Source organism: Pristiophorus japonicus, chromosome 17 (genome assembly GCF_044704955.1).
Source record: "Pristiophorus japonicus isolate sPriJap1 chromosome 17, sPriJap1.hap1, whole genome shotgun sequence".
Lineage (NCBI taxonomy): Eukaryota > Metazoa > Chordata > Chondrichthyes > Pristiophoridae > Pristiophorus > Pristiophorus japonicus.
The window spans coordinates 116,971,518-117,043,297 of record NC_091993.1 but is presented as its reverse complement, the minus strand read 5'-3'; the positions used below and the strand labels follow the sequence as shown (position 1 = coordinate 117,043,297).

The 71,780-nt window shown below is 46.8% G+C and overlaps 2 protein-coding genes across 3 annotated transcripts; both read left to right on the top strand.

Annotated features, from left to right (window-relative positions):
- Positions 1-4,075: 4,075 nt before the first annotated feature.
- LOC139228289 (CMRF35-like molecule 2) lies at positions 4,076-35,141 on the top strand. 2 transcript variants are annotated; one of them, XM_070859470.1, is made up of 6 exons: positions 4,076-4,175; positions 15,646-15,969; positions 17,263-17,362; positions 25,174-25,286; positions 31,964-32,016; positions 34,073-35,141. In XM_070859470.1, the coding sequence occupies exons 1-6, from the start codon at positions 4,091-4,093 to the stop codon at positions 34,235-34,237; spliced, it is 840 nt and encodes a 279-aa protein (XP_070715571.1). In that variant the 5' UTR covers positions 4,076-4,090; the 3' UTR covers positions 34,238-35,141. The 2 variants fall into 2 exon arrangements, with proteins under 2 accessions (XP_070715571.1, XP_070715570.1); XM_070859469.1 differs by having other exon boundaries at positions 15,643-15,969.
- A 9,015-nt stretch (positions 35,142-44,156) lies between these two features.
- LOC139228288 (polymeric immunoglobulin receptor-like) lies at positions 44,157-70,195 on the top strand. The gene is made up of 7 exons (XM_070859468.1): positions 44,157-44,359; positions 49,961-50,287; positions 54,709-55,035; positions 58,097-58,136; positions 58,999-59,117; positions 62,177-62,217; positions 68,737-70,195. The coding sequence occupies exons 1-7, from the start codon at positions 44,320-44,322 to the stop codon at positions 68,905-68,907; spliced, it is 1,065 nt and encodes a 354-aa protein (XP_070715569.1). The 5' UTR covers positions 44,157-44,319; the 3' UTR covers positions 68,908-70,195.
- Positions 70,196-71,780: the final 1,585 nt, after the last annotated feature.

Genomic DNA, 71,780 nt, shown 5'->3' with positions numbered 1-71,780 from the left:
AGATAAACGGCGTTCCAGTCTTCATGGGAGTGGACACGGGAGCGAGCCAGTCAGTGATGAGCCAGGATGCCTTTGAGAGGCTATGGAACAAAAAACGACCCGAGCTGGTTCCAGTACAGGAAAAGTTGTGCACTTGGTAGTGCAGATGTAAATGTAATCCATAATGGAATCTTGCACAAGTTACCTTTGTGGATTGTTGCAGGTGATGGTCCAACACTACTCGGAAGAAAGTGGATGGGGAAGATCCTGTCCCCCGTGCTCAGAGGCACCTCACCTTCTCTTGGGCCAGGCACCAGAGAACAGACCAGCGCAGCACCTGAGGCACAGACCATCCATCACGACTGTGTGGCAATGATCCGGCCGGAACGACCTAAAAGTACCTCCCCGGCTCCAGTGGCAGGACTCCTGGGGAGGAAGGTCGAATTCACAGGCACTTTTCCAGCTTTTGTGGCAGAATCGCGGGAGAGAAAGATCAAGGCAGTCGACCTCGAGGACAGAGGCAAGATGGCGTCCCTGCTGCAGCGAGTTGCAGCGTGGCTGAAAAAAAAGATGTCCGCGGTAATACCACGAGGTGCAAAGCTGAGGGACCAACACGTGGTGTCTAACAAAGGATTTGATTGGGGTAAAGCCATCAGGGTTCTCTTAAAGGAGACCTGCAACCAACTGAAGTTAAAGAGACATTGCATGCATGGCAATCAATGTAACAAACCGATTAAGATTGTGAACAAAATGTTGTTGTGAGATGTCGGTACTATTCCTAATGTAAAGAACAAAACGTTGTTGCGAGATGTCGTGCATAGAGTGCCCCAAGAGTAGCAAGCGAGTGAATTCGGGAGAGTAAAGGCGCTGATCCTGATGCCCTGCCCCAGGTGTCCCCACAAGTTATAGGCCAGCGACCTCAGGAGGGTGAATGCACTGATCCTGATACTCTACCCCAGGTCTATCCCACGCTGCAGGCACCCGATGGCACTATTCGCCACGGACCTGGAAACGAAAATGGCGCCAATACTCGTAGTTGCCCGCCGTTACCCACCACCCGGGTGGAGATGGCGCAGCCCCCAGACCCAGTCACTACCTCGGCCATATCTGGGAGCGAAAGGTCAGAACCAACGAGTTCCCCAAACGGGACCTGGAACAGTCAGGTTCCCAACACCATTGGAGAGCAGGCAGAAGATTCTGCAGCCCTCAAAGGAGGACAGGGAGGCCACACACATCTGTGGCTCTGCCCACCACTAGGCAACGGCAAAGGCCCCGAGTCCTGGCAAGGTGAGCGAACCAAGCCCATCCCGCCAGCAGGGGGCGCAGCGCCGCCATCAGACGAGTAGGACCCCGTCCGGTTACTCTGGAACCAGCATCCTGGCATACCTGTACTGCTACCTCAGTACTGACCATGACTGAACCATGAATGCAATCTACCCAATCCTGGCGCAGGACCATAAAACGTAACAAATGTAATTCCCTGAACTAAGGTGTCATGATAACAAATGTCCTTTCTTTTCGTAATGCACGTTGAAAAGAAAAAATGTAAATGTACCGTCACCCATTCCGTGTACTGTGTAGTGACACATGTAATGTCATTTGTTGAATGTACTACAATGTATCCCGTATTGTATCGAATTGTACTTGAAATGAAAAGCAAGGAAATGTATCGAACGGAACTGCCGTCAGCACCCAAATGTAGTGTATGGGATTGCTGACCGCAGCTAAATGTACTGAACTGCTTTTGAATGAACTGTACAAATTTTTATATGAATAAAGTATATTTTGAAATAAAAAAAAACAAATGTCCTTTCTTTGTACTTGCACTGTGTCTGAACCTGTATGTTAATGTAATGGGCCAGCTGCATGATCTTGCTGTGGGGGTGTGGGGGGGTGACGGGGGATGGATGTATGTAGCCATAGACACACACATGGATCACACCCAGAACTCACTGGAACCTCCATTGCATCATCGAACCATCCAAACTGGTAACCACTACCCAACGTTGTGGCAAAAGGACTTGGGGGTTAACAGGGAGAGAGCCAAGCCAAAGCACAGCCAAGGTGCAAGGGCTATTGGCACTTAAGTATGGGGAGAGCTAAGCCAGAGCACAATAGCCTGTGCGTGGATATTTTTCACGTGTGGTGACCGTTGCACACCAGTCACCACACGGGCTTGACAGAGCTAGGCCTTTATCCAGTGGCAAGGGTAAACCAGGATGACTGGAGGCCTGCTCTGCTGCATGGAGCTAGTGCGCACACATATTGCAGTGTTGGCAGACCCGTTCTGCCCCTGGGCCCTCGGCTCTTCTGGGCCCTGTACCCTCATTTGCCGCAGCTCCGCCACGATCTCTCGCGGCTCCTCCACCACAAACATTCACCTCACCTCCGCCATGCAAAATCACTGCTGTTGTTGACCTGCTTATACATTCCAGCTCTTAACACCTCCGCAGGGCGGGTTATAAAAGAGCTGGAGCATAACACTGCAGCTTCCAGCGCGAGCTGTTCCAAGTGTACGACGATTTTGAAGTGGGCAACTGGGTGACCCTGACTGGTATTCAACACTGAATACCAGGTTCTGAGTGACACACTCCCAGGGGATTCCTACACTGCCTGCCTGATCCTCCTAGTCTCCCTGCTAATCGCCCACTCCCTCTCCTGAGCTCTCTGCATCTGCGGGACGACCATCATCCTGAGATGTGCTATCCTCAAAACACTCAGCTTCCCGCATGCCCTGTCACAAAGCCAGCCGCCCCTCAAGCTCAGAAACCCAAGCAGTCGGTGCCACCTCCTGTCGATGTGGTTTTTCAGGATCTTGTGGAGACATCGTTGGTGGTATTTCTCCAGCGACTTGAGGTGTCTACTGTACATGGTCCATGTCTCTGAGCCATACAGGAGGGCGGGTATTACTACAGCCCTGTAGACCATGAGTATGATAGCAGATTTGAGGGCCTGGTCTTCAAACACTCTTTTCCTCAAGCGGCTGAAGGCTGCACTGGCGCACTGGAGGCAGTGTTGAATCTCGTTGTCAGTGTCTGCTCTTGTTGGTAAGAGGCTCCCGAGGTATGGGAAATGGTCCACGTTGTCCAGGGCCGCGCCGTGGATCTTGATGACTGGGGGGCAATGCTGTGCGGCGACACACTCGATCAGCTCCGCTGGGCAGGCCATATGGTTCGCATGCCAGACACGAGACTCCTAAAGCAAGCGCTCTACTCGGAACTCCTTCATGGCAAACGAGCCAAAGGTGAGCAGAGGAAACGTTACAAGGACACCCTCAAAGCCTCCCTGATCAAGTGCAAGATCCCCACTGGCACCTGGGAATTCCTGGCCAAAGGCCGCCCTAAGTGGAGGAAGAGCATCCGGGAGGGCGCTGAGCACCTCGAGTCTCATCGCCGAGAGCAGGCAGTGGAAAGAGCGTGCGGCAAACCTGTCCCACCCACCCTTGCCCTCAATGACTATCTGTCCCACCTGTGACAGGGACTGTGGTTCTTGTATTGGACTGTTCAGCAACCTAAGGAGTCATTTTTAGAATGGAAGCAAGTCTTCCTCGATTCCGAGGGACTGCCTATGATGATGGTTCTTCAGGACCCGCAAAGTGTTCTGGGGCTCCCACATGGCCCAGGATGTGCATGTGACGGGTCCAATAGCTAACAGTTATTTAAACGGGGCAAACATATTGTTAGCCTTTAAAATATACTGGATATATTCAAAACGTATATACTTCAGCCTTTCCAGGGGCTGTTTGGGGCAATGCCTTGTGGATGACACAATAAATTGGGAGACTTTAAACGGAATCTGTGGGCAAATGTTGGAGAGCGCAGTGTATTGTCGTTTTCCATAAATAAGCCTGAAAATGAAACAGTTCGCACCACTTTACATCTAAATCTCTGAATGTTATGGAAAGTGGCCCAAACCACTGAGAATAATAACCCAGTCCTTTAGATGGCTGGGCTGGGCAGATTCGGTTCCTCCTGTAGGCCCCAGACCTCTGCATATAATGAAATTTGGGAAACAGGAAGTGTTCTAGCAGACTGCTCTGTGAATAAGGAAGTGACCTACGCAAATACCATATAGGAAACAACCGTCTCAAACACAGCACAGTTGATTTGCGATGTCTGCGCATGGCGAATTCACCCACCAGAAACAGGCCAGGACGATGGAATTAATTGCTCTTTTGATTCTTACGTCTGTATCAAGTAAGTCTTCTTTTTCAATCTCGTTCTTCAGTGTTTAAGAAGTACTTTTGTAATCAGCAGCTTCTACTGACTGAGCAACCTGCCGTTGGACGTGCTGAGCTACGGATAAACCACTCACAGTCTTGCAAGTTGTTGCAATACCATGAGCTTCTGCAATCCGCCTTTCCTTCTCTCTGACCTTTCCCACTGCATCTGATTCTTTCTGCCCTGTTGCTGCTCCATCCTACCAGAAACTCTAGCTCCTCATCAATGCCAAGAGACTAGCTGCATTTCTCTTAGGGTTACAGCAACAATTTAATATAGCTGCTTTAGCTTAGTAAAACAAACCAGAGGAGTGTCACAGGGATTCCCTCTACAGACTGCGTCGAAAAAAGTTGAACCTAGACGTCATTTGCCTCTTAAAATGCAAACTGTGTGAAATATCAGTGTGTAGATCAGAAGCACTTTTGAAAAAAAAATAGCCACAGCCGTTATTTCAGTTCAACTATATTTAAATATAAAAAATATCTCACTCTTCTAAAAGGTCAGATGCTACCAAGAAATGAATTGCATCAGAATCTCGGGTATGTCTCCACCTTGCGCTTCACCCAGATTCTGAAGCTCAAATAATTGAATTGTTTTTTTATACCATTTACGTTGTGACTTGTGAGTTTACTTGGATTTATATGATCATATTTCTCAGTGCCAGCTCAGAGCTGATGATTCTCCACCTGGGCTTTTTTTCATGACTATCCCTACAACCCCTCTATGAAGATTTCCCAATTCCCCAGTGACACCAGTGTGCACAGATCACACCTTTAACTTAGTTGACAAACCGACAGTACTGTAATATAGAAAATGCTGGAAATCTCAGCAGGTCAGGCAGCATCTGTGGAGAGAGAAAGCAGACTTAACGTTTCGGGCCGATGACTCTGCTTTCTCTCCACAGATGCTGCCTGACCTACTGCAATTTCCAGCATTTTCTGTTTTTATTCCAGATTCCAGCATCTGCAGTATTTTGCTTTTGTAATACAGGTTGAGCGTCCAAAATCCAGAGCTCCGGAATCCGGAATATACTGGAATCCGGACCGATTGAACATAGGAACATAAGAAATAGGAACAGGAGGAGGCCATTCGGCCCCTCGAGCCTGCTCCACCATTCAATAAGATCGTGGCTGATCTGATCATGGACTCAACTCCACCTCCCTGCCCGCTCCCCATAACCCCTTATCCACTTATCGTTTAAGAAACTGTTTATTTATGTCTTAAATTTATTCAATGTCCCAGCTTCCACAGCTCTCTGAGGCAGCAAATTCCACAGATTTGCAACCCTCTGAGAGAAGAAATTTCTCCTCATCTCTATTTTAAATGGGCGGCGCCTTATTCTAAGATCATGCCCTCTAGTTCTAGTCTCCCCCATCAGTGGAAACATCCTCTCTGCATCCACCTTGTCAAGCCCCCTCATAATCTGATACATTTCGATAAGATCACCTCTCATTGTTCTGAATTCCAATGAGTAGAGGCCCAACCTACTCAACCTTTCCTCATAAGTCAACCCCCTCATCTCCGGAATCAACCTAGTGAACCTTCTGTGAACTGCCTCCAAAGAAAGTATATCCTTTCGTAAATATGGAAACCAAAACTGCACGCTGTATTCCAGGTGTGGCCTCACCAATACCCTGTATAGTTGTAGCAAGACTTCCCTGCTTTTATATTCCATCCCCTTTACAATAAAGGCCAAGATACCATTGGCCTTCCTGATCACTTGCTGTAGCTGCATACTATCCTTTTGTGTTTCATGCACAAGTACCCCCAGGTCCCGCTGTACTGCGGCACTTTGCAATCTTTCTCCATTTAAATAATAACTTGCTCTTTGATTTTTTTTCTGCCAAAGTGCTTGACCTCACACTTTCCAACATTATACTCCATCTGTCAAATTTTTGCCCACTCACTTAGCCTGTCTATGTCCTTGTGCAGATTTTTTGTGTCCTCCTCACACATCGCTTTTCCTCCCATCTTTGTATCGTCATCAAACTTGGCTACGTTACACTCAGTCTCTTCTTCCAAGTCGTTAATATAGATTGTAAATAGTTGGGGTCCCATCACTGATCCTTGAGGCACCCCACTAGTTACTGGTTGCCAACCAGAGAATTAACCATTTATCCCCACTCTCTGTTCTCTGTTAGTTAGCCAATCCTCTATCCATGCTAATATATTACCCCCAACCCCGTGAACTGTTATCTTGTATAATAACCTTTTATGTGGCACCTTGTCAAATACCTTCTGGAAGTCCAAATACACCATATCCACTGGTTCTCCTTTATCCACACTGTTTGTTACATCCTCAAAGAATTCCAGCAAATTTGTCAAACATGACTTCCCCTTCATAAATCCATGCTGACTCTACCTGACCGAATTTTGCTTTTCTAAATGTCCTGCTACTGCTTCTTGAATAATGGACGTCAACATTTTCCCAACCACAGGTGTTAGGCTAACTAGTCTATAGTTTCCTGCTTTTTGTCTGCCTCCTTTTTTAAATAGGGGCGTCACATTTGCCATTTTCCAATCTGCTGGGACCTCCCCAGAATCCAAGGAATTTTGGTAAATTACAACCAATGCATCTACAATCCCTGCTGTTACTGCTCTTAAGACCCGAGGACGCAACCCATAAGGTCCAGGGGATTTATCTGCCTTTAATCCCATTATCTTACTGATTGGTGGCAGGTTCGTCCGGAATCGGTAAAATGTTGCGGAATCTGGACCCGCCAACCCTGTCGAACTCGGGGCCCCGCTGCTGCCCGACCTTGGGCCTCGCCTCCACTATCCTCGCCCCGCCCGCCGCCGCTGCCCTTACCTCAGGGTCTCCTCATCGGCCGGCCCCAACACCTCCTCTGCGACGGAGCCTGCCAGTCCAAACACTTCCTTGGCGACGGGGCCCGCCCGACACCTCCTCCTCGGCGGGGCCTGCCCGACACCTCCTCCTCGGCGGGGCCTGCCCGACACCTCCTCCTCGGCGGGGCCTGCCCGACACCTCCTCCTCGGCGGGGCCTGCCCGACACCTCCACCTCGGCAGGGCCCGCCCGACACCTCCTCCTCGGCGGGGCCCGCCCGACACCTCCTCCTCGGCGGGGCTGCCCGACACCTCCTCCTCGGCGGGGCCCGCCCGACACCTCCACCTCGATGGGGCCCGCCCGACACCTCCACCTCGGCGGGGCCCGCCCGACACCTCCACCTCGGTGGGTCCCGCCCGACACCTCCTCCTCGGCGGGGCCCGCCCGACACCTCCTCCTCGGCAGGGCCCGCCCGACACCTCCACCTCGATGGGGCCCACCCGACACCTCCTCCTCGGCGGGGCCCGCCCAAACACCTCCACCTCGATGGGGCCCGCCCGACACCTCCTCCTCGGCGGGGCCCGCCTGACACCTCCTCCTCGGCGGGGCCCGCCCAAACACCTCCTTGTCAGTGGGGCCTGCCCAAATATCACCATGGCGACGGGGGCCCACCCAAACATCACCACCTCGACGGGGCCCGCCCGAACACCTCCTTGTCAGTGGGGCCTGCCCAAATATCACCATGGCGACGGGGGCCCACCCAAACATCACCACCTCGACGGGGCCCGCCCGAACACCTCCTTGTCAGTGGGGCCTGCCCAAATATCACCATGGCGACGGGGGCCCACCCAAACATCACCACCTCGACGGGGCCCGCCCGAACACCTCCTTGTCAGTGGGGCCTGCCCAAATATCACCATGGCGACGGGGGCCCACCCAAACATCACCACCTCGACGGGGCCCGCCCGAACACCTCCTTGTCAGTGGGGCCTGCCCAAATATCACCATGGCGGCGGGGTCCGCCCGAACAACTCCTCGGCGGCTGAGCCCCGCCCGACGTCCTCCTGGATGGGTCGGCGACCCAAACAGCTCTTCGGAGAGCAACCCCCACCTTTCTAACATTCCGAAATCCGGAAATGTCCAAACCCGGGCTCAGGTGTTTCCAGATTTGTGACGTCAGAAAGATGTTCCAAAGCCCAGAAAAACGCAAAATCTGAAACGGCCTCGGTCCAGAGGGTTCCGGATTTGGGACGCTGCATCTGTACTGTAATAGATATAGCTCCACCCAGTGGACTACTGTGGCATTGCAGCCAGTGCTGTTTACAAGAATAAACAGGTCAGGTCACCTGACAGGCTTCCTGAAGCTATCAGCCATCTTACATCTGCGTGTTTGTGATGTCAAACTGAAAACATAACATTGGCGATGAGGATGGGATAATAGGATAACCTAGCTGAAATTTTTGTTGGTGGCTGATTCAGCCATCTGACAGAGAGACTTTGAGAGCTTCTCTGTTTTGATTAACAGCTAAAAATCCAAGGAAAATTACAAGCACACTTGGCTGAACTGCCAGAGTTCAGATGGCCGTGCCTATGGGAATAATAGGGCGCTTGGGGAAGTTTCAATGCAACCATGAAAGTTTCGGAGCATTTGTGGAGTGGCTAGAAATGTTTATCACTGCAAATAATATCATCAAAGTCCCAAATGATGAAAACCATAACCGGGTGGTGTTAGAAAGACCACGGGCTATTTTTTTAACTGAAGCAGGGCCCGAGGTGTATGAAGAGGGATCTCATAGAAACATATAAAATTCTGACAGGATTGGACAGGTTAGATGCAGGAAAAATGTTCCCGATGTTGGGGAAGTCCAGAACCAGGAGTCACAGTCTAAGGATAAGGGGTAAGCCATTTAGGACCGAGACGAGAAGAAACTTCTTCACTCAGAGAATTGTGAACCTGTGGAATTCTCTATCGCAGAAAGTTGTTGAGGCCAGTTCGTTAGATATATTCAAAAGGGAGCTAGATGTGGCCCTTACGGCTAAAGGGATCAAGGGGTAAGGAGAGAAAGCAGAAATGGAAGACTGAAATTGCAAAAATAATCAGCCATGATCATATTGAATGGTGGTGCAGGCTCGAAGGGCCGAATGGCCCACTCCTGCACCTATTTTCTATGTTTCTCTGTTTCTATGTAAACCCTGAAAATTTGCCTGTGCCCGTCAAGCCAAAGAACACATCAACTAGGTTAGAACAGCACTACAGTCCTGAGCCCCTGGAAATTGCTGAAAGTTATCATTTCGGAATACGAGATCAGTTAACCGAAGAAAGTATCAGTGAGTACATTGTAACATTAAAGAAGCTATCTATTCACAGTAATTTTGGAAACTTTCAGGACCGAGCATTGCGTGACCGCTTTGTTTGTGGGATGAAAAATGATGCGATCAGAAGAAAGTTATTGACATCGCCTAACTTGACTTTTGATTAGCGTGTCAGACAGCTATGTCAATGGACATGGTCAACCAATGTTCCCGAGAATTTCATACTATTTTCGGTGGTCAGACAACCGAGGTGAATCGCCTGCAGGTTAAAAGTAAAAGGCAGTTGGGCCCTAAGGTTTCAGCAACTGGCAAGGGTAACAGAGCATTGAAGTCCTGCTATCGATGCCTGGGACAACCCATTGCTCAAAGTTGTCCATATGTGAAGGAAGAGTGTTTCTTCTGCAGGAAAACTGGGCATCCTGCGAAGGCATGCCGACTGAAGAGTAAACCAACTTTCAAAGCTATAAGTAGAAATCCCCAGAGACTACATAGCATGGAAGAAAAACAACAGGACGAGGAGGTTTTAGAGCTACACATTATCAGGAGCATGAGGGTATCTAACAGCGATTCAAAATGTATCAACAGCCATGTAGATGTTGCAGGAACCAAGATACCCATGGAAATCGACACTGGTGCATCCGTGAGTGTAGCACCGGAATTGCTATTCCTCAATAAATTGCATGATTTCCCACTGGAGCAATCCAAGATAGAGTTGCGAGGCTACTCGGGAGAGAACATTCCTGAAGTTAGCAGCCATTTTAAAGCCTGTGAGTTCGTACGGTCATACCGAAAACATAACCAGTACGACAAAGAAAGTGACTTAACCCTCCTATCTTCATGTTGCATTTATTCCTCATTGCTATCCTGCACCAAAAGGGAACCAATTTTCCTGTGTTGTCCACGTTTGGTGTGCCTGTAAAGTGGTCACTCACATCCTGGCTCTGGCTGTATTCTGCTTCTTGTGAGGGCTTCAGAGGAGCAGAGAAAGCAGGAATGGGATACTGAAGTTGCATGATCAGCCATGATCATATTGAATGATGATGCAGGCTCGAAGGGCTGAATGGCCTACTCCTATATCTATTTTCTATCTTTCTATGTTTCTATGTAGGGTAGTTTGGCAGCTCAATTAAATGGGTACATTAAATACTGGTACAACATCCCTTTAAATCTGCTGCTGTGTCGGATATCATTCCGGTCAGACATTATGTCCCCTGAATTGTGCCCGGTCCATACAGGGAATTCATGAATAATATTTGAATAAGCAACTTCACAAGATACTTTGAGGTCAGCAATTTGCGATATACACACGAACTGCATATTGTTACCAACGACAGGATGCCCAAATATTGCCTGTAGTTCCTAGCAGTCACTTATCGAAAATTATTGCCACCAGCCCCTAATCAGGTCCACTGCCTATCCTCTCATACAAGGATTGGTTAATAGGAACATCTAATGAGAGAGAATTTTCATTTCAATCAAATCAGTGTAATCTAAATATTTGATGTAATCGGTTTAGATCCAGAAGGCATTCGGCAAGGTGCCACACATGAGATTATTGGCAAAAATGAGAATGCACGAAAATAGAGGTAGCTTTGGGTTGACAATTAGTTGGGAGGTAGGAGACAGAGAGGGGGACATGGGGTAGGGGTGCTCAGGTTGGCAGGGTGTGTCTAGCGGTGATCCCCGGGGATCTGTGCTGGGGCCTCAACTTTTTACCATATTTATTAATTGTAATGACTCAAGAGTCTGGTTACTGTAAACTTACTCAGGTGAAACCTGATCCATCTTTATTCCAGTCCAAGAGTGCCAGCTTGACAAAGACACACAGCTTATATACAGGTGACCAAGCACACATGCCACATGCATACAGCCCGATGACCTCCGACCGTAGCGCCCTCTGGTGTCTGTGACCCCCAAGCATTAATACATAACATTAATGTTTTGCATGAAGAAATAGAGAGTTGTGTATCCAAAGTTTCAGGTGACATTAAGTTAGGAGTGACAGAAAATTCCAAAGGGCCATAGGCAGATGGTTACTGGCCAAAACTATGGCAAATGGAGTTCAACGTGGGCAAATATGAAGTAATCTACTTTGGACCCAAGCAAGATACATCAGAGTATTTCTAAATAGTTAGAAACTAGGGACTCAGGTAAAAAAGCAATCAAAAAGGCAAATTGAATGTTGGTCTTTATCTCAAGGGCGGTGCATTACAAAGGGGAGGAAGTTCTGCTTCAGTATAATCATCATCATCATAGGCAGTCCCTCGAAATCGAGGAAGACTTGCTTCCATTCTAAAAGTGAGTCCTCAGGGGACTGTACAGTCCAATACGGGAATTACAGTCTCTGTCACAGGTGGAACCGATAGGCGTTTCAGCAAAGGAGGGGTGGGACTGATTTGCCGCTCCCTCCGCTGTCTGCGCCTGTTTTCCGCATGCTTTCGGCGACGATACTCGAGGTGCTTAGCGCCCTCCCGAATACTCTTCCCCCACCTAGGGCGGTCTTTGGCCAGGCATTCCCAGGTGTCGATGGGGATGCCACACCCTTTCGAGAAGGCTTCGAGGGTGTCCCCAAAACGCCTCCTCTGCCCACCTGGGTCTCACTTGCCGTTTAGGAGTCCAAGTACAGCGCTTGCTTTGGGAGTCTTGTGTCAGGCATGCGGAAATGTGGCCTGCCCAACGGAACTGGTCGAGTGTGGTCAGTGCTTCAATGCTGGGGATGTTGGCCTGATTGAGGACATTAACGTTGGTGCATCTGTCCTCCCAGCGGATTTGCAGGATCTTGCGGAGACATCGTTGGTGGTATTTCTCCAGCGATTTGAGATGCCTGCTGTATATGGGCCACGTCTTTGAGCCATACAGGAGGGCAGGTATTATAGAGCTTTGGTCACACTCCTTCTGGAGTATTGCATTCAGTGTCGGGCCCCGTGCCTCGGGAAGAATACATTGGCCTTGGAGGAGTTGCAGCGTAAATCTCCAGAATGATTCCAGGGCTGAGAGGGTAATTATTATGAGGACAGGTTGCGTAAACCTGGCTTGTATTCCCTACAGTGCAGGAGATTGATAGGTTATCTAATCAAGGTGATTAAAATGTTAAAAGGATTTGATGGGGTAGATGTGGAGAGATTATTTCCTCTGGTGGGGGAATCAAGAACAAGGAGTCATAATCTTAAAATTAGAGCTTGGCCATTCAGGAGCGAAATCAGGAAGCACTTTTAAACACAAAGGGTAGTAGTAATTTTTAACTCTCTCTCCCAAAAGACTGTGGTTGCTGGGACAAGTTGAGCTGTCAAGACTGAGATCAATTTAAAAAAAAAGATTATATTAATGTAAGTGTATCGAGGGATACGGTGTTAAGGCAGGAAAATGGCCTGCACCTGCTCCTAATGTCTCTCTGTTCCTGTGAACCGACAAAGGCAGTTTAGGTCCAGGGAACTTGACTGTAGAAAGTGAAATAAAATAACTGGGCTTAGAAATGGGCAGTCTGGGAGAACCTGTTAGAAAGAATGAAAGAATTAGGGGGGCAAAATTGGTCTTTTTTATAGCCCCATTAGCGCTTCCGGGTGGTGCTCGTGAGGCGCAATGAGGTTATGGTCGATAGCGCCTCCGTGGAAATTGCCCCGGAGGTTTGTGGGCGTTGTGTCATTAGCACCTTTGCTGGCGCACACACGTGCAATATTTTCCAATATTTCGCAAAGATTCCTTGTACTATTCCCCTGAAAAGGAAGAATCCCTTTTTGAACTTTTAAAATGGAAGGAAAACTTCGGGACACAAATGAGTTTTGAAAGGCAGACGAGGCCTGCGAGAGATAAAGGGGATGCATTCATGCATTCATGGAGACCCCCCCCCCCACAGTGTTTGGACTCAAAGGAAAGGGAATACAATTTGGAACTCGATGAACATTTTGGTATCCTAGTAAAAACTCTGAGGAAGAAACCTAAGAGTTTAACAAGTTTAGAATTTTAAAAGGACATGTTAAAACAGACTGCAAGAACAGAGGGTGGGACTTCACTCGGAATTGGATATTGGAGCTAATTCAATTTGTCTGGGAGAATGAGTCAATCGATAACTAACGAGAACTGTGGGGCATAAAAATTTGCTCCCTAGGACATAAACGCATCAAGAGCTATCAGGCTAATCACCGGAGACCATTATTTGCATGCATGTGCAAATAGCCCTATAGAAATCACGGGCCCAGCCAAACGGCCCAAGAGTTTAAACACTCTTACAACAATGCAAAGCCATTGATTTCCACATTATCACATCTTAATCAAATCAATACTAAACTAGCCCGCCAAAACTCGACAAAAGATGGTTTTTAAAACGAATGGACAGCTGCATCAAGAAAAAAGGCTGAGCTAGTTTTGGCGTGAAGATAAGGAAGCTTTTTGGGGGTATAAATATACCTTTTTCCAAAGGGAAGTAGGTGTGTGGGTGTGTGTGCGCGTTTTTAGAGACACTCTCCGGAGCAGTTCTCATCGCACAAGCCCTCTACCTGTTCCGTGGACTCCAGAAGACCGACCAGAAAAATCGACAAGAAACCTGCAAGGACCGACCAAACACGCCGCAACAACAAGAGGCCCACGAAATGACCAACGGAAGATTACCAGAAACCGAATTGGTAAGCTGGGCCATCGCAACCAACGAAACGACCAGCCGGAATCAACTCTGCAAAAACCGAAAAATCAATATAGTTTCCATTCTACAATCTACTCCTGCACGATCAACGGGTGAGATTTTATTTAAAGAGACTGACAAAAACTATCCCTAACCAAAGAAAGTGGATACTCACCCCGTAGATCCTAACACGCCCAACCGCATCAGCAGACTCACCCCAACTGAAGACCACGCAGTCTGAAGTCCACTCCTCCATCCGGGGTACGGCTCACCTAAACGACAAAGTCCAGTGAACCCCAAAACCGTGTTCCAGCAGCAACTGTCCAACAGAGAGGTGAGCATAGTCCCTGAAGCCCCAGAGTTCTGACTTAGTTAGATAGGGGTATTGGGAGGGGGTTAAGGGAACATTGTTTAGGATATGTTTATCCTCTGTTTTTCTTCCCCTTTAAAGTAATAAGCTGTATAATTCTTATCTGGTGTGAATTGTTAGTATTATTTAAAGGTGCGTTCTGTAATTTGTCTTGAATGTAATAAAACCATACCTGCTCCTTACCTTGAAACCAATCATCTGTCATCAGTTCGTCACTTCCCCCAAATAAGTCTAGAATCGAGAACCCAGGGTGTGGGAGTGCTTCGAAACCACTCAGTGAGGTCAGAAGGGAAAGCTGACCTCCCCACAAACCACCCCCTACACATGGCGATGACGTCATCACTGTGCATGCCAACCCTTCACCGCCCCATGGGGGGAAATTGCCCCGGAGGTTGGGGGGGGGGGGGGGAGGGCATTGTGTCGTTAGTGTCACGCCTCGCGATTTTCACCCTGGGCTGGCGCAGGCACGGTGATCGCCGTGTACGCTGACCCCTCACCGCCCCATGGGGGGGGGGGGGGGAATGCCCCGCAAGTGGCAAGAATGGCACCGGCCGATGTCACCGCCAGCTTCGCTGGTCGCGGATATCCGCCGCCGAGGTGCCCCTTGAAGCAGAGGCCGTTTGCGCCATGGGCTGCCATATTTTTCTGTTGGCCGACTCTTCTGGCCGCCATCCTGCAGCCCAGCACTCCGTTTTGAGTGCCGGGCTGCTGGCCCTGGTGGCCCAGTGGCGGCCGCCAAAGGGGCTGTAGAGCGCTCATCAGCCCTCCCCTTTAATTGAAGGGGTTGGGCGTTCTGCCACGTCAGCGCTACATGGAGCATCCGGGAGCGCTCCTCCACGGAAGCTGAGCGCCTCCAATAGCGCTCCGCCTCCGTTGAGGGGCGGAACGGCCGAATTCCGCACCAGGGGCGGAAACTCCAGGCCGATCGATAAACGTCCCGGCCTCGGAAGGTTACCGCCTTCAAATGGGGCGCGGAGCAATTTCGCCCCCTAGGTTTTTTAGCAAGCTTTTTAGTCTCACTTAACAGCCATGATCAGTGTAAATAGAGAATATCAATCGATGACGGAGATAATTTTCTCAGAATGCACAATCAGGAGGGAATTGGGCCTCACAACAGGAAATCACAGGCCCGCATATTGGGAAAATCAGGCCCAAAAACTGAGCGTACTCAGTAATTTCAGTAACAATGTTAGCAATGTGAGGTCAGCACATGGAATGTGATATTAAAAATTGAATTGGACCTATAATTGCAAACAACGAGACTGCAATTCCAGTGGATCAGCAGTGTTTGTTTGGTTAAATGCTGGTTATGTTGATTCTGATAGAGCAGTCAATAATCTTTCATCATTAATATGCCAGCAGGTTCATGTCAATTATCTGGACCTAAGAATGTTGTCGCAGAATTGGGAGGATCGGTCACTGTGGACTGTCGGTATGATATGAGTTATAAGGACAATGATAAACAATGGTGTAAAGGTAAATATTACTTGAGCAGCTCTGTTGTGGTTTCTACTGATCAACCAGAAAAAGGAGGAGTATCACTGACTGATAACAAAACACAAGGGATATTTTCAGTAACCATGGACCACCTAACAAAGAGTGATGAAGGAACATACTGGTGTGTGATAGTACAACCAACATTTCAAGCAAATGAAAAGTTTTCGATCGAATTGAAAGTTTCTGAAGGTAAGAAGACAAATGTATTTCTATTTAGTTTATGCTACCCAAATGTAAACATTTGAGCCAACAAATTCCCACCTGTCTGTTCTGACAGTGACTCTGTGTCAAATCCCGGGGAAACGTTCATTTGCATAAAAGGGGTGGGCACCCAGTTACTGGGGTGCCCAGCCCATGGGGGCCATTGGATTTCCAGAACAACATCTCGCCACCATCAGGAATGGTGATGAGTCGCTGCGGGGTGGGGGGAGGGGGTGCGTGGAAGGGGAATGAACTTGCAAAATAATGTCCCTACTGAAAGGTTTTAGCTGCCAATCACTCTGAGATCAGAACCTCTGCCAACTCACACAGGAGGAGGGACGTCAGCACTGTATCTGCACCCAGTAGGCACCAAAAGGTCAAATTCACTCGTCATGTGTTTTGTTGTAGTTGCCTCTGATTTCTTCCTTCCGGGCCTCAGTCAATGCTAATTCCATTAATTTTTTCCCCTTATATATAATGGAATGGTCTCATCATTTGAATTAAGCTACTCAAGCAATACAAAGAGGGAATGTAATGCTAAACTATTGACTGATTGAATTATTTAAGTACCTCAATTAAGAGGAGTAAACTGTACGCAAAAAGTACTTTTAGTGATAAAGGGAGATAAATTGGATGCGCATGCGGCCGGGCATGGTGCCGTTAATGACTCCCGCTAAATTAGTCGGGAGGTTAGCGGTGACGCTACGGCGTTGCGCCCCACTGTCGTCATTGCCGCGCACAGCGCCCCATTAGCACCCTGGTCTCTAAATTGGGTTTTGCCCCCTGAAGCTGTGCCGGGCGATGACAGCGACAGCTCCAGGGGGGCGCGTACCGAGCGGCCAGCTGCTACCCAGTGGAAATTTAAAGGGGAGATGGCCAGCTGCTGCTGAGTAAAACACACGGCGCTTTGATTCCCGCACCAGTGCGGGTTTGTTCCGCGGGGTCTGTGCCGCGATTGCTCAGCCCAGCACTCTGCCTGGGTGGTCCAGGTCGGTGGTTCCCTTCTCTTTAATTCGGGGAAGAGCCCCTCGTACGCGGCATCATTACACGGCCCAGTGCAAAGCGCTGCTCAGCCTTGTGTGCCTTGCTACCGCCCCAGGAAGGAAGTGGAGCGCTCGATTTAGTGCTCCACTTCCTTCCGGGAGTGGTCCTCCAAATCTATCGCGAGAGGCGAGACTTCTGCACCTGGTCTTGTGCCTCCCAAGCGTCACTGCCTGCAAATAGGACGATACCCAATTTCTAGACTAAGATGTTCAGCATGTTCCTCTATTTTATCTCCAGCACACAGGCCAACAATGCGTCCAACCACAAGGACAAGAACGTTTGAGGTTTCTGTCACTACAGCTCTCACCACTTCTTTTCCCAGCTCGAGGAGAGACAGGTTAGTGTCTCAAAAGGTCAAAATCACTATTGTGCATCTTTACCATAAGTGTGATAGTATTCTGCAAATAGCTCGCAGATGCTTTTTTAAAATGCTGAACTGGAGGGAAAAATACAATATGGCGCTTCACTATCCTTGGCAATCTTTGGTGAAACTTATAATAGATCATATGGTTTTGGCTTTGGTACTTTGCATTGAATAGAGCAGGTTTCAAGAATTTCTGAAAACCCGTATCCTTTCTTTTTAAGGAGCTTGACGAGGTAAGCATTACATTTTTCTCCTTTCTTTTGCACAGTGCCCTGTTGAGATGTCCGACACGTAGTTTCTGTCAGATCTCCGGGGGCTGATCTTCCTCTCCTGGTGCAGGGCGCGAGCAATTATTGCAGAGCACTCCAGAAGTGGGCTGTGCTTCACTGACATCTTCAGCATTCAATCTTCCTCCGGGGCCTCAGCAGTAGGTGTGGAAAGGTTCAGTAAAGGGAATAACAGGTGTTGGTAGACGTAACATCAATCCCAGTCACTTGCAGCAGTGCGGTGTCTGGGCATGCTCCACCTCACAGTCAGCACGGGGACTGTGGTTCTCGTATTGGACTGTTCAGCCACTCAAGGACTCGTTTTAAGAGTGGAAGCAAGTCTTCCTCGATTCAAAGGGACTGCCGATGATTTATTTGGTCCAGGCGTGATTGGTGGGAGAATTACCCAATCCCCTCATTCTGGCAGAAGGAGGCCATTCGGCCCATCGTGCCTGTGCCAGCTCTTTGAAGGAGCTGTCCTATTTCGTCCCATTCCTCACTACTCTCTGCCCCCTATCCCTTAGCCAATTTCGTAGACAAGTTACTGCCGTCCCTTTAATACCACTTACAGCAAAGAGAGCACACAGCAAAGCAAACAAAGATTCTTTACCGAATCTATTTAAAAAGATTCTCGACCAACGACAACAAACTGAACTGTGTAACACCAAACCTAGCCACTTACAGCAGTGCAGACTCCAGGCGTGATTGATGGGGAATTACCCAACCATCTCCATTCTGGATGGGCATAGTGGCGTCACAATATGCTGCCAAGACTAAAAGTATTCTGCAACACGTCCTGAGGTAGCAAAACCATCTTTGATTCAAAAAGTCTAAAATAAAAACCTAATTTGACAATGCCAGCATATGAGGAAAAGTTGAGTAGGTTGGGCCTCTACTCATTGGAATTCAGAAGATTGAGGGATGATCTTATCGAAACATATAAGATTATGTGGGGGCTTGACAAGGTGGATGCAGAGAGGATGTTTCCACTGATAGGGGAGACTAGAACTAGAAGGCATAATCTTAGAATAAGGGGCCGCCCATTTAAAACTGAGATGAAGAAGAATTTCTTCTGACAGAGGTGTGTAAATCTGTGGAATTCACTGTCTCAGAGAGCTGTGGAAGTTGGGTCATTGAATAAGTTTAAGACAGAGATAGACAGTTTTTTAACCAACAAGGGAATAAGGGGTTATGGGGAGTGGGCAGAGAAGTGGACCTGAGCCCATGATCGGTTCAGCCATGATCGTATTAAATGGCGGAGCAGGCTCAAGGGGTGGGGTAGACAGCTCATGAGAAGAACTGCCTGCTACCTGTTTTATTATGGGATCTTTTGACATCCACATAAGTAGGCAGATAGAGCCTTTCCTCCAAAACAAAGCACCTCTGGGCACTACAGTGCTATGTCCGTAGTGAGACCTGAATTCACAACCTTCTGGGGCTGAAATTACCACCCTCTCCGTAAGCTCCATAAGAGGCGGGAATGGTGTGGGGAGGCCTCACCGATGGGGGGAAGACAAATGGGACGACCCGTTCAAAATTGCTCCCAGGCTGGGACTGACGGGAACGGGTTTCTGCTCGGCCTGTATTCCCACCGCGTCGGGCACGCACCGACCACTTATCATCTGGCGACGACCCCCCTCGTGGAACTGCCGCGGTGGGGCGCTGTCTGTGGCTGGGCAGCACATCCACCCTCAGAGGTGTGGTCGCGCTGCCGGCAACTCCTGCTTATTTATTTACTGTCGACCAAGTGCCATGATGTCAGGCAGACAATTATGCCCACAAATTCGACCGGGCCACCAACAGGAGGCCTTGCAACCTTCTCGTTGTTGTTTGTGGGAGTTTGCTGCTATTGTGTTCTTAACACAGATGAGACTGCACACAGGGAGGTTAAAGTAACAGTGACCTCAGTCTTTCTTAAGACACTCCAGAGTGAGGAACAGGCCTTAGGGGCCGGCTTATATACAGTGCTCCCAAGGGATGCTGGGATCCCTTGGGACTTCAGGGGATGCACTCCCTGGTGGCGGAACATGGGAGTGCATGCTTTACAGATACACAACATCACTCCCCCCCCAAAGTCAAAGTGAAAACTATTTACAAGGTGAGGTGGTTGGGAGCCTTTCTTTCCCTGGTGGACTGCCTCGGTACAAATGTCTGTTCTGGTGTGTTGGCTGTGCCCTCGCTGGGCTGGCGTATTGTTGGCCCTGCAGGGCTGCTGGGTGAGCATGGCCTTGCTGGGCTGTTGGGCGTGATGGGTTTGATTTCCAGGATGGTGTCATTGATCCTTTGGCTGTGTGTTGTGGGCTCGAAAAAGATGGTGTCTGCTGTGGGTTGTTCAGGGCAGTCTGTGAACCGCAGCCTCATTTGGTCCAGGTGCTTTCTGCAAATTTGTCCATTGTCTAGTTTGACTACAAACACCCTACTCCCTTCTTTAGCTATCACCGTGCCCACGATCCACTTGGGACTATGTCCATAGTTTAGCACATACACAGGGTCATACAGATCAATTTCCCGTGACACAGTGCCGTGACCATTGTTTACATTTTGTTGCTGCCGCCTGCTCTCTACCTGATCATGCAGGTTGGGGTGAACCAGCGAGAGTCTGGTTTTAAGTGTCCTTTTCATGAGTAGCTCAGCCGGGGGCACCCCTGTGAGCGAATGGGGTCTCGTGCAGTAGCTGAGCAGTACTCGGGACAGGTGGGTTTGGAGTGAGCCTTCCGTGACTCATTTAAGGGTCTGATTGTTTGTACTGCCCGCTCTGCCTGCCCATTGGAGGCTGGTTTAAACGGGGCCGAGGTGACATGTTTGATCCCATTGCGGGTCATGAATTCTTTAAATTCGGCACTGGTGAAACATGGCCCGTTGTCACTGACCAGTATGTCAGGCAGGCCATGGGTGGCAAACATGGCCTTCAGGCTTTCAATGGTGATGGTGGCGGTGCTTCCCGACATTATTTCACATTCAATCCATTTTGAAAAAGCATCCACCACCACCAGGAACATTTTACTGAGAAACGGGCCCGCATAGTCGACATGGATCCTCGACCATGGTCTGGAGGGCCAGGACCACAAACTTAGTGGTGCCTCTCTGGGCGTGTTGCTCAACTGAGCACACACGCTGCATTGCCGTACACAGGGCTCTAAGTCAGAGTCGATACCGGGCCACCACACATGGGATCTGGCTATCGCTTTCATCATTACTATACCCGGGTGTGTGCTGTGGATGAACGTCTCCCTGCCCTTTTTGGGTAGCACTACACAGTTACCCCACAACAGGCAGTCTGCCTGAATGGACAGCTTGTCCTTTCGCTGCTGGAATGGCTTGATTAGCTCTTGCATTTCAACGGGGATGCTGGCACAGTTTTTTACTAGGGATAGCAGAGGATCTTGGCTGGTCCAAGTCCTAATCTGACGGGCCGTGACAGTGATTTATCATTTTCAAATGCTTCCATGACCATCAACAAGTCTGCGGGCTGCGCCACCATCAACAAGTTTGCAGGCTGCGCCATTTCCACCCCCGTGGTGGGCAATGGTAGCCGACTGAGAGCATCCGCACAGTTCTCGGTGCCTGGCCTGTGACGGATGGTATAGTTATATGCTGATAGCACCTGTGCCCACCTTTGTATGCGGGCTGAGGCATTAGTATTTATCCCCTTGTTTTCAGCGAACAGGGATATGAAGGGCTTGTGATTGGTTTCCAGCTCAAATTTGAGGCCAAACGGGTACTGATGCATTTTCTTTACCCCGAACACACACGCTAATGCCTCTTTCTCAATCATGCTATAGGTCCTCTCGGCCTTAGACAAGCTCCTGAAGGCATAGGCGACAGTTTGCAACTTCCCCGCAACGTTAGCTTGTTGTAATACACACCCGACTCCGTACGACAACACATCACATGCTAGCACAAGTCTTTTACACGGGTTATACAATACAAGCAGCTTGTTGGAGCATAAAATGCTTCTGGCTTTCTCAAAAGCAATTACTTGTTTTTTTCCCCATACCTAGATCTCACCTTTACGCAATAACACATGTAGGGGCTCTAAGAGGGTGCTTAACCCCGGTAGGATGTTACCAAAATAGTTGAGGAGACCCAGGAACGACCGCAGCTCCATGATGTTCTGTGGCCTGGGCGCGTTCCTGATAGCCTCTGTCTTGGCGTCTGTGGGCCGAATGCCATCCGCCGTGATCTTTCTCCCCAAAAACTCCACTTCTGTTGCCATGAAGACGCATTTCGACCTCTTCAGCCACAGCTCTATGCGATCCAGTCGCTGGAGGACCTCCTCCAGGTTTTGTAGGTGCTCGACGGTGTCCTGACCCGTGACCAATATGTCGTCCTGAAAAACCACCGTGCGTGGTACCGACTTGAATAGGCTCTCCATGTTTCTTTAGAAGATCGCTGCAGCCGACCGAATTCCAAACGGGCATTTGTTGTAGATGAACAGTCCCTTGTGCGTGTTGATGCAGGTGAGGCCCTTCGAAGACTCCTCTAGCTCCTGCGTCATGTAGGCCGAAGTCAGGTCGAGCTTAGTGAATGTCTTGCCTCCTGCCAGCGTCGCAAATAGGTCGTCTGCCTTAGGTAGCGGGTATTGGTCCTGTAGCGAGAAACGATTAATAGTTACTTTATAATCGCCGCAAATCCTGACCGTGCCATCACTTTTGAGCACTGGAACAATCGGGCTGGCCCACTCGCTGAATTCCACTAGGGAAATGATGCCCTCGCGTTGCAGCCTGTCCAGCTCGATTTCCACTGTCTCTCTCATCATGTGAGGTACTGCTCGCGCCTTGTGGTGAATGGATCGTGCCTCTGGGACCAAGTGGATGCGCACCTTCGCCCCGGAAAAGCTTCCAGTGCCTGGCTCAAAAAGGGAAGGAAATTTGTTAAGAACCTGGGTACATGAGGCCTGATCGACATGTGACAGCGCTCGGATGTCATCCCCAGTTCCAGCGGATTTTGCCCAGCCAGCTCCTTCCAAGCAGTGTGGGGCCATCGACTGGGACAATCTGTGCACCGTCCCCTCGTAGGTGACCTTGACCATGGCACTGCCCAGGACAGTGATGAGCTCTTTGGTGTACGTTCTCAGTTTCGTGTGGATGGGGCTCAGGGCTGGTCTGAGTGCCTTGTTGCACCACAGTCCCTCAAACATCTTTTTACTCATGATGGATTGGCTAGCGCCAGTGTCCAGTTCCATGGCTACGGGTAAGCCATTCAATTTTACATTTAGCATTATAGGTGGACATTTCGTCGACAATGTGTGCACCCCGTGTACTTCAGCATCTGCCTCCTCTCTCTGAGGCTCGAAATTGCTTTGATCCACCATGGACCGATCTTCCTCTGCCACGTGGTGGTTAGTAGGTTTTGCAGAGCTTGCAGCTCTTGCAAACATACCCTTTGAAGCGGCATGAATAGGCTGAATAGAAGCCTCCACAACGCCAACAAGATGTGAATTGCCTTGCATTCATCTTTGTTGCGGACTCTGAGTCATCTGGCTCACCTGAGGCCTGCTGGCAGTTGCAGACTCGTGGTTTCTGCCCTGTACATTTCAACTCGCAAACACGGTTCCAGTTAATTTCTGAACATTGCTCGCACTTGTGTGCTGAGAGATTTGTTTGATGTTATCACTGGTGGACATAAACGTCTGTGCTATCGCAATGGCCTTACTGAGGGTCAGTGTCTCTACAGTCAAAAGTTTTCGTAGGATGATCTCGTGGCCAATGCCCAGTACAAAAAGGTCTCTGAGCATTTGCTCCAGGTAGCCATCAAACTCACATTGTCCTGCAAGTCGCCTTAGCTCGGCAACATAGCTCGTCACTTCCTGACCTTCAGATCGCTGGCACTTGAAGAACCGATACCTTGTCATCAGCACGCTCTCCCTCGGGTTAAGATGCTCCCGAACCAGTGTACACAGCTCCTCATACGACTTGTCTGTGGGTTTCACCAGAGCCAGAAGATTCTTCATAAGGCTGTAGGTCGGTGCCCCGCAGACCGTGAGGAGGACCGCTCTCCTTTTTGCAGCGCTTCCTTCTCCGTCCAGCTCGTTGACTACAAAGTACTGGTCTAGCTGTTCGACATAGGCTTCCCAGTCCTCACCCTCCGAGAACTTCTCCAGGATGCCCACAGTTTGCTGCATCTTTGCGTTGGATTCATACACTCGTCGCCAGTTATTGTGTTCCTAACACAGATGAGATTGCACACAGGGAGGTTAAAGTAACAGTGACCTCAGTCTTTATTAAGACACTCCAGAGTGAGGAACAGGCCTTAGGGGCCGGCTTATATACAGTGCTCCCAAGGGATCCCAGCATCCCTTGGGACTTCAGGGGATGCACTCCCTGGTGGCGGAACATGGGAGTGCATGCTTTACACATACACAACAGCTGCGTAACTTGGCTGCCGCATTTCCTATATTACATCAGTGACTATACTTCAAAAAAGGACTTCATTTGGGACGTCCAGTGATCGTGAAAGGCTTTGTATAAATGTAAACTTTTTTTTTACAGCTATAGCAACTATAAGTATTTTTCAGTTATATGAGAACAGATTGAAGCACAATGAACAAGACTGATGAGGAATAAAGTTGTTTTTGTTATGTAATTATGTAACTAGAGTTTAGAAGAGTGAGAGGTGATCTCATTGAAACATATGACTTCTGAAGATAGGTTGAGCAGATTGGGCCTATACTCATTGGAGTTCAGAAGAATGAGGTGATCTAATCGAAACACATAAAGTAATGAGGGGGCTCAACAAGGTGGATGCAGAGAGGATATTTCCACTCATAGGGGAAACTAAAACTAGGGGATATAGTCTGAGAATAGGGGGCCGCCCATTTAAAACAGATGAGAGGAATTTCTTCTCTCAGAGGGTTGTAAATCTATGGAATTGTCTGCCCCAGAGAGCTGTGGAGGCTGGGTCATTGAATATATTTAAGGTGGAGATAGACAGATTTTTGAGTGATAAGGGAATAAAGTGTTATGGGGAGCAGGCAGGGAAGTGGAGCTGAGTCCATGATCAAATCAGCCATGATCTTATTAAATGGCAGAGCAGGCTCGAGGGACCAAATGGCCTTCTCCTGCTCCTATTTCTTATGTTCTTATATAAGATTCTGAAGGGGATTGACAGGGTAAATGCAGAGAGGATGTTTCCCTTAGCTGGGGGAGTCTGGAACTAAGGCCACAGTCTCAGGATAAGAGGTTGACCATTTAAGACCGCGATGAGGAGGACGTTCTTCACTCAGAGGGTTGCGAATCTTTGGAATTCTCTGCCACAGAGGCCTGTGGATGCTGAGTCTTTGAGTATAATCAAGGATGAGATAGATAGACTTTGTACTCTAAGGGAATTGAGGTATATGGAGATCGGACAGGAAAGTTGTGTTGAGGTCGAAGGTCAGCCATGATCTCATTGAATGGCGGAGCAGGCTCAAGGGGCCATATGGCCTGCTCTTGCTCTTGTTTCTTATGTTCTTATGTTCTAATTACCTCAGCTCTGCCCATCTCATGCTCCATATATCTCACCTGTATTTTGCTGCAGGAAAGGTTCGTTTCTGAAACATGTCATTCTTTCAGTGGTCGTGGTGATCATCTTCCTACTGCTCATTGTTGCTGTTATTTTTTGTTTAAAAATAAAACAGTGGAAGAAATATGGTAAGTTCAGTCCAATACATTATAAATGCAACAAAAATTAGAAATCAAGAGCGACCATATTTAAAATATCTACAAAGAAGAACTTGCATTTATGAAGCATCTTTGCACGACCTCCGAACATTCCCGAATTGTTTTCCAGCCAATTAAATATATTGAAGTGCAGTCCCTGTTGTAATATAGGGAAAGACCGCATCCAATTTGCAAGCAGCATGATCCCACAAACAGCAATGAGATAAATCACCAGATAATTTGTTTTAGTGATGTGAGTTGTGGGATAAATATTGGTCATGACAGTGGGGATAACTCCCCTGCTCTTCTTCGAAATAGTGCCATGGGATCTTTTATGTCTAGCTGAGAGGGCAGACGGGGCATTGATTTAACAGCTCATCCAAACAAAAAAAGTTTCCAGCATTTTCTGATTATTTCATGCTTATAAATCTGCAAAGAATATTAAACTATTTTAAAAAAAATCATTATCATAGGCAGCCCCTCGAAATCGAGGAAGACTTGCTTCCACTCTAAAAGTGAGTTCTCAGGTGACTGTACAGTCCAATGCAGGAATTACAGTATCTGTCACAGGTGGGACAGACCGTGGTTGAAGGAAAGGGTGGGTGGGGAGTCTGGTTTGCTGCACACTCCTTCCGCTGCCTGCGCTTGTTTTCTGCATGCTCTCGGCGACAAGACTCGAGGTGCTCAGCGCCCTCCCGGATGCTCTTCCTCCACTTTGGGGGGACGTAGGCCAGGGACTCCCAGGTATCAGTGGCGATGATCTTCACCGCGCGACAACTACAAGAGAAATGCAGGGAACAGCACCAACCCTGGTCTTCTTTGACCTTACAAAGGTCTTTGACACAGTCAACCATGAGGGACTATGGAGTGTCCTCCTCTGTTTCGGCTGCCCCCAAAAGCTTGTCACCATCCTCCGCCTGCTCCCTGACTACATGCAAGCCGTGATTCTGACCAACTGATCCACCACAGACCCAATCCATGTCCGGACAGGGGCTGCGTCATCGCACCAACGCACTTCTCGGAAAAAAATAGCAAAGCACAGCATGTCAGGAACATACAACAAGAATTAAATTCAATATATCTGAAGTAGTTTTAAACACAATTTAATATTTCAAGATTTAGTCATACTCCATTGGGATAAAAATTCTTACGTGAAAACTGAGATCTCGGATAAGGGGCCAGAACTGGTTGTACCCAGACTCACCTGTGCAATTCCCTGCATGGTGAGGTCACAGTTAAGCTGGGATGTTGGGGAGCAGTGCAGAGGGTGTTAAAAAAACAAGCCTAAAGGCTTTGTGTCTTAATGCAAGGAGTATCCGCAATAAGGTGGATGAATTAACTGTGCAAATAGATGTTAACAAATATGATGTGATTGGGATTACGGAGACGTGGCTCCAGGATGAGCAGGGCTGGGAACTCAACATCCAGGGGTATTCAACATTCAGGAAGGATAGAATAAAAGGAAAAGGAGGTGGGGTAGCATTGCTGGTTAAGGAGGAGATTAAGGCAATAGTTAGGAAGGACATTAGCTTGGATGATGTGGAATCTATATGGGTAGAGCTGCAGAACACCAAAGGGCAAAAAACGTTAGTGGGAGTTGTGTACAGACCTCCAAACAGTAGTAGTGATGTTGGGGAGGGCATCAAACAGGAAATTAGGGGTGCGTGCAATAAAGGTGCAGCAGTTATAATGGGTGACTTTAATATGCACATAGATTGGGCTAACCAAACTGGAAGCAATACGGTGGAGGAGGATTTTCTGGAGTGCATAAGGGATGGTTTTTTAGACCAATATGTCGAGGAACCAACTAGGGGGGAGGCCATCTTAGACTGGGTGTTATGTAATGAGAAAGGATTAATTAGCAATCTCGTTGTGCGAGGCCCCTTGGGGAAGAGTGACCATAATATGGTGGAATTCTGCATTAGGATGGAGAATGAAACAGTTAATTCAGAGACCATGGTCCAGAACTTAAAGAAGGCTAACTTTGAAGGTATGAGGCGTGAATTGGCTGAGATGGATTGGCGAATGATACTTAAGGGGTTGACTGTGGATGGGCAATGGCAGACATTTAGAGACCGCATGGATGAACTACAACAATTGTACATTCCTGTCTGGCATAGAAATAAAAAAGGGAAGGTGGCTCAACCGTGGCTATCAAGGGAAATCAGGGATAGTATTAAAGCCAAGGAAGTGGCATACAAATTGGCCAGAAATAGCAGCGAACCTGGGGACTGGGAGAAATTTAGAACTCAGCAGAGGAGGACAAAGGGTTTGATTAGGGCAGGGAAAATGGAGTATGAGAAGAAGCTTGCAGGGAACATTAAGACGGATTGCAAAGGTTTCTATAGATATGTAAAGAGAAAAAGGTTAGTAAAGACAAATGTAGGTCCCCTGCAGTCGGAATCAGGGGAAGTCATAACGGGGAACAAAGAAATGGCGGACCAATTGAACAAGTACTTTGGTTCGGTATTCACGAAGGAGGACACGAACAACCTTCCGGTTATAAAAGGGGTCGGGGGGTCTAGTAAGGAGGAGGAACTGAGGGAAATCCTTATTAGCCGGGAAATTGTGTTGGGGAAATTGATGGGATTGAAGGCCGATAAATCCCCAGGGCCTGATGGACTGCATCCCAGAGTACTTAAGGAGGTGGCCTTGGAAATAGTGGATGCGTTGACAGTCATTTTCCAACATTCCATTGACTCTGGATCAGTTCCTATGGAGTGGAGGGTAGCCAATGTAACCCCACTTTTTAAAAAAGGAGGGAGAGAGAAAACAGGGAATTATAGACCGGTCAGCCTGACATCGGTAGTGGGTAAAATGATGGAATCAATTATTAAGGATGTCATAGCAGTGCATTTGGAAAGAGGTGACATGATAGGTCCAAGTCAGCATGGATTTGTGAAAGGGAAATCATGCTTGACAAATCTTCTGGAATTTTTTGAGGATGTTTCCAGTAGAGTGGATAAGGGAGAACCAGTTGATGTGGTATATTTGGACTTTCAGAAGGCGTTCGACAAGGTCCCACACAAGAGATTGATGTGCAAAGTTAGAGCACATGGGATTGGGGGTAGTGTACTGACATGGATTGAGAACTGGTTGTCAGACAGGAAGCAAAGAGTAGGAGTAAATGGGTACTTTTCAGAATGGCAGGCAGTGACTAGTGGGGTACCGCAAGGTTCTGTGCTGGGGCCCCAGCTGTTTACACTGTACATTAATGATTTAGATGAGGGGATTAAATGTAGTATCTCCAAATTTGCGGATGACACTAAGTTGGGTGGCAGTGTGAGCTGCGAGGAGGATGCTGTGAGGCTGCAGAGCGACTTGGATAGGTTAGGTGAGTGGGCAAATGCATGGCAGATGAAGTATAATGTGGATAAATGTGAGGTTATCCACTTTGGTGGTAAAAACAGAGAGACAGACTATTATCTGAATGGTGACAGATTAGGAAAAGGGGAGGTGCAAAGAGACCTGGGTGTCATGGTACATCAGTCATTGAAGGTTGGCATGCAGGTGCAGCAGGCGGTTAAGAAAGCAAATGGCATGTTGGCCTTCATAGCAAGGGGATTTGAGTACAGGGGCAGGGAGGTGTTGCTACAGTTGTACAGGGCATTGGTGAGGCCACACCTGGAGTATTGTGTACAGTTTTGGTCTCCTAACCTGAGGAAGGACATTCTTGCTATTGAGGGAGTGCAGCGAAGGTTCACCAGACTGATTCCCGGGATGGCGGGACTGACCTATCAAGAAAGACTGGATCAACTGGGCTTGTATTCACTGGAGTTCAGAAGAATGAGAGGGGACCTCATAGAAACATATAAAATTCTGACGGGGTTAGACAGGTTAGATGCAGGAAGAATGTTCCCAATGTTGGGGAAGTCCAGAACCAGGGGTCACAGTCTAAGGATAAGGGGTAAGCCATTTAGGACCGAGATGCGGAGGAACTTCTTCACCCAGAGAGTGGTGAACCTGTGGAATTCTCTACCACAGAAAGTTGTTGAGGCCAATTCACTAAATATATTCAAAAAGGAGTTAGATGAGGTCCTTACTGCTAGGGGGATCAAGGGGTATGGCGAGAAAGCAGGAATGGGGTACTGAAGTTGAATGTTCAGCCATGAACTCATTGAATGGCGGTGCAGGCTAGAAGGGCCGAATGGCCTACTCCTGCACCTATTTTCTATGTTTCTATGTTTCTATGGCAGAGAGGAGGAACTATCTATGAGGGAATGAAACTCAGAAATTCACCAACCCAATGTCATTATCATTATCATTGAAGATACAAACCTTTGCTAGTAGGAGTCAGTATGAGCTGCCTCGCAGTAGTTTTAAGGCATAGAAACCAGAAGACCTGGGTCCGATCACCCCAGCCTATGCAAACGTAGCTGTCCTCCCACTAGTTTTGGCCACTTTGAGAGCCCTTGTTTTTAATTGGATACTGTCCTTTATTTCTTTAGTTAGCCACAGATGGCTATCTTTTCTTTTACACCCTTTCCTCCTCACTGGAATATATTTTTCTTGAGAGTTGTGAAATGTTACAACTGTACAGGGTATTGGCGACGCCATACCTAAAGTACTGCATATAGTTTTGGTCACCTTATTTAAGGAGGGATATACTTGCATTGACGGCGGCCTTTTGGCTAAGATCATGCGTAACTGACCTGACAGGGGAGTAACCATGACCCCAAAGTGGTTCTCCCTGGATCAGGAAGGTGGTTCTCCTATGCTTTTTGTAAATAGGAGGTGGGTGGGGTGGCTTGACCCATCCACCTCCACGGAGGTGTGTGGGGGACCTGACTCATCCACCTCCATGGCACGAACCTGGTATTGCAGTACTTCCAGGAACGGTGCAGTGGCTCTCGGCCTTTTGGCTAAGAGCATTGGCGCAGAGTGATCCTTGATGTGTGCAAGGTGACCTCTGGCGTTTGTGATTTGACAAAGAATTGGAAAGATTGGCTACGAATTTTTAAAAAAAACGTGGTTCTCCCTGAATCAGGAAGGTGATTCTCCTATGCTTTTTGGAAATAGGAGGTGGGTGGGGTGGCTTGACCCATCCATCTCCACGGAGGTGTGGGAGGCCTGACCCATCCACCTCCATGGCACGAACCTGGTATTGCAGTACTTCCAGGAACGGTGCAGTGGCTCTCGGCCTTTTGGCTAAGAGCTTTGGCGCAGAGTGATCCTTGATGTGTGCAAGGTGACCTCTGGCGTTTGTGATTTGACAAAGAATTGGAAAGATTGGCAACGAATAAAAAAAAAAGTCCAGAGAAAGTTCACAAGGTTGATTCCTGAGATGAAGCGGTTGACTTATGAAGAAAGATTGAGCAGATTGGGCCTATACTTATTGGAATTTAGAAGAATGAGAGGTGATCTTATTGAAACATATAAGAGGGGGCTCGACAAGGTAGATGCAGAGAGAATGTTTCTCCTCGTGGGGGAATCTAGAACTAAGGGGCATAGTTTCAGAATAAGGGGTCGCCCATTTTGAACTGAGATGAGGAGAAATTTCTTCTCTCAAAGGGTTGTAACTCTGTGGAATTCTCTGTCCCAGAAAGCTGTGGAGGCTGGGTCATTGAATATATTTAAGGTGGACAGGTTTTTGAGCGATAAGGGAGTGAAGGGTTATGGGGAGCGGGCAGGGAAGTGGAGCTGAGCCCAAGATCAGATTAGCCATGACCTTATTAAATGGTGGAGCGGGCTCGAGAGGCCAAATGGCCCACTCCTTCTCCTTTTTCTAGTGTTGTGTGCTTGTGGAGAGGATTGGATCGCGCATGACTGTGATGTCTTCCACAATTGAACCGCAATCATTGCCCAGGTTCACTCACTTTGAATGGGCACTTGAGCAAGGTATCAGGGGATAGCTGGTAGTGGTGTAACTGTAGGCCAGTGAAAGTCAACACCTGCAGAAGACAAGGGGGTAAGCAGGGGGCAAATTAACAAAAGAAAAAGTCTCAAAGGAAAACAAAGAATGGGGTATTCACAAGTGAAAGCAATCAGGCTCCCTCCAGTGATGTTATACTCCTGCCTCTCACCAGTGAGAAACTATGTTTGTTTCAATTCATGCAGGAACAGGAAAATTGCCTCCTTTGTGCCTTTCCAGTGCACTTTGAATTTTTTCAAGAGGCTTAGTATGGTGCTGCAATAGACTAGTTGGAGGTCCTGCCTTCAACTGCCTCGGCCCTAAGCTATGGAACTCCCTCCCTAAACCTCTCCACCTTTCTTTCCTCCTTTAAGACGCTCCTTAGAACCTACCTCTTTGACCAAGTCTTTAATCATCGCCCTAATTTCTTATGTGGCTTGGTGTCAAATATTTTGTCATATAACACTCCTCTGAAGTGCCTTGGAATGTTTTACAATGTTAAGAACGCTATATTAATACAAGTTGTTGTAATTTATGAATCATATTCTTTAGCAACCAATGTATTCTGTAAGCCATTGGGACCACCTAAGGATGAGAGAAGGCACTACATAAATGCATAAACATAAATTCCTTCTTCTATCTTTCAGACGAGTAACATTTCTACAAAACTTATGATAGATTGTGTTTATCATGTTTTCCTTAAAACACTGATCACATATTGCTTAAATGAATACAACCCACCAGGAATCATTGCATATTTGAGCTCAATAAAGTTCTTATCATAAAATGATGTTTTAATTATAATTTTATTTTATAGGCACAAATGAACAGAATGTGACTGGGGTGGAAAAATCTGCAGTAACCTGCAAGGTAAGATAATGCCACATCAGACCCACCAATGCGGAAGATGGTCAGCCTCAGGAGAGGGTTGCCAACTCTGATTGGATGCACTCCTGAAGGTTTGATCACGTGGCATTCTGGCCACGCTACACTCGATCACATGACCTCCGATCACGTGACGTCTGATTGTGCGAGAGCTGCAGATTTTATTGCACTTAGCTTATAATGGTTGGGTCTCCTGCAGTAGAGTATTGTTGCTCATGGGTTCAAACCTGCAGCTGTCGTGCGAGAGGTTCCAAGGCCAGGCGACCTCCTGTGAGCAAGCAAAGGGGGGGAAACAGAGAGCGGGGAGGAGTAGAAATCGAAGCTGGGGGAGCGATTCGTCGAGCGGAAGCCAGGTGGGAGTAACTTTGATTCCACCAGTGACTAAGAGTGACTCTCCGAAATAGCGCTGATAATTAATAGTAATATTGGTAACACTCAGGCTTCCCACATAAAAAGAAAGACTTGCATTTATATAGCATCTTTCACGACCACCAGATGTCCCAAAGCGCTTTACAGCCAATGAAGTACTTTTGGAGTGTAGTCACTGTTGTAATGTAGGAAACACGTGCTAATTTCCGCACAGCAAGCTCCCACAAACAGCAATGTGATAATGACCAGATAATTTGTTCTGGTGATGTTGTATGATGGATAAATATTGGCCAGGACAGTGGGGATCACATTCCTGCTCTTCTTTGAATTAGTGTCATGGGATCTTTTATGTCCACCTGAGAGAGCAGACGGGGCTTCAGTTTAACGTCTCATCCGAAAGACGGCACCTTCGACAGTGCAGCACTCCCTCAGCACTGCACTGGGAGTGTCAGCCTAGATTCTTGTGCTCAAATCTCTGGAGTGGGGCTTGAACCCACAACCTTCTGACTCTGAGGCGAGGGTGAAAGTAATAGATTAAGTCACTCTGAGAGTTTATATGTAATTGGTATGAATAGGGCCACAATATCTTACCTATAAATAATGGTAATCCTATAACGCACTGATACTCACCCCGAAACTACAGCTGGCATCCCCCTGCAATGCACAAGGTGCGTTCAGGCACTCCAGTCGATGTCACTTTGAACAGGCCCAATCTCTCTCCCTATCTCCTTGGACTCTGGTTCTGTGTGAAGGTGACGACACTGAACTGGGAACCTCAGTCAGAGCCGCTGCGTACTCGAGCTTCGCACGTCAAAAATGGCCGGTGCAGGCCGATCTGCAGCAAACCGAGAGATCGCCACAAAGGGCAGTAGGTTCAGTGCTCGGGGCAGTTCTTACAGACTGCCAAGGCACCTGGATTGCCCTGGGGACTCCCAGAATAGGACCTGTAACAGTGCCCAAGTGATCTACATTTTGAGGCCATAGCAGCAACTCGCAGCCCAGCAGAGAGCCAGGACCGGCTGCAGTGCCGGAAGCAATTTTGGTGGGGGGAGGGGGGGGGAATCGTGGGGGAGCTAAAGTCCTGGGGCCGAGAGAGATGGATGGCACAAGAATTGGGTGGCACGAGAGTGGGAAATAATTATTGATTGGGGGAGGAGCTGGAGTCCGGGGAGGCGGGAGAGATGGGGGTGGGTGTTTGCAAGTGTCAGGGGGCAAAAGTGGGGGCGAGAGTCGGGGGTGCAAGGGTCAGGGACATGAGTGTTGGGGGATGCGAGAGTCGGGGGTTCGAGGGTTGGCGGTATGAGGGCTGGGGGTCACGAGGGCCTTAATTGTATAATGGTTTGGGACGTCCTGAAGTCATGAAAGACCCCACATTATGCAAGTTTCTTCTTCCTTTACTTTCTGACTTACCTCAGCTTCTCTAACGACCTTGCTGATGTCCTCCATTCTGAACCTTGGCCCTTCGTCCAAGTTTCTCGACTTCAAAAAAAAAATGTCTCTCACAGAAACGAATGAGGGAACATTGGGTTCCTGTAAATATGTATATAATGGGTAAAGTAGACAATAACACAGAACGGAATTTGCAACTTTAATATTTATTGGTTATGATAAAAGCTGTGAGTTTGGATAACGTTGTGTCGCTATTGTGGTGACGGTTTTGCATTTGTCTCAGTTTTCTAAGGAAGATAAGGAAGTGACATATTCCAATGTGAAGATCCTCCCGAAAGCTGAAGTGGAAAATATTTACTGTAATGTTCAGGATCTTAAAGAAGGAACAGCCAATGGCCAGGATGCTTCGGAAACTGTAGAATATTCAACACTGCTTTTCAGATCATAATGAAATCAACCACAAGAGGAACAGCACGAGTCCTCCTCTGTACAACTCCAGGAACACGGCTTCAATAGAACCATCTCCTCTTACAGTGTTTCTCAAGAAGACTGTCCCTGTGAACTTAGATATGTTTTAAAGCTATTTTTTTCTACAGATCTCATCATCATAGGCAATCCCTTGGAATCGAGGAAGACTTGCTTCCACTCTTAAAATGAGTTCTTAGGTGGCTGAACAGTCCAATACGAGAACCACGGTCTCTGTCACAAGTGGGACAGATAGTCGTTGAGAGAGGGGGTGGGTGGGACAGGTTTGCCGCACGCTCTTTCCGCTGCCTGCGCTTGGTTTCTGCATGCTCTCGGCGATGAGACTCGAGGTGCTCAGCGCCCTCCCGGATGCTCTTAGGGCGGTCTTTGGCCAGGGACTCCCAGGTATCAGTGGGGATGTTGCACTTTATCAGGGAGGCTTAGAGGGTGTCCATGTAACGTTTCCTGTGCCCACCTTTGGCTCGTTTGATCTACTGAGTAACTGTCCTGTCACTTGTTTTTATTGAAAAATTACAGCTTTGGTCATCAACACAGATTTGATCCGTTGAATATTCATTTGTTGTTCTAGTATGTGTCTGTTTTCTTTTGTTCCTGGAGCATTTTGCTGTACATTCTCAAGGATTGCTTTCATTGCCTTCCTTTTAAAAAAAAAATGTGATGCATGAATTGTGGCAGCTAGCAAACGGAATTGTGAAGATCAGGAAATGTTCGCGAAGCATACGGTTTTATTATTGTAGAGATTGTAACTTTGTCAATTGTTGGTAATGGTTTGAAGATGCCAGTTTTGTTTATTATACATGTACGCATGCAGTATAGTTTATGTAGAGCTTGTGAATGGAAAATAAAATCACAAATATTGACCGAAACAAAAACAGACAATGCTGGAAATACTCAGTGGGTCGGGCAGCATCTGTGGAGAGAGAAACAGAGTTAACGTTTCAGGTATATGACCCTTCGTCAGAACAAATATTGACTATTATTTGAAACCAGATATACAAGATATGCAGCATTAATACAAAAAAATTTGTCTTAGTTCATGCATTTAATATGGGAGCTATTCCATCATCACCACAAGTCCGCTTTCTACAATGTTACATGAACAAATCACCCATTTCTCTAAACTTGACATTTCCTTGGAAAGAAAGGCTTCCATTTCTATAGCGCCTTTTGTGACCCCAGGATGTCCTAAAGGGCTTTAGAATGCAGTGCTTTTGAGTGTAGTCACTGTTGCAATGTAGAAGAGTTGATTCTCAAGCCTACAGCAGGGCACCAGACACAAGTAGCCCACCTTCTCAGTCACACCAGCAAGACAGGCCATTGGCCTAGTTGGGAATCACTAACGCAAACTAACACACAACCAGCCAGCGCTGCAATATGTTCGCTCGCACACCAACAACATACTGCACCACCTCATATGCGAGTGTAAATATTTAGCAATTTGTGGCAACATCTTTTAGTCACTGCAAAAATAATCAGGTATATTGGGACAAAAATTGTGGTCGGTGACGTACCACCGGAGTACGCCACCAACCCGCACAAAGAATACTCACCAACCTGATGGCGGCCCTACTGCGCTCTCATGCTGTGCGCTGGAGGGCAGCGAAATGGCCCACGGATCCCAGGGGCACAGTCTGTGCGGAGGCCTACCTGGGATCACGTGGGCCTGGTCCTCCAATCAGAAAATGGATCGCTTTTCATTCTTTTAAATGACTACATTACTTCATTACGGCAGCCTTTAAAATACGCACAGATTTTGCTTTTATGGTGGAATCCAATTCATTGCGCATAATTCCCACTTTCAATCAATTACTTTGCACTGCGCTTTTAGGCTTTTAGGCTTTGATGTTTTTGGGGTGATAATGGCAGTGGGGTGGGAAAGTTAGTGGCCGGGAATAGTTTGCGCCTCAGTCGGTAAGTTTGGACATCTGGGCCCTGCGTCGGGGGAGAGGCACAGCGCTAAGGGAGGCGTTGTACACCTCTCTTGGCGCAAGGTTGGGAAACTCCCGAGCTAAAGAGTCGGGCCAGGAGTGCTCCGAGAGAGGCCTGGGGGGGTGGGGGTGGTACCTAAAGAAAACCCACAAAAATATTCCCAAAACATTGCCCACGCCACCACAACACAAATCGCGACCAAAATTAAAAGAGAAAACAATCCACACTTAACCTTCGGATTCCATTACTCACCTCTTCGCCGACGGGGTGGTTGGACCACCGTGATTTCCCGGGGGTTAATTGCAAGGCGCGATTCCAGGCGGACAGGTCGCTCAAACTCACGCCAGTGTCGCAACCAGCAGTTGTTCCGGGTGGCGCTGCTCCATGCCGCCGCTGAACCGGATCCAAGGATCGCTGCGGGGCGTTGGAGGCTGACCGCCCGCCCGGAACACCTCACCGCCGCCATTGCCGCCGCTCCAGGGCGAAACCGCAGAGCAGAAGATCGGAAAATCCACCCCTTGAAATGTAAAGGCTATTTTTTTTAATCCTGCAGCTTTAACATGCACGAGGATTGCTTCTCATTAACACTTTTAATGTTCCCGGATGTCACTTAAAATTTGACGGGGCTGCTCCTCAAATTCTGGCTGCACTTCAGTCCCACGCTCCTGATCTTTGGGCGCCCTGTGCGGAGGGGAGCGGGCAGGTCGGAAGGCCTCCTCGTAGGACTGCTCCTGGGCAGGGCCAAGGGGGCCATCAGCCGGTCCAGGCAGCGGGCGGTCGAGGGGGTCGTTCAGCCTGACTGTCTGCCTCTCTTCCGCGCCTACATCCGGGCCAGGGTGTCCCTAGAGATGGAGCACGCGGTGTCCACCGGTACGCTCGCGGCCTCCCGCGAGAGGTGGGCGCCGGAGGGACTGGAGTGCATCATCACCCTCGGCAACCAAATTCTAATTTGATTAAAGGTTTTCGTTACAGTTTTAAAGTGTTCATTTGTGGGTTCTGGTGCCAAAAGGAGGCACTTAATTTAAAGTTTCTATTAAAATAATTGTCACTTCATTTAAAACAAAAAGATTTATTTTCATTTTGGGTATCCGCATACGCTGTGGATGTTCCCACCAGCCGTAAAATTTCAGTACATAATTGCTGGGCTGTTGGTGGGCAAGTAGCCCAACTCTGCGCCAGCAATTGGGTTTTCGGTGGCAGTGCGGACGGCCTGTCAACGCGTACATTGATGGACGGCAAGCTCGGGATTCAGCGCACGCACAAGTGCATGCAGAAATCTACAACTTGCCATGGATTTCAACGGCCGACTCCGGGTCTGCAGAATCGCACCCACCGCAAAATCCGGGCATATTCCTACGCTTCAAAACAGCAGGTTTGTTCAAGTTATATGGTCCTAAAATTCCACTCCACCGCTTCCCGCGGGCACTCGACCAGAAAATGGTCAAAAAGATGCACGCCGACCTGTTCCTTGCTGCGCCCACCAGCGATCCCAGTACTGAGGCCTCCTCTCCCTGCGCATCGGTGAGCATGCACATCAGGACGTCCGTATGCTGGAGCTGGAGTCACATGGCACTGGGCAGCCAATCCAGGTACAGTATTTGCTCATTCATAATAATGGGAACTCTGTAAGTAGGAGTTCTCGTTATTATGATTGAGAAACACCCCGCCCCCCCCCCCCAAACATCAATAAAAAAATAGAAAAAATACATCACATATTTAAGATTAATTTTTTTTTTGTTTTTTAATTATGGCTTAAAATAAACTTACCTTAGTGGGCAAGGCTTTTAACATTAAAACGTGCTTTTTAAATTTTATTTTTATCTGTTTTTGTATATTTTAAAACTTTTAAGCTGGTAAAAGTAGGCAATGCGCCTGCTTTTTACCAGGCGCAAGAGTTTTCAGAATATCCGCTGGGCAAGAGATGGGTTAATACCGTAATCTTGCCCATGCGAATGTCCTGGCTGTGGGGGTACGGAAGATCAATCAATCCAGAGCTTGGCAGATCGGAAAAGCCGGTTTTCAGCACATGCGCATTGTTTGCTGAAAACTGGCTCTTGCGATGCCTTCCTGGATCTGTACACACTCCGTACGGGCCTGGGGAGGCCGGGATTTCTGGGCCATAGAATTTTTTAACTTGTCCAAGTACGCTCCATCAGAATTTGCAAAGGACATGGACATCGTAACTTAATATATGTCATTCCCATCCTTACTTTCAAATCCCTCCATGGCTCGCCCCTCCCTATCTCTGTAATCTCCTCCAGCTCCACAACCCCCCAAGATGTCTGCGCTCCTCTAAGTCTGTCCTCTTGAGCATTCCTGATTATAATCGCTCAACCATTGGTGGCCGTGCCTTCAGCTGCTTAGGCCCCAAGCTTTGGAACTCGCTGCCTAAACCTCTTTGTCTCTCTACCTCTCTTTCTTCCTTCAAGATGCTCCTTAAAACCTACCTCTGTGACCAGTCACCTGCGTTAATTTCTACGTATGCGGCTCGGTGTCAAATTTTTAGCGCATAATGCTCCTGCGAAGCGCCTTGGGACGTTTTACTGCATTAAAGGCGCTATATAAATACAAGTTGTTGTTGTCCTTGTATAACAATTAGTGAAATTCAAAAACAATCTATTTATTTAACATTAAACAGGTCTTTGGCAAAACAGATATACATTATACATTTGTACGTTTTCTATTGTTTGATAGAGAAACTGCCCAGACCATTAATACAAAATGATTCTCTTAATTTCAATTGAATCACTCTACCAATTCTCAAAGATCAATTTAGTTTTTGAATGAGTTGGATAGAGAAATCCTATTAGATGCAATAAGTGCCCACCCAATTATCCCTTAAAAGATACTGTGGCAAAGCATTCTGTACTCCGACATTTCTTTGCGTAAATAAATGTCTCCTAATCATTTCTCCTCAGTCTGACAATGACAATTTTGAATCGATGATCCCTTGTTACTGACATGCCAACCGGAAGAAATAGTTTTCCTCTATTCAGTCTATCAAAACCCTTCATCATTTTAAAAACCTCTATTATCAATCGTTTAACCTTCTCTGCTCCTGAGGAAATATCACGTCACTCCTCATAACTATACTTTGCAAAATCCTACAAATCCCCTGGGAGGATAGATGCACCAACATTAGCGTCCTCGACCAGGCCAACATCCCCAGCATTGAAGCTCTGACCACACTTGATCAGCTCCGCTGGGCAGGCCACATAGTTCGCATGCCAGACACGAGACTCCCAAAGCAAGCGCTCTACTCAGAACTTGTCCACGGCAAACGAGCCAAAGGTGGGCAGCGGAAACGTTACAAGGACACTTTCAAAGCTTCCCTGATAAAGTGCGACATCCCACTGACATACTGGGAGTCCCTGGCCAAAGACCGCCCGAAGTGGAGGAAGTGCATCCAGGAGGGCACTGAGCTCCTCAAGTTTCGTCGCTGAGAGCATGCAGAAATCAAGCACAGGCAGTGGAAGGGGCGTGCGGCAAACCAGACTCCCACCCACCCTTTTCTTCAACCACTGTCTGTCCCACCTGTGACTGTACAGCTACCTAAGAACTCATACTAAGAGTGGAAGCAAGTCTTCCTCGATTCTGAGGGACTGCCTATGATGATGATAATGATGATGATGATGATGATGATCAACCTGGTGAATCTTTCTGACATCTCCTTATACACCATGCATTATTCCTTGGGCGAAGATAATGGCCTGGAATTTTCAATCAATGGTGAAGCAAAGGCGTTCACTGCTGGCCCCAAACAAAGCTGCCCACAGAGATCGCCCGATCTCTGTGGCGAGAAGTTTGCCATTTTCGACGTGCATTTGATTGCAGCACTCTGCCATGGAGATTCCCAGTTAAGAGCTGCAGTGACGTCAACCAGCTGTCTTAGCAGCCAATCACATTGCAGAATTCTCACAGACAGCAAACCAAGAAATAAAAAGTTGCCTTTATCCAGACTTTTTAAAAAAGTTGCAGAGAGCGAAATAAAGATTGGACTTTCACATGGGGATAAGGTAAAAGCCAAAATATCATGAACAAACTTTAAAATTCTTCTTTTAAGTTTTTAAACAATTGTAATTTTCATCATAATGGAGAAATTTGATACGCCACAAGTATAAAAATTATTTTTTCAGGGCCAAAATGGTTGCTTAGCAGTCAATAAGCTATTAAATCCCCACTTATTCCAACAAGGTCTAACTTTTAATGGGGTATTTAGCAGCGATATTAGCGTGGAAAAGCCCAAGTTTTCATCCGTTTCACGGATTTCACTGATTACACTGATTGGCGGCTATGGGGGGATGGGATGGGCCACAACGTAGCCAGTGTTGGTGCAGTAAATGACTGACCGCAACTTCAGGATTTCCGCATTTAGATGCACATGCGCCAAATCCTGAAGTGGCGGTCAGGGTCAGAAGGGTAATGACGATGAACGCTGACAGTTCGCCATTATTACCCATTGCAATGTGGCCCGCCCAATGGAGTTGATCGAATGTAATCAGTGCTTCGATGCTGGGGATGTTGGCCTGATCGAGAACACTGACGTCGGTGCGTCTATCCTCCCAGGAGATTTGCAGGATCTTGCGGAGACATTGTTGGTGGTATTTCTCCAGCGATTTGAAGTGTCTACTGTATATGGTCCATGTCTCTGAGCCATACAGGAGGGCGGGTATCACTATAGCCTTGTAGACCATAAGCTTGGTGCCAGACTTGAGGTCCTGGTCTTCGAACACTCTCTTCTTCAGGCAACCGAAGGCTGCGCTGGCGCACTGGAGGCAGTGTTGGACCTCATCATCGATGTCTGCCTTTGCTGATAGTAGGCTCCTGAGGTATGGAAAGTGGTCCACGTTGTCCAAGGCCGCGCCGTGGATTTTAATGACCGTGGGCAGTGCTGCATACCTGACACAAGACTCCTAAAGCAAGCGCTTTACTCGGAACTCCTACATGGCAGGCAATCCCCAGCTGGGCAGAGGAAACATTTCAAGGACACCCTCAAAGCCTCCTTGATAAAGTGCAGCATTCCCAACTGCACCTGGGAATCCCTGGTCTAAGACCGCCCTAAGTGGAGAAAGTGCATCCGGGAGGGCGCTGAGCACCTCGAGTCTCGTCACCGAGAGCATGCAGAAACCAAGCGCGGGCAGCAGAAACATAGAAACCTAGAAACATAGAAAATAGGCGCAGGAGTAGGCCATTCGGCCCTTCGAGCTTGCACCGCCATTCAATGAATTCATGGCTGAACATGCAACTTCAGTACCCCATTCCTGCTTTCTCGCCATACCCCTTGATCCCCAAGGAGCGTGCGGCAAACCAGACTTCCCGCCCACCCTTTCCTTCAACCATTATCTGGCCCACCTGCGACAGAGACTGTAATTCCCATATTGAACTGTACATTCACCTGAGAACTCACTTTTAGAGTGGAAGCAAGCCTTCCTCGATTTCGAGGGACTGCCTATAATGATGATGATTACCCACCGCAAAATTCGGGCCATCGAACTGTGTGCTCGGAGTCTGTCAATGGCACTCCAACACCAACTGCCAAGAGATGCATAACAGGAGCACAGGAGAAACTCATCGATGAACTCTGCCTCTCCTCTGCTGGGGAAGTGCACATCATAATAATCCCCATGGTTTCAATTTCCTTTCTATAATCGGGCATTCAAAACTATACATCGTATTCCAACTGTGGTCTAACCATTTCCTCTGAAAATTTTCGGAATGTCGTGGTCCAATGTTGAATGTTCCATTCAGGTTTGGAATATCTTACTGTGGTGTAGAACTCCATCTACTGATGCAGCTCGGAACTAGCAAATCAAACCAAGCAAATCTTGAACGGCTGGCAACTTTGGCATCGATACTTGCAACATTCTGAGCAGGAAAGATTCAAACACTTAATCACCGAGTTACCAGGTCACTGCGCATTTTTAATTTGTTTTTATTTTTTATTTCAATCACTCCAGCTCTCAGTCTCGCCATCTCTCCTTTGTATCCCACAAGCCGCTCAGCCGGAGCGAGGAGAGGATTGCCAAAGGTCTCTCTGTTTCTACCAGTGTCAGCTATGGCTCAGTGGGTATCACTCGCGCCTCCGAGGCAGAAGGTCGTGGGTTCAAGTCCCACGTCAGAGACTTGAGCACAAAAATCTTGGCTGACACTCCCGAGGGAGTGCTGCACTGTCGGAGGTGCCGTCTTTTGGATGAGATGTTAAACCAAGGCCCTGTCTACTCTCTCAGATGGATGTAAAAGATCCCATGGCACTATTTTGAAGAAGAGCAGGGGAGTTATCCCCAGTGTCCTGGCTAATATTTATCCCTCAATCAACATAACAAAAAAACAGATTATCTGGTTATTCTCACACTGCTGTTTGTGGGAGCTTGCTGTGTGCAAATTTCCTACCACGGTTCCCTACATTACAACAGTGACTACACTTCAAAAGCACTTAATTGGCTGTAAAAGGGCTTTGGGATATCCAGTGGTTGTGAAAGGCGCTATATAAATACAAGCCTTTCATTCTTTCTAGTCAGTGGGTATGGACCATTGAAACTCAGTCTGTCAATTGAGCACTTTTGCCTCCATTCAGGACTTTAGCGACTGGCTATCCAAGATCAAAGCTTGTCATCTTGCAGAAGACCTAGTTGAGGATGCCAGCAAATGTTGAGATTCAGAGCTGGTCTCCCAGTCTGTGACCCATTATGTTAACTCATTAACATGAGACCAGCTCACTCCACCACAGTTGCTTTTCTTCAAGCAGAAAGCAATGTTGGAGGGTGTCCTTCATTTTAACTATAAATTGCACAATGCTGATTGACACACAGAGATAAAACTTAACAAGACTACTGTGCATGAAGAGTAACAGAGGAATTGATAGATTAAAAAACGACCGAGGTCCAGCTGGTTCACCTTTCCCTCTGTGACAGAGACTGTAATTCCCGTATTCGACTGTTCAGCCACCTAAGAGCTCACTTTTAGAGTGGAAGCAAGTCTTCCTCGATTTCGAGGGACTGCCTGTGCTGCAGCTGATGATGAGTCACATGATACAACGACAGCAGTGTTGCAATCGGAGCACCATTGAATTTTCAAACAAGGCACAACTCCACTTGCAATAAATGACCAACACGTTTTACTGATTTCAATAAAAATGTTAATAATGCTGCACATCGAAAACAGCACCAGAAAAAGCTGGAAACACACAGTCAGCATCTGTGGGGAGAACGAATGGTCAGCATCGAGTTTAAATAGTAATATAAAAATAATAATAAAGCGGAAGGCCTTGAATGTGCTCCGGTCAGTAGGGCACTGCATTAGGATGGGGCAGGTGGGCAGAAGTGCCATTGCGGGGGCACCTCTGGCGACTGCCAGCCCCGCTCTGCTAGAAACGAGTTCTGCCCTGAGGGAGGGGGAGAGAGCTGCGACACATGCCATGCTTGGACCCCACCGGTGGAGCCCACCTGTACCTCTATGCCTCTCCTCACTGGCCTAAGGATTTAGATAGAGTAAGTAAAGAGAACTTGTTTCCAATAGCCGAAGGGTCGATAACGAGAGGACACAGATCTAAGGTGATTGGCAAAAGAACCAGAGGCAATTTGAGAGAAAACCTTTTTATGCAACGACTGCTAGATGAAGGAACCGGTGCAGACTCGATGGGCCGAATGGCCTCCTTCTCTGCTGTAGCACGCTATGATTCTAAGGTAATGGGAGAAAATGAAAAACAGAAAACCTGGGGATCAGGTTTGAATTAAAACACAAGACGCTGGCAACGTACAGCAGGTCCACCTGCTCCAAAAAAAGAACATTAAAAGAAAGACTTGCACGCCTATAGCACTTTTCATGACCTCAAGGACATCCCAAAGCGCTTTTCAGCCAATGGTATAGTCACTGTTGTAATGTAGGAAACACGGCAGCCAATTTGCGCAGATGGTTAGTCACAAAAGGAAAATGTTTCCAAACTGCAACTGTTGACGTATACACACACAGCGAGTTAGGAAAAAGGAAGATTTGGCAATATCTCTGATCAAATGTCATATTGCGAAAGTATTTGTAATTCTACGAGGATGTGAAAATTCCGCATAGATTTTTTAACCAGCACACAGAAACATTTTTACTGAAAACTTCACTGGAAGGATGAAGGTCGCTGCTCTGCTGTTCCTCACGTTGACATCAAGTAAGATTCTCCAATTGTATATTTAGGAGCAACAGCTCGCACCTACATAGTGCTTTTAACATCGAAAAAATGGCTCAAAGCGCTTCACAGCAGTGTGAGGAAACAGATACTGAGCCAAAGAACGACAGATTGGGAGGGGCTTGGTCAAAGAGATAGGTCTTAAAGAGGGTCTTAAAAGAGGAGTGGGAGTTGGAGAGCAGGATGGGGTCTAGCAATCGAATTCCAGAGAGTTGGACCTAAGTGAAGACTTAGATCTAGTACTGTGTGATGAGGCAGGATTAATAAATAATCTCATAATAAAAGATCCTCTAGGAATGCATGACCATAATATGGTTGAGTTTAAAATTCACTTGGAAAGAAAGAAAGTTTTAAGCTTAAATAAAGGAGACTACAAAGGTATGAGGGCAGAGTTGGCTAAAGTGGGCTGGGAAAATAGACTAAAGTACGGGACGGTTGATGAGCAGTGGCATTTAAGGAAATATTTCATAACTCGCAACAAAATATATCCCAATGAGAAAGAAAAACTGAAAGAGAAGGGATAACCATCTGTGGCTAACTAAGGAAATAAGGGAGGGTATCAAATTGAAAACAAAGGCATACAATGTGGCCAAGACTAGTGAGAGGCCAGAGAATTGGGAAATTTTTAAAAGCCAGCAAAGAATGACTAAAAAAATGATAGAGAGGGAAGATAGATTATGAAAGTAAACTAGCACGAAATATAAAAACAGATAGTAAGAATTTCTAGAGGTACATTAAAAGTAAATGTTGGCCCCCTAGAGGATGAGATTGGGGAATTAATAATGGAGAACAGGGAAATGGTAGAGACGTTGAACAAATAGTTTGTATCGGTCTTCATGGTAGAAGACACTAAAAACATCCCAATAGTGGATAATCAAGGGGCTATAGGGAGGAACTTAATACAATCGCTATCACTAATGAAGTAGTACTAGGCAAAATAATGGGACTAAAGGCGGACAAGTCCCCTGCACCTGATGGCCTACATCCTAGGGTCTTAAGAGAAGTGGCTGCAGAGAGAATGGATGCATTGGTTGTAATTTACCAAAATTCCCTGGATTCTGGAGCGGTCCCAGCGGATTGGAAAACCGCAAATGTAATGCCCCTATTTAAAAAAGGAGGCAGACAAAAAGCAGGAAACTATAGAGCAGTTAGCCTATCAACTGTCGTTGGGAAAATGCTGGAGTCCATTATTAAGTAAGCAGCACTGGGACATTTGAAAAAGCATGATTCAATCAAGCAGAGTCAGCATGGTTTTATGAAAGGGAAATCATGTTTGACAAATTTGCTGGAGTTCTTTGAGGATGTAATGAGCAGAGTGGATAAGGGGGAACCAGTGGATGTGGTGTATTTGGATTTCCAGGAGGCATTTGATAAGGTGCCACATAAGAGGTTACTGCACAAGATCATCATCATCATAGGCAGTCCCTCGGAATCAAGGAAAACTTGCTTCCACTCTTAGCATGAGTTCTTAGGTGGCTGTACAGTCCAATACGAGAACCACTGTCTCTGTCACAGGTGGGACAGACAGTGGTTGAAAGAAAGGGTGGGCTGGGAGCCTGGCTTGCTGCACGCCCGTCCACCGCCTGCGCTTGATTTCTACCTGCTCGCGGCGACAATACTCGAGGTGCTCAGCGTCCTCCCGAATGCACTTCCTTCTCTTAGGGCGGTCTGTGGCCAGGGACTCCCAGGTGTCAGTGGGGATGTCGCACTTTATCAGGGAAGCTTTGAAGGTGTCATTGTAACGTTTCCTCTGCCCACATTTGGCTCGTTTGCCATGGACGAGTTCCGAGTAGAGCGCTTGCTTTGGGAGTCTCGTGTCTGGCATGCGAACTATGTGGCCTGCCCAGCGGAGCTGATCAAGTGTGGTCTGTGCTTCAATGCTGGGGATGTTGGCCTGGACACTAATGTTGGTGCGTCTGTCCTCCCAGGGGATTTGTAAGATCTTGCGGTGACATCATTGTTGGTTTTTCTCCAGCGAACTGAGGTGTCTACTGTACATGATCCACATCTCTGAGCCATACAGGAGGGGCGGGTATTACTACGGCCCTGTGAGCTTGGTGACAGTTTTGAGGGCCTGGTCTTCAAACACTCTTTTCCTCAGGCAGCCGAAGGCTGCACTGGCGCACTGGAGGCGGTGTTGGATCTCGTCGTCAATGCCCGCTCTTGTTGATAAGAGGCTCCCTAGATAAGGGAAATTATCCACGTTGTCCAGGGTTGCCCCGTGGATCTTGATGTCTGGGGGGGCAGTTCTGTGCGGCGAGGACAGGCTTGTGGAGGACCTTTGTCTTACTGATGTTTAGCGTAAGGCCCATGCTTTCATACGCCTCATTAAATACGTTGACTATGTCCTGGAGTTCAGCCTCTGTGTGTGCACAGACGCAGGCATACTGCAGCTCGACGACAGAGGTTGTAGTGGTCTTCGACCTGGCCTGGAGTCGACGACAGTTGAACAGCTTCCCACCAGTTCTGTAGTTTAGTTCCACTCCAACGGGGAGCTTGTCAACTGTGAGGTGGAGCATGGCAGCGAGGAAGATTGAGAAGAGGGTTGGGGTGATGATGCAGCCCTGCTTGACCCCCAGTCCGGACCTGGATTGGGTCTGTGATGGATCCGTTGGTCAGGATCACGGCCTGCATGTCGTCGTGGAGCAGGCGGAGGATGGTGACGTACTTTTGGGGGCATCCGAAACGGAGGAGGGCGCTCCATAGACCCTCGCAGTTGACAGTGTCAAAGGCCTTTGTAAGGTTGAAGAAGGCCGTTTATAAGGGTTGGCGCTGTTCCCTGCATTTTTCCTCCAGCTGTCACGCTGCAAAAATCAGGTTCGTTGTGCCCCGGAGGGGACGAAATCCGCACTGCGACTCCAGGAGGAGCTCCTCGGCCACAGGGAGAAGACGATTGAGGAGGACTCTAGTGACGACCTTCCCAGTGGCTGATAGCAGGGAGCTTCCTCTGTAGTTGCCGCAGTCGGACTTGTCCCCTTTTTTAAAGATGGTCACAATCACTGCAAACTGATAAATGCTCATGGGGTTGGGGGTAATATATTAGCATGGATAAAAGATTGGCTAACTAACAGAAAACAGAGAGTTGGGATAAATGGGTCATTTTCCGGTTGGCAAACACTGGCTAGTGGGGTGCCACAGGGATCGGTGCTGGGCTCTCAATTATTTACAATCTATATCAATGACTTGCATGAAGGGACCGAGTATAATGTAGCCAAGTTTGCTGATGATACAAAGATGGGTGGGAAAGCAAATTGTGAGGAGGACACAAAAAATCAGCAAAGGGATATAGACAGGCTAAGTGAGTGGGCAAACATTTGGCAGATGAAGTATAATGTGGGAAAATGTGAGGTTATCCACTTTGGCAGAAATAATAGAAAAGCAAATTTTAATTTAAATGGAGAAAAATTGCAAAGTGCTGCAGTACAGAGGGACCTGGGGGTCCTTGTGCATGAAACACAAAAAGTTAGTATGCAGGTACAGCAAGTAATCAGGAGGGCAAATGGAATGTTGGCTTTTATTGCAAGGGGGGTAGAGTATAAAAGCAGAGAAGTGCTGCTACAACTGTGCAGGGTATTGGTGAGGCCACACCTGGAGTACTGCGTACAGTTTTGGTATCCGTATTTAAGGAAGGATATATTTGCATCGGAGGCTGTTCAGAGAAGGTCCACTAGGTTGATTCCGGAGATGAGGGGGTTGACTTACGAAGATAGGTTGAGTAGGTTGGGCCTCTACTCATTAGAGTTTAGAAGGATGAGAGGTGATCTTATTGAAATTTATAAGATAATGAGGGGGCTCGACAAGGTGGATGCAGAGAGGATATTTCCACTCATAGGGAAAACTAAAACTGGGGGACATAGTCTCAGAATAAGGGGCCGGCCATTTAAAACTGAGATGAGGAGATATTTCTTCTTTCAGAGAGTTGTAAATCTATGGAATTCTCTGTCCCAGAGAACTGTGGAGGCTGGGTCGTTGAATATATTTAAGGTGGAGATAGACAGATTTTTGAGCGATAAGGAAGTAAAATGTTATGGGGAGCGGGCAGGGAAGTGGAGCTGAGTCCATGATCAGATCAGCCGTGATCTTATTGAATGCGGAGCAGGCGTGAGGGGCCATATGGCCTACTCCTGATCCTATTTCTTATCTTCTTATGTTCTTGTGTTCAACTATCAATGGTGGGGCAGAGGGAGGAGACAATGCAGAAGAAGCTTGAGTCAGAGGAATGGAATGTTCTCTCAGGGAGGGGGACAGAAGGATATTGCGGGACATTACAGGGATATGAACAGGTGAGTACGATTTGCATAATCAAGAGGCCGACTGTACCAAACAGGCGGTTGCTCCGGCCACCCGAGAGAAGGCCCCTTTAAAAATGGTGGCAGCCGGAGTGTCGGCATTAAGGAGCGGTAACAACCCCTCAGTGCCAATTTGGCCCAGCGGCAATCGGCGTCAGACAGGTTAATATTTTAGGTTTATGCGCTTCATCAAAATTTATTATTTGGAGATTAACAGGACAAAAAATGTTCTCTGTCCTCAGGTTTCTCCAATAGTGAAGATAAACTTACAACTCGTGTGGAACACAAAGTGTATATGAATATCGTGTTGTTAAATTTCAAGCTGTTTAACATATCGTTTACTGATAGTCTGTTCATTTAATCAAGCATCATTTGATCGTTGAGCTTCCTAGATGGTCTACTCAGTAGAGGCACGTCACTTCCCTGATCGGTTTCCTTTGTTTGTCCCCATGTGAACCCCTTTGCCTTTGTTATTTGTGTTCTGCCAGATGCGGCGGGTAATATTGATTCGTGCCAAGCGTACAGAAGAATGAGAGGGGACCTCATAGAAACGTTTAAAATTCTGACGTGTTTAGACAGGTTAGATGCAGGAAGAATGTTCCCAATGTTGGGGAAGTCCAGAACCAGGGGTCACAGTCTAAGGATAAGGGGTAAGCCATTTAGGACCGAGATGAGGAGAAACTTCTTCACCCAGAGAGTGGTGAACCTGTGAAATTCTCTACCACAGAAAGTTGTTGAGGCCAATTCACTAAATATATTCAAAAGGGAGTGAGATGAAGTCCTTACTACTCGGGGGATCAAGGGGTATGGCGAGAAAGCAGGAATGGGGTACTGAAGTTGCATGTTCAGCCATGAATTCATTGAATGGCGATGCAGGCTAGAAGGGCCTACTCCTGCACCTATTTTCTATGTTTCTATGTTTTACTTCTCCGCCATGCTTTAATACTTCGGTAGGGATTCCATCTGCTCCTGAGGCCTTGTTGTTTTTCAGTTGTCGGATGGCCTTTTCTACCTCATGCCAGGCTGGGATTGTGCCGAGGTGGTGTGAGATGGAGTCAGGGACACTCACGTCAAAGACAGAGTCTCGGTTGAGGAGATCCTCGAAGTGCTCCTTCCAGTGGGCACTGACTGCCTCTCTGTCCTTGACGAGCATCCCTCCTTTCTTGGCTCTCAGTGGAATAGGACCTTGAATGCTTTGGGCCGTAAGTGGCCTTGACTGCGGTAAAAAAAAATCCACGCATGTCGTGATTGTTGCGTTACTTTAAGTTTTATGACGTGTGGTTTCGCCCAACAGGTTTGTGGACACAGATTGCAGCGACGGTGGTGACAGCCACAGTGGGAAAAACATTTACCATAGAATGTCCGCAGGCAGCGAACCAAGGGAACAATGTAATTACCTTGTGTAAAGCAACTTCCGACCACAAGTGCGATCTTATAGCGAGCACTAACGGAAATAAGTACAACGGTTACTCAGAAAGAGTGTCGATCACTCATGCCAATGGGTTAATTACTGGGACCATAAAACACCTTTTGGAGAGAGATACAGGGATATACTGGTGTGGACGTCAACATGGAAGTGATATCGACGTTTTAGATATCATATTACTGAAGGTTTTCACAGGTAAGAAGATAATAGGGCTGATAATGTGGTCTGGATGCAATGACATCAGGACTGCTGCTCTTCACAGGCTGAAGGGGCCTTAATATAAGCGCAGCTTACTCGGATGTGAGGGTAGTCCCTTTGGTGGGAAGAATATTTTTTAAATCGCGAGAAACTATTAAATGTTGGTGTTCAGGCGTCCTCGTACAGGAAACAGCGAGAGTTAGTATGCAGGTACAGCAAGTAATTAGGAAGGCAAATGGTATGTTGGCCTTTAATGCAAGGGGGTTGGAGTACAAGAGTAAATGGGGTCAAAATTGCCCCCGTCTTTAAGGTCAATTACCACCTCTAAGACGAAGTAATGGGGTGGTAAGGCCTTTCCGACCGGGCATACACCCCTTTCCGTTCAGCGAAGGCCCGCTGGAGCAGAGCAGCCTCTGCTCAATGCCCCCCCCCGCCCCCCGACAGCTTTTCCTGGCGGGAAGCTGCCAGTAGCTGGCCGGGGCATCCACCCTTAAAGGAGAGGGTGCACCACCGCGACCACCATTTTATTTTAATTGTTGGCCGATTCTGCAGTCGGTCCAACAATGGCAGCCATGGGTTTCAGCCGGGCCACCAACAGGCAACAGGCAACAGGCATCTCTGCACCCCCGTCCCTCGGGTGCCGGCCCACTGGCCCGGCCGAAGCCCTCCCTGGGGGCCCAGTGGGCACCACCAAAGTGGCTGCAGAGCTCACAGCGGCCCTCCTTTTTAACTGAGGGGGAGGGACGTTGCGTCGCCCCGCTCCCGATGCACTTCCTCCCCTCGGCTGCCCCAAACACCACCCCGACAATTCCTTCACCAAAAGAGGGCAAAATCCCTCTATTCTCCGCCCCATGGATTCGGGCGGGGAATATTCATTTAACTTGAATTATCCGCCGTGTTTGGGGCAGAGGACAATTTCGGCCCCGATAAGTCTTGCTGCAATTGTACAGGGCTTTGGTGAGACCACACCTGGAATACTGTGCACAGTTTTGGTCTCCTTACCTGAGGACGGTTATGCTGGCCTTAGATGGGGTGCAATAAAGGACCACTTGATGATTCCTGGGATGAGAGGGTTGTCCTATGAGTAGAGATTGAGTAGACTAGGCCTATACTCTCTGGAGTTTAGAAGAATGAAAGGTGATCTCCTTGAGACATATAAGATTCTGAGTGGGATTGAAAGGGTAGATGCAGGGAGGATGTTTCCCCTGGCTGGAGAGTCTAGAACCAGGGGTCACAGTCTCAGGATAAGGGGGCAACCATTTAAGACTGAGATGAGGAGGAATTTCTTCACTCAGAGGGTTGTGAATCTTTGGAATTCTCCACCCAAAAGGACTGTGAATGCTGAGCCATTGAGTATATTCAATGCTGAGATAGATAGATGTTTGGACTTCAGAGGAATCAAGGGTAATAGGGATCAGGCAGAAAAGTGGAGTTGAAGTCAAAGATCAGCCATGATCTTATTAAATGGCGGAGCAGACTCAAGAGGCTGTATGGCCTACTCCTGCTCCTAATTCTTATGTTCTTATGTTCTGAAGGTATTATCACAGACACACTAGGAATGGTTGGGGATCAAGTAATGACCTCTCACCCGAACAGCCCTCTCCATTTCCTTATCTAAATAGACAGTATCACTTCACCTCATCATTCATTCATTTCATCAATTCCCCAGCGCCCCGATTGGGGGCAGTAACCGATGCGGAGATCCTGCCCCGGCCGCGAAATTGCAGTTATCGCCCCTCAGAGGAAGTGAATGCAATCTTGCGTGGATGCTTCACGTAGCGCTGACGCAGTTCAACGCCCCGCCCCTGCTCGTAAAGGGGAGGGCGGCTGCGCACACTGCACGGCCTCCGATGGTCCTCACTAGGCCTCCACTGAGGCCGCAGCACGGCACCCACCGGACTGCACAGTGGCGGCGCGGGGCGATCGTGACCTCCCCTTTAACCTCTGCCCCGTGAGCGGATGTCGGCCCGGTTTGTGACCCGCGAGGCTGGCGCTGGCACCGCTCGCTCACGGGACGTAGGGCAATATCCGCCGCGGGGAGGAAAGGGGTCGCCACGCGGTGACATCATCACCGGATGCGCGGCAGCACAGGTCGCTGCATTACCGTGGCAGCACCTACACTAACTCCTGTGCAAATTCGCGCCCCATTAGTGCCCCCCAGAGGTGCTAACAGGCGTCGCAAAAAGGGACAATTTCAACCCCCTTAACTCATATTCCCCCCCCAAGCCTCTGTGTTTCCAAAGTAAAATAACTGTCTGGGACACTGCTCAATTCTCAGGGCCTTTTATAAGGCGACAATGGCCTTACGGCAAGCTCTAACTACTTTTTCAGGCTCTACAGCGGCCTAACCAGTGGGGCTGCTAGAGGTGTTGGAAGAAGCCTGGAGGAGCACTCCTCCTGCCGCCACATTACGACTGCAGCCGCTGTCGACCCGCGCTCACCCTCCGCCCACCTTTGATCACCCTCCCTCCCCCCCCCTTAATTTAGGAAGGCCCAGGGGCCTCCTCGTTCTAACGTGCCACACAGATCACATCCCGGCTTCGGGCAGTAATGAATTTAGGCCCGAATGTTGTGGCTGGTGGAGTGGGGGTGGGGGGGAGGGGGGAGTGGGGGTGCGTGCGGCGGGGAGAGGGGGGTGAAATCAGTCTTGCGCAATAGCACAAAATGGGTGATCGGGAAGCGGCAGCCCATTTTACTTGCCTCTCGATTTTCCTTTCGATTGACTTCACCTGCAATACTCCAAGGGTGAGTGTACCGGAGCCCTACGTAGCCCATTTTTTACTCAATGGTTCCAGCAATAACAGCTAAAACTCTGTTAGACATACAAATAACCACCTCACATTGCTTGTGTATCTTTAGCCGACAACCAACATAATGCGTGGGTCTATTTCCTGAACTTTTTTCCAAACCTGCACATTTTAACAGGCCTGGAGTTAGGCACCTTCCATCATAAGAACATAAGAAATAGGAACAGGAGTAGGCCTTATGGCCCATCGAGCCTGCTCCGCCATTTAATAAGATCATGGTTAATCTGATCATGGACTCAGCTCCACTTCCCCGCCCACTCCCCATAACCTTTTATCCCCTTATCATTTCAGAAACTGTCTATTTCTGTCTTAAATTTATTCAATGCCCCAGCTTTCACAGCTCTCTGAGGCAACAAATTCCACAGATTTACAACCCTCTGAGAGAAGAAATTTCTCCTCATCTCTGTTTTAAATGGGCGGCCCCTTATTCTAAGATCGTGCCCTCTAGTTCTAGTCTCCCCTATCAGTGGAAACATCCTCTCTGCATCCACCTTGTCAAGCCCCCCTCATAATCTGATACGTTTCGATAAGCTCACCTCTCATTCTTCTGAATTCCAATGAGTAGAGGCCCAATCTACTCAACCTTTCCTCATAAGTCAACCCCCTCATCCCCGGAATCAACCTAGTGAACCTTCTCTGAACTGCTTCCAAAGCAAGTAAATATGGAAACCAAAACTGCACGGAGTATTCCAGGTGTGGCCTCACCAATACCCTGTATAGCAAGACTTCCCTGCTTTTATACTCCATCCCCTTTGCAATAAAGGCCAGGATACCATTGGCTTTCCTGATTACTTGCTGTACCTGCATACTATCCTTTTGTGCTCCATGCAAAAGTACCCCCAGGTCCCGCTGTACTGCAGCACTTTGCAATCTTTCTCCATTTAAATAATAACTTGCTCTTTTGATTTTTTTCTGCCAAAGTGCATGACCTCACACTTTCCAATATTATATTCCATCTGCCAAATTTTTACCCACTCACTTAGCCTGTCTATGTCCTTTTGCAGGTTTTTTGTGTCCTCCTCACACAATGCTTTTCCTCCCATCTTTGTATCGTCAGCAAACTTGGCTACGTTACACTCAATCCCTTCTTCCAAGTCGTTTATATAGATTGTAAATAGTTGGGATCCCAGCACTGATCCCTGCGGCACCCCACTTGTTACTGATTGCCAAACAGAGAGTGAACCATTTATCCCGACTCTCTGTTTTCTGTTAGTTAGCCAATCCTCTATCCATGCTGATATATTACCCCCAACCCCGTGAACTTTTATCTTGTGCAGTAATCTTTTATGTGGTACTTAGAAAATGTACCCAGGCTTTTGCTAGCGTTTGCACTGTAGCCACACAATGCAGAAAAAATTTACCAAACTTGGACCAACATGGTGCAAACTGTACACCATGAACAAAGATAGTATTAGAATGGGCAGGGAGTGAACACAGGGGCCTTCAGTGATTACACTGGGCTCTATAATTCTGTTCGTACTTTAAGAACGGAAAAGATTTTTGACATTTTCAATGTTTGGCTCATTAATTTTATATTTTGTTCAACGAAAGATGTTTAGTTTTTCAGCATTTTGAACTTTTACTGTTATTTGTTTTTTCATTTACCAACAGATTCATTGTTGCCAATCAAATCGCAGATCAATGGTGTCATGGGAAATGTCACCACTGTACAGTGCCTGTACACGGAGCAGTATACAAGCTATAAGAAATTCTTCTGTAAAGTAACCTCTGTAAATAAGTGCACCCCTATAGCCAGTTCCGATGGACGTGTGGAAAATCTGTACAGTGGAAGAGCTTCAATCACAACTAACAATAAGCATAATTTTTCTGTTACCCTGAGCAACATTAGTAAAGGAGATGAGGGAGAGTATTGGTGTGGAGCAGCAACAATAGTTGAAATAGAGATTGCACATGTTAAAATCCTGACCATTTCTGAAGGTATGAATCAATATAAAATTATTGTTATAATTCTGTCGATGTTACATAGAATTGACAGCAACAACAACAACTTGCATTTATATAGCACCTTTAAAGTAGTGAAACGTCCCAAGGCGCTTCACAGGTGTATTATGAGATTTTAGAAAATTGACATCAGTAGAAATAAGCGCCGGTGACCAAAAGCTTGGTCAAAGAGATATGTTTTAAGGAGCGTCTTAAGGGAGGAGATGTAGAGAGGCGGAGAGGTTTAGGCAGGGAGTTCCAGAGCTTGGGGCCGAGGCAACAGAAGGCACAGCCACCAATGGTGGAGCGATTATAATCAGGGATGCTCAAGAGGGCAGAATTAGAGGAGCGCAGATATCTGGGGGGGCGCGGGAGGGTTGTGGGGCTGGAGGAGATTACAGAGATAGGGAGGGATGAGGCCATGGAAGGATTTGAAAATAAGGATGAGAAACAACTAGTCTCTTCTGGTGTTTATGCTCCACACAAACTTCCTCCCTACTTGATCAACCCCTATCTGCATATCCTTCTGTTCCTTTACCCTTCAATATGTTTATCTAGCTCCCCTTAAATGCATCTATGCTATTCACCTCAACCACTCCTTGTGGTAGCGAGTTCCACATTCTAACAATTCTCTGGGTAAAGACTTTTTTTCCTGAAGTCCTCATTAGATATTATAATGACTATCTTTTATCTATGACCCTTGGGATTGGTCTCCCCCACAGCTGGAAACATCTTCTCTACGTCTTGTTACTGCCCATACATATTGTAAGAATAAAGTTCAGTTAAATTATTCTTTGTGCTGAGTAATACATAGAAGTCAGTAAATTTAGATTAAAGAAAAAGACTTGTATTTATATAGCGCCTTTCACGACCACTGAACATCTTACAGCCAATTAAATACCTTTGGGGTGTAGTCACTGTTGTAATGTGGGAAACACAGCAGCCAACTTGCGCACAAGCAAGCTCCCACAAACAGCAATGTGATAATGTCTAGATAATCTGCTTTTTTGTTATGTTGATTGAGGGATAAATATTGGCCAGGACACCGCTGCTGCTCTTCGAAATAGTGTCGTGGGATCTTTTACGTCCACCAGAGAGAGCAGATGGGATCTCAGTTTAACATCTCATCCAAAAGACAGCACCTCTGACAGTGCAGCATTCTCTCAGCACTACACTGGAGTGTCAGTCTAGATTTTTGTGCTCAAGTCCATGAAACAGGACTTGAACCTACTACCTCTGATTCAGAGGTCAGAGTGCTACCCACTGAGCCACGGCTGACTTAATCTAGACATGAAACATATGTTGGAATTAATTCCAATTAATATAGTGTTAGGATAGGCAGTGAATGAAGCCAGGATTATTCCTGGTGGGCAGTGAATGAAGCCAGGATTATTCTATTTATTTCAGTCGCTGGTCCAGTGCTGTATCTCACTCACCTTATGAATGAAGAAGAGCAGCCCCTTCAGTGGAAAAGAAAAGGAAAATATATTAAAGCACCTCTGTTGTAAATTCTATATCATTTTGAGATGACAACACTGGGCATTGAGGCATAGAGTAGCATTTAGTAGAGCTGTGGCTCAGTGGGTAGCACTCTTGCCTCTGAGTCAGAAGGTTGTGGGTTCAAGTCCCACTCCAGGAACTTGAGCATAAAAATCTAAGCTGACACACCCAGTGCAGTGCTGAGGGAGTGCTTTACTGTCGGAGGTGCTGTCTGTCAGATGAGACATTAAACCATCTGCTCTCTCAAGAGGACGTAAAAGATCCCATGGCACTATTTTGAAGAATAGCAGGGGAGTTCTCCCAGGTGTCCTGGCCAATATTTATTCCTCAATCAACGTAACAAAAACAGATTATCTGGTCATTATCACATTGCTGCTTGTGGGAGCTTGCTGTGTGCAAATTGACTGCCGCGTTTCCTACATTACAACAGTGACTGCACTTCAAAAAGTTCTTCATTGGCTGTAGCTTTGAGATGTCCAGTGGTCGTGAAAGGCGTTATATAAATGCAAGTCTTTCTTTTATTTGCCTGCACAGGGGAGGGAAATATTGGAGGCTAGAGTTATATCTGCGTGGTTTCCCAGTGGCTGACTAAAGTGATCATTAATAGCGGTCTCAGAGCAAGCCTAACCGTAACCCATCTTCTTGACAGTGGCATCAGGCCAGAACTACATAGAAAAATGTATAAAAGTACAGAAATAGTATAGAAACTGATGCTGATACATTCGTAAAGATAAATGGAAAGTTCTACTGTCCCTCATAGAGTGTTGCCCTTCTAAACCGGACGCGATGGGCCGAGATGGCTTCCTTCTGCGCTGTAAATTTCTATGTTTCTAACACTGTTAGCCCCTCTTGAACCCCCCCTCAAAATATATCTGTGTTATTTCTATCACTAACTGAATCAAGCCTTTCCTCAGGCTACCTCTTGACAAGGTCGTACAATAATTAAGGACAAAAAAAGTCCATTCAACCCATCTTTGTTCATCTATCCAGAATTTGACCAATTGGCTTATGGCAAGAGGAAAATTAAACATAACCAATCAGTATTAAGAGTGAATAAAGCATGTTTCTCACCCGTCACCCTCCAACCCCCCCCTACCCCCCCCCCCCCCCCGCCCCCATCCCCACCCCACGCATTCACCTTCTTAAGTACTGTAAGTTGTAAGAACATAAGAAATAAGAGCAGGAGTAGGCCATTCAGCCCCTAGACCTTGCTCCACCATTCAATGAGATCATGGCTGATCTTCTACCTCAACTCCACTTTCTGCACTGTCCCCATATCCCTTGATTCCCTTAATATCCAAAACCCTATCGATCTCTGTCTTGAATATACTCAACAACTGAGTCTCCACAGCCCTCTGGGGTAGAGAATTCCAAAGATTCACCACCCTCTGAGAGAAGAAATTTCTCCTCATCTCAGCCCTAAATGGCCGACCCCTTATCCTGAGACTGTGACCCCTGGTTCTAGACTCTCCCAGGTTTGATGAAGATGAAAGTTATGTTGTGTGTGGATGGTTATCAGTTACTCATTGGCTTATATTTACTTTAACAAATCCCCTAGCAACAACAAGAGGTCCAACACATGCCGACAATATCGCAAGGTAAGGTTTTAATAGTTGTCTACAAATTAAAAATTCTTGCGTAATTCTGATTGAAGTCAAAGTTAATAGATTGTTTGGCTGTCCTCACGTGTTACGCTGAGCATTGCAGATGACCTTAAAACTAGCACAGTCCACACAATGTCCTTTTTTGTGCCATACTTTTCCCAGTAATTCTTCTATTAATTGTCTTTCTATTTATTACAATCAGTGCAAAAGTCAGGGAGCACAATTTTCCCAGGCCCTGACAATAATCAGTCTGCTGAGGATAGTATATGAGCTCGACATTTCCGCTTTCTTTTGACTTCCCTCCATCAAAGGAAAGCCTCACACCTCAGCTCGGAGTTTTATTCAATCATGAATTTGTGGGCGTCGCTAACAAGGACAGCATTTATTGCCCATCCCTAACTGCCCTCAGGAAGGTGGTGGTGAGCCACCTTCTTGAACCGCTGCAGTCCGTGTGATGAAGGTGCTCCCACAGTGCTGTTAGGGAGGGAGTGCCAGGATTTTGACCCAACGACGATGAAGGAACAGCCGATATATTTCCAAGTCAGGATGGTGTGTGCCTTGGAGGGGAACGCAGAGGTGGTGGTGTTCCCATGCGCCTGTTGCCCTTGCCCTTCTAGGTGGTGGAGGTCGCGGGTTTGGGAGCTGCTGCCGAAGAAGCCTCAGCGAGTTGCTGCAGTGCATCCTCATCAGTGAGAGATAGTCTCACCAGAACACAGGTCATCTTTCAGCTCACAGATAATTACAGTTAAGACCGCTTCCTCTTTTTAGTTTAATCTACTCAGTGTTAGATACATTTTCCCTTGTTCTATTGTGTGTGCAAATCCTGAATTTCATCAATTCTACTTCAATTTTTCAGTAATACTGCCCAACAAATATGGTACATCATCCTTCCAGTTATGCTGGGACTAGTAATCTTATCACTGATAGTTGGATTTATATGGAGAAAACAAAGACCGAAAACTACCAAAAATGAGGGTAAGTAGCCAACAAAACATTTTTCTGCAATATATATGCAAATAGTAACAATAATGGTTTAGTGTAATAGTCCAATGATAAACCATTAATATAACATTGAAAAGAACTCATCGAAGAAACATAGGAACAGGAGAAGACCATTCTGCCCCTTGAGCCAAAACAATCGTACTCAATTTTATCAGTACTTATTTGACATGTAAACAAAATAAAGGAAGTAAAAGATAAGGAGAACTACAGTGGGGATAGGGTGAGATGGGAACTCCATTGTAATTCTATGAGGAGAGATTGAAGAGAGTCGGTCTATATTCCCTAGAGTTTAGAAGAATAAGAGGTGATTGCATTGAAAATTCTTAAGGGGCTTGACAAGGTAAATGCTGGGAGGATGTTTCCCTTGGCTGGGGGAATCTAGAATTGGGGGCCACATTCACAGAATAGGGATCAGCCATTTAGGACTGAGGTAGGGAGACAGAGGGTTGTGAATCTTTGGAATTCTCTACCTCAGAGGGCTGTGGATTTTGAATTGTTGAGTACCTTGAATATTGTGTACAGTTTTGGTCTACTAACCTGAGGAAGGACATTCTTGCTATTGAGGGAGTGCAGCGAAGGTTCACCAGACTGATTCCCGGGATGGCAGGACTGACATATGAAGAAAGACTGGATCGACTAGGCTTTTATTCATTGGAAATTAGAAGAATTGAGAGGGGATCTCACAGAAACATATAACATTCTGACGGGATTGAACAGGTTAGATGTAGGAAGAATGCTCCCAATGTTGGGGAAGTCCAGAACCAGGGGTCACAGTCTAAGGATAAGAGGTAAGCCATTTAGCACCGAGATGAGGAAAAACTTCTTCACCCAGAGAGTGGTGAACCTGTGAAATTCTCTACCACAGAAAGTTGTTGAGGCCAGTTCGTTAGATATATTCAAAAGGGAGTTAGATGTGGCCCTTACGGCTAAAGGGATCAAGGGGTATGGAGAGAAAGCAGGAATGGGGTATTGAAGTTGCATGATCAGCCATGATCATATTGAATGGTGGTGCAGACTCGAAGGGTCGAATGGCCTACTTCTGCACCTATTTTCTATGTTTCTATGTTTCTATGTTTACATTCAAGACAGAAATCGATAGATTTTTGGATATTAAGGGAATCAAGGAATATGGGGACCAGGCGGGAAAGTGGAGTTGAGATCGAAGAGGAGCCATGATTAATTGAATGGCGGAGCAGGCTCGAGGGGCCGATTGGCCTTCTCCTGCTCTTATTTCTTATATTTTTATGTAATTCACCATCCAAAGAAACAAAGTATTATGTGCGATCCTGAGTCATTTCATATCATCATTAACTGCAACAGCAGAATTTGCAACAATTCCTTGCAGTGTACAAAGTTACAGGCACTCAATTGTTTTTCTTCCTCTCCTCCCCCCGCAGTCCCCCCCACCCCCCCAACTCTCCTAAAGACACTGACGCTTTGTTGAAGCACGATTGCATGGCTGCGCGCTCACCCCTTTGGCACCTCGACCAATCGTCCGTTACTCACACACAAGCTCAGAAAGTGACTATCGGCAGGCTATTCAACTGCAGGGGGGGGGTTATAGCAACAAACATCGCCCAATCTCCGGCCATACCACTTCTGGCAGGAGTTACGGGATAGCAGCTCGGATCAGGAATTCCAGCTGATTCCTCTCTCCCTCAGTTTGAGGTGCTGAAGCTATTTGTGGAACCCCTACCACAGATGCTGCTGGGATTAATTAATCCACCAGGACAAAGCCAGATGTGTACAGTTCAGCTCCTCACTGTCCTAGCTATTTGAGTCATTGAAATAGTAATTGAACCTTGGGATTCAAAGACTTTTATGGTATATAACATCAGAGGAACCTTTTGGCGGATTGCTGCCTTGAATTCGTCCAGGATTCTTTATATATCGGGGTTGCTTTCTTTGGAGCAGAGGAGGCTGAGGGGAGAGTTGATTGAGGTGCATAAAATTGAGAGCCCAAATAAAGTGGATAGGAAGGAGCTGTTTCCATTAGCAGAGAGGTCAATGACCAAAAGGCAAAGTAATTGGTAGAAGGATTAGAGGGGAGTTGGAGAACTTTTTTCACCCAGAGGGTGGGGGGGCCTAGAACTTGCTGCCTGAAAGGGTGGTAGAGGCAGAAACCCTTAAGGCATTTAAAAAGTACTCGGATATGCACTTGAAGTGCTGCAACCTACAAGGCTACGGACCAAGAGCTAGAAAGTGGAATTAGGCTGGGTTGCTCTTTGTCGGCCAGCACAGACACGACGAGCCGAATGGCCTCCTTCTGTGCCGTGAATTTTTTTTGTACTAAAGCAGGAAATTGGTAAAACACTAAGGGGCCAAAATTGCTCAGCGCTCCGCTCAGGGGCAGTAACCGAGATGGCGCGAGACCTTCTCAATCAGGCTGGTTGCGGACGGGAAACTGAGGCCTCACATGCAAATCAGGCCCTGCCGTTAAAGTTGGCAGGGTCTGTGAGGAAGCCGACCTCCCAGGTTCCCCTGACTGCCTCACAGCCCCACCCCCGCTCCCACCCGCCATCCTCCTTAAAATTCCGGCCGCAGATTCAGATCAAACTTTTGCCTCCCTTTCTTAGTTTATAATATAATTTCAGCCTCTAGTGCTTGAGGCAGAAAATTGTAGAAGAAAGCACTGAAAAGCTCTCCAGCGTCAGGGAGAAATCCCACAGTGTTTTGAGAAGTATTAAGTGTACATTACTCAGCACCATCGGGAAATTGAAATTGTTTGGGGGAGGAGAGAGGACAAAAATAGTCCATGAGTCGGGTTTGCACGCAGCACAAGCCAAGAGGTATCGCAGTGCACCATACTCAACTGTATCTTGTACAACACTCTCAAGGAAGTGGTTATATAGTCGTGTGGGAAGGAAATAGCAAGTGATTGCAGCAACAAGTGTTTGCAGTTTCCTGTGGTAGATTAGATGAATGTGGTTGGTTTGATGAGTGTGGGTGAGTGAGTGCGAAACTAGACTAGAATAAGCCAAACCTACCACAGGTTCTTGTTCGGAGTGAGTCACATGGTATTTGTTTTACAGGCAATAATCAAAACCCAGAATCCCCCATCACGATCAGCAAGGTAAGAATGGGATGTAATATAAGATAATTGTATATTGATCCACTTTTCTTCTATTGCAATGTCTTAACACGATATTTAATTTACATAAAAACATAAGAAATAGAAGCAGGAGTCGGCCATTTGGCCCCTCGAGCCTGCTCCGCCATTCAATAAGGTCATGGCTGCTCTGATCTTTGACCTCAACTCCACTTCCCCGCCCGCTCCCCATAACCCTTGACTCTCCTGCAGTTCAAGAATCTGTCTATCTCCGCCTTGAATATATTCAATGACCCAGCCTCCAAAGCTCTCTGTGGTAGAGAATTCCAAAGATTTACGACCCTCAGAGAAGAAATTCCTCCTCTTCTCGGTCTTAAATGGGCGACCCCTTATTTTGAAACTATGCCCCCTAGTTCTAGATTCCACCATAAAGGGAAACATCCTCTCAGCATCTACCCTGTCAAGCCCCCTCAGAATCTTATATGTTTCAATAAGATCACCTCTCATTCTTCTAATCGCCAATGTGTATAGGCCCAACCTACTCAAACTTTCCTCATCTCAGGAATCAACCGAGTGAACCTTCTCTGAACTGCCTCCGATGCAAGTATATCCCTCCTTAAATAAGGAGACCAAAACTGTACCCAGTACTCTAGGTGTGGTCTCACCAATACCCTGTACAGTTGTAGAAAGACTTCCCTGCTTTTAGACTCCACCCCCCTTGCAATAAAGACTAACATTCCATTTGCCTTCCTAATTCCTTGCTGTACCTGCATGCTAACTTTTTGTGTTTCATGTACGAGGGCACCCAGATCCCTCTGTACCGCAGCATTCTGTAGTCTCTCTCCATTGAAATAATCTGCATATCTATTCTTCCTACCAAAGTGGATAGCCTCATATTTTCCCACATTATACTCCATCTACCAAATTTTTATCCATTCACTTAATCTATCCATATCCCTTTGCCGATTCTTTGTGTCCTCCTCACAACTTGCTTTCCCACCTATCTTTGTCTCGTCAGCAAATTTGGCTACAGTACACTCGGTCCCTTCATCCAAGTCATTAATATAGATTGTAAATAGTTGAGGCCCCAACACTGATCGCTGTGGCACCCCACTAGTTACTGTTTGCCAACCGGAAAATGACCCATTCATCCTGACTTCAATAAGCAACAAATGCTTCAAAGTAATCACTGCAATTATGTTGCTATTGTATACTTTGGGTTTCAAATTAATTTTGGCACAATAGGCTCCTTAATAATATAATTATGTGGGATTAATGGGTAGATTTTGGGTTAGGTATAGAATTAATTGCATCCTTGTAGGCAGAAGACTATTAATGGCAGTGGTTTGGTGTGCGGACCAGTTACTAGTGGAGTCGTGCAAGGCTTGGCGTTAGAGAGGGAGAAAGGCAAAGACTGTATTGGTAATGAAGATATTGGAGGAACTGGTGGCAAATTCGCAGATGGTACAAATCAGGTGTTAGGACATTGGATGAGAAAAATAGCGTACAAACAAATCTAGATGTGATGGAAGAATGGACCCACATCTGGCAGATGCCATTTCTTTTTATTCATTGCTGGGATGTGGGCGTTGCTAGCAAGGCCAACATTTATTGCCCATCCCTAATTGCCCTTGAGAAGGTGGTGGTGAGCCGCCTTCTTGAACCGCTGAAGTCCGTATAGTGGAGGTACTCCTACAGTGCAATTTGTGAGGGAGTTCCAGGATTTTGACCCAGCGACGATGAAGGAACGGAGATATATTTCCAAGTCAGGATGGTGCGTGACGTGGAGGGGAACTTGCAGGTGATGGTGTTCCCATGTGCCTGCTGCCCTTGTCCTTCTAGGTGGTAGAAGTCGCAGGTATGGGAGGTGCTTTCGAAGAAACCTTGGCTTCTGTGCCTATAACTTGATCCTGTGCTTATAACTTTATCATTTGGGATACAATCCATGGCCATTCCACATCTAACATTCAATCTTGCAATAATTGTAGGACTTCTGTCAGTACATTACACAGTGCACAAAAGCTGATTTTGATACAAGCATCACATTAGAGATACAAAACTACACTACTAACATAGTGACAGCAATGATCTGAGATGCAAGCTAAATATATCTGCACAGCTGGCCTTGCTGCTTTTAGAAACATAGAAACATAGAAAATAGGTGCAGGAGCAGGCCATTCAGCCCTTCTAGCCTGCACCGCCATTCAATGAGTTCATGGCTGAACATGAAACTTCAGTACCCCCTTCCTGCTTTCTCGCCATAACCCTTGATCCCCCGAGTAGTAAGGACTTCATCTAACTCCCTTTTGAATATATTTAGTGAATTGGCCTCAACTACTTTCTGTGGTGGAGAATTCCACAGGTTCACCACTCTCTGGGTGAAGAAGTTTCTCCTCATCTCGGTCCTAAATGGCTTACCCCTTATCCTCAGACTGTGACCCCTGGTTCTGGACTTCCCCAACATTGGGAACATTCTTCCTGCATCTAACCTGTCTAAACCCGTCAGAATTTTAAACGTTTCCATGAGGTCCCCTCTCATTCTTCTGAACTCCAGTGAATACAAGCCCAGTTGATCCAGTCTTTCTTGATAGGTCAGTCCCGCCATCCCGGGAATCAGTCTGGTGAATCTTCGCTGCACTCCCTCAATAGCAAGAATGTCCTTCCTCAAGTGAGGAGACCAAAACTGTACACAATACTCCAGGTGTGGCCTCACCAAGGCCCTGTACAACTGTAGCAACACCTCCCTGCCCCTGTATTCAAATCCCCTCGCTATGAAGGCCAACATGCCATTTGCTTTCTTAACCGCCTGCTGTACCTGCATGCTAACCTTCAATGACTGATGTACCATGACACCCAGGTCTCGTTGCATCTTCCCTTTTCCTAATCTGTCACCATTCAGATAATAGTCTGTCTCTCTGTTTTTACCACCAAAGTGGATAACCTCACATTTATCCACATTATACTTCATCTGCCATGCATTTGCCCACTCACCTAACCTATCCAAGTCAATCTGCAGCCTAATAGCATCCTCCTCGCAGTTCACACTGCCACCCAACTTAATGTCATCCGCAAATTTGGAGATACTGCATTTAATCCCCTCGTCTAAATCATTAATGTACAATGTAAACAGCTGGGGCCCCAGCACAGAACCTTGCGGCACCCCACTAGTCACTGCCTGCCATTCTGAAAAGTACCCGTTTACTCCTACTCTTTGCTTCCTATCTGACAACCAGTTCTCAATCCACGTCAGCACACTACCCCCAATCCCATGTGCTTTAACTTTGCACATTAATCTCTTGTGTGGGACCTTGTCGAAAGCCTTCTGAAAGTCAAAATATACCACATCAACTGGTTCTCCTTTGTCCACTTTACTGGAAACATCCACAAAAAATTCCAGAAAATTTGTCAAGCATGATTTCCCTTTCACAAATCCATGATGACTTGGACCTATCATGTCACCATTTTCCAGATGCACTGCTATGACATCCTTAATAATTGATTCCATCATTTTACCCACTGCTGAGGTCAGGCTGACCGGTCTATAATTCCCTGTTTTCTCTCTCCCTCCTTTTTTAAAAAGTGGGGTTACATTGGCTACCCTCCACTCCATAGGAACTGATCCAGAGTCAATGGAATGTTGGAAAATGACTGTCAATGCATCCGCTATTTCCAAGGCCACCTCTTTAAGTACTCTGGGATGCAGTCCATCAGGCCCTGGGGATTTATCGGCCTTCAATCCCATCAATTTCCCCAACACAATTTCCCGACTAATAAAGATTTCCCTCAGTTCCCCCTCCTTACTAGACCCTCTGACCCCTTTTATATCCGGAAGGTTGTTTGTATCCTCCTTAGTGAATACCGAACCAAAGTACTTGTTCAATTGGTCTGCCATTTCTTTGTTCCCCGTTATGACTTCCCCTGATTCTGACTGCAGGGGACCTACGTTTGTCTTTACTAACCTTTTTCTCTTTACATATCTATGGAAACTTTTGCAATCCACCTTAATGTTCCCTGCAAGCTTCTTCTCGTACTCCATTTTCCCTGCCCTAATCAAACCCTTTGTCCTCCTCTGCTGAGTTCTAAATTTCTCCCAGTCCCCAGGTTCGCTGCTATTTCTGGCCAATTTGTATGCCACTTCCTTGGCTTTAATACTATCCCTGATTTCCCTAGATAGCCACGGTTGAGCTACCTTCCCTTTTTTATTTTTACGCCAGACAGGAATGTACAATTGTTGTAATTCATCCATGCGGTCTCTAAATGTCTGCCATTGCCCATCCACAGTCAACCCCCTAAGTATCATTCGCCAATCTATCCTAGCCAATTCACGCCTCATACCTTCAAAGTTACCCTTCTTTAATTTCTGGACCATGGTCTCTGAATTTACTGTTTCATTCTCCATCCTAATGCAGAATTCCACCATATTATGGTCACTCTTCCCCAAGGGGCCTCGCACAATGAGATTGCTAATTAATCCTCTCTCATTACACAACACCCAGTCTAAGATGGCCTCCCCCCTAGTTGGTTCCTCAACATATTGGTCTAGAAAACCATCCCTTATGCACTCCAGGAAATCCTCCTCCACCGTATTGCTTCCAGTTTGGCTAGCCCAATCTATGTGCATATTAAAGTCACCCATTATAACTGCTACACCTTTATTGCATGCACCCCTAATTTCCTGTTTGATGCCCTCCCCAACATCCCTATTACTGTTTGGAGGTCTGTACACAACTCCTACTAACGTTTTTTGCCCTTTGGTGTTCTGCAGCTCTACCCATATAGATTCCACATCATCCAAGCTAATGTCTTTCCTAATTATTGCATTAATCTCCTCTTTAACCAGCAATGCTACCCCACCTCCTTTTCCTTTTATTCTATCCTTCCTGAATGTTGAATACCCCTGAATGTTGAGTTCCCAGCCCTGATCATCCTGGAGCCACGTCTCCGTAATCCCAATCACATCATATTTGTTAACATCTATTTGCACAATTAATTCATCCACTTTATTGCGGATACTCCTTGCATTAAGACACAAAGCCTTCAGGCTTGTTTTTTTAACACCCTCTGTCCTTTTAGAATTTTGCTGTACAGTGGCCCTTTTTGTTCTTTGCCTTGGGTTTCTCTGCCCTCCACTTTTCCTCCTCTCCTTTCTGTCTTTTGCTTTTGCCTCCTTTTTGTTTCCCTCTGTCTCCCTGCATTGGTTCCCATCCCCCTGCCATATTAGTTTAAATCCTCCCCAACAGCACTAGCAAACACTCCCCCTAGGACATTGGTTCCGGTCCTGCCCAGGTGCAGACCGTCCAGTTTGTACTGGTCCCACCTCCCCCAGAACCGGTCCCAATGCCCCAGGAATTTGAATCCCTCCCTGCTGCACCACTGCTCAAGCCACGTATTCACCTGCGCTATCCTATTTTAAAGGCTTTTTCACTGGACCCAGTTTTAACTGTGTACGCACAAGAATTGATACTGTTCATAAAGGCTGCTGAAACAACTGGGTAGGATGATTGTGGTACAGTGCTGCTCAAAGGGAGCTCACAAAATTTACAGCAGTTCTGTTAGATGTACATCTAGTGAAAGGTAAATGCTGCATACGTACATTCACCTACCAGGCATGGTGGTGGTGGCACTTTGTTGCAGTGCTCAGCCAACCTGACTCTAGTTCCTTCACTTCAAGATGCATCAACACAACAGCATAATGTTTTACACAAACTGAAAACAGCATAGCATCCAAACAAGACTATAACAACAACAACTATAACCCTAACCCTAAATTTATATTGCACCTTTAACGTAGTGAAACATCCCAAGGCGTTGACAGGAGTATTATGAGATTTTAAAAATTGGCACTGAGCCGCGTAAGTAGACATTAGTGCAGTTGACCAAAAGCTTGGTCAAAGAGTTAGTTTTAAGGAGCGCCTTGAAGGAGGAAAGAGTGCTAGAGAGACGGAGACGTTTAGGCAGGGTGTTCCAGAGCTTGGGGCCTAGGCAACAGAAGGCACGGCCACCAATGGTTGAGTGATTATAATCAGGGATGCTCAGGAGGGCAGAATTAGAAGAGCGCAGACATCTCAGGGGGTTGTGGGGCTGGAGGAGATTACAGAGATAGGGAGGGGCAAGGCCGTGGAGGGATTTGAAAATAAGGATGAGAATTTTGAAATCTAGGCGTTGCTTAACCGGGAGCCAATGTAGGTCAGCGAGCACGGGGGTGATGGGTGAACGGGACTTGGTGAGAGTTATGGCACGGGCAGCCGAGTTTTGGATCACTTCTACCTTCATACTTACAGTCTTTCAATGATTTCCAATAATTTAACATCAGCATGTGGTCAACATACTCGAGAACTGGACGTCCAGTATAATTCACTTGAGGGAGAAAACTGAGGTGCAAACCGAAATATGCTGGAAAAGCTAAAATGTCAAGAGTCAGCAAATATATGCCTGAAACAGACATGAGAAACTATTCCTGATTGAAAGATAACTGATTCAATGTACATACTATGTGAGACTCTTTACACAGTTTCAAGCATCTGAATGATGTATTTATTTTAGTTTGACAGGGAAGTTGAAGATATGATTATATATGCCACGGTGACCATTCAACCAGACACTCAGACGAAGAGGAGTTCCACAATTGACGCCAATTTGAAGGAGCAAAAGGGAGGCATCAAGATCAGTTCTTCAGAATCAGTGGAATATTCTACACTATCATTCAGATCCTAGTGTCATTACATCCCCAGTTCAAAAACTGTTCTATAAGTATTCTCTTATTACGTTAATATATTTACATTTATATTTGTATTTTGGAGATTCTAAAATTTTTAATAATTGAATCACAAGACTTATGATGTATGCCAGAGATCTATTAATACCCAGCTTTCATCTGAGTCTGAATGCACTTTGAATTTTTGTTTTACTTTCCCTTTGTAATCTCCTCCAGCCCCACGACCCTCCGCGATATCTGCACTCCTCTAATACTGGCCTCTGAGCATCCCCGATTTTGATCGCTCCACCATTGGTGGCTATGCCTTCAGCAGCCAAGGCCCTAAGCTCTGGAATTCTCTCCCTAAACCTCTCAGCCTCTACACCCTCCTTTAAAACGCTCCTTACAACCTACCTCTTCGACCAAGCTTTTGGTCATCTGCCCTCATATCTCCTTATGTGGCTCAGTGTCAAATTTTGTTTTATAACGCTCCTGTGATGTGCCTTGGGATGTTTTACTGCATTAAAAGCACTATAAACAAGTTGTTGTTTAATTTTCCCTGTGCTCTGCATCTTCCTGGAGGACAGAACAAACAACTATCTTGGGGTATCGACCAATGCAGTTTCGTGTTCTGCAGAGGCAGGTACACAAGTGCAGGACAGTTTTCCCTTCTCTCTGTGACAGAGCAGCCTCAGCTCTATGCCTGCCCCCTGTTAACAAACTGGGATCAGTGTGTGGGGAATCGCCCTGAAACCTGTGACTGTGCCACTGCATGTTGAAGATTCAGCTGTCCCATCTCTCAAACTGCTAATTCATCTCAAATATTATAAGATGTTAAATTTTCAAATTCTGATTCACACTTTACGGCGCACTCTTGTGAAGCAAGTGATTCATTCCACATTGTCCCAATTAAGGGCCTGATGGGACTGGGTCAAAGTGATCCAAATAGGCCGATAGTTATGTTTGTTACATTACATATATGATTCTGATTCTGAGTATGAAAACATAGGCCAGTATAGTCAACAATGAAAGCATATATTCTGTATCAAGTAGGTATATATTCTGGTTCTGGTAACATTGCAATACTAGATTCCTATACATATGTGTAAATTTCTCTCAATGAGATGTAAAATAAAACAGGTTAGTACATATTCTGTTCTGTATAATTGGTACATTAGTGTATATAGGTCCTTCTGTATATAGGTATAAACAAGTGAATCTCTTTTCCTCGGTCTTGTTTTTCCTCTCTTTTTGGGCCCAAGTTTCCGATGCTGCTGAAAACGGCGCATCTCCGTGATTTACGTAACCTGTTCGGGGAAAGAAAGTGCGCCGAAATCTTACCGAGGAATTCTCCGATCGTCCTGGAGCATGGCGTGGCGCAGCGGAATCTCCCTGGGGTGGAGCAAATCGATCGCAGCCAGCAGGGGCGTGGGGCTAGGGATCAGCGTTCTTCTGAATGCCGGCAGCGTTGCACATGCGCATTGGAGCGATGCACACTGGCTCAGCAGGGCATTTTTCCCCCCAGTCTGTCTTTGAATGGTGTGGGGACCGGGGAGGTGATTGGTGGGGGAGAAGCATGGGAAGGGATGGAGGAGCGTGGGTTGGGGGGGGGGGGCACTCGAAATGATCGGAGGGCCGGAGGGGAGAGCAGGGGTGCCAATACCAATTGGAGAGCCGGAGGAGCGAGGGTCCGGGGTTAGGAATGATCGGAGGACGGAGGAGAGAGCAGTCTGTCTTTGAATTATATCTAAAGGAGCAGGCAGGCAGACCCAAGCTGCAAAATGGTGTCCTTGTACTGACCTATACTTTTAAGGCCAGGTGTTAGGCTTAACAGTGGAATGCAGAGACCCATTGGATATTGGTGGAACTGTACTGAACCGGTGTTAGCTATATTTTTACTTCACTGAAACTGGCTTCCTTAACCCAGATTATTCATTGATCTACATTTTCTGTGTGGGGGAGGTGGTGTTCCAATGCCATTGGTCATCTGAGCCTGGGTGTGTATACTGCAGAGTGCAGGTGATAGAGAGTCACCCCTATATTTTCAGTCAGTTCCACTCCTGTAGGTGTCTGTTAGCCAGAAACCTTGCTGCTCAGCGTGTTTGTATTGGGGGAAGTTGAGATATTTGTGTGCGACTTCAATTTGTGGAAGTTTCTTTGTCAGGCGATTTCCTGAAATGGAAGTTGGATAAATTGCACTTGCGATAAATATTTCTTCAAACCTGGCATTGAAACAGTTAAGACGGCAGAATATTTGGGTCACATCAGGAGTAATCTAGTTTGAACCCAGATAAATTTCTGGGAGATGGTGCAGTGTGAAAATTGGACCTGATGGTTCAGTTATTTCCTACTGCCAAAGGTTTCCTTCATATATACTCGTACAAAAAAATCATTCTTTAATATGCAGGAGAATACCGTGACTGCAACAAGGTAATGCAGACTATGTAGATTTTTTGTTGCTCATCAAAGGAAATGCCATTCAGATTGAAGGTTTTCAGAATTGCATATTACAGTAATCATTTGTTCAGCCTCCGTTCAGCCTCTCCGCACCCCCCCCCCCCACTCCTGTTCAGCCCCTTTCCCCTCCACCCCCTCCCTCCTCCTCCCCCTCCTCACTGTCAGAAACGGAGAGACAGAGAGACACTGAGAGGCTAACAGAAATACCTTCCCTTCACATAAAGGTAGGACTTCTATTTTTATTTGTTATTGATTGGTTGCTTATTACTTTGGCCTTGGTGCTTTAGGTGCAGGGTTCCTTCTATTTTTTATTAATTAATTGTTTATTACTTTTTGTGCTTCATTTAGTGCTTGGTGCTTTAAATGTACTGCTTTGTTTAGTGCTTTAAATGTACTTTGCTTCTTTAATGTTGTTGTGAAGGTGTTTAGTGCTTTG

Excerpts from the sequence above, each read along its gene's own strand:
- LOC139228289 (XM_070859469.1), top strand. The coding sequence starts at position 4,091 with ATGTCTGCGCATGGCGAATTCACCCACCAGAAACAGGCCAGGACGATG. Across the intron at positions 4,176-15,642 it reads GATTCTTACGTCTGTATCAA|CAGGTTCATGTCAATTATCT; the intron begins GTAAGTCTTCTT and ends TTAATATGCCAG. Across the intron at positions 32,017-34,072 it reads AATCTGCAGTAACCTGCAAG|TTTTCTAAGGAAGATAAGGA; the intron begins GTAAGATAATGC and ends CATTTGTCTCAG.
- LOC139228288 (XM_070859468.1), top strand. The coding sequence starts at position 44,320 with ATGAAGGTCGCTGCTCTGCTGTTCCTCACGTTGACATCAA. Across the intron at positions 55,036-58,096 it reads AATCCTGACCATTTCTGAAG|CAACAACAAGAGGTCCAACA; the intron begins GTATGAATCAAT and ends CAAATCCCCTAG. Across the intron at positions 58,137-58,998 it reads CATGCCGACAATATCGCAAG|TAATACTGCCCAACAAATAT; the intron begins GTAAGGTTTTAA and ends TCAATTTTTCAG.